Source organism: Hoplias malabaricus, chromosome 10 (genome assembly GCF_029633855.1).
Source record: "Hoplias malabaricus isolate fHopMal1 chromosome 10, fHopMal1.hap1, whole genome shotgun sequence".
Classification (NCBI taxonomy): domain Eukaryota; kingdom Metazoa; phylum Chordata; class Actinopteri; order Characiformes; family Erythrinidae; genus Hoplias; species Hoplias malabaricus.
The window spans coordinates 9,437,713-9,509,801 of NC_089809.1; the positions used below are offsets into that span (position 1 = coordinate 9,437,713).

Genomic DNA, 72,089 nt, shown 5'->3' on the forward strand with positions numbered 1-72,089 from the left:
CTTGTTTCTAAACAGAGAAAGGTATTTTATTGAACACTGTCCCTCATCCATGATCCTAGAGCTTTCTGTTTCCATTAAAGTGTATATTGTTTAGTTCCAATTTTCTAGCAACTGTTATTTCAACATTTCTGTGACTAGTGCCACAGTTGCTATTATGTGGCTTCAGACCGTTATGCCTTCACCTTGACCCCGCACATTGGTGAGATTTTGAAGCCAGGTTCAGCAGTTGGACCAGTTAGTGGTCCACTGTTGGTAGATTTGTTACAAAATAATCAACGTTCATGTCATCTGTGCTCATTAGCATCACAGAACTACTCTGTAGAACTGTAACTCGACAGGATTTTTGGTGACCAGCTCGAGTTGCATAAAACAAATGCAAAAGAACTCTGGTTTGAGCTTAATATGTGCTTTAAAATGAATGGCAAACAAAGGGACACAGCTGGACACACTGCAGGTTTCATTTTTTTTTCTTTCAGATTTGTCTTGAATGCAGAGCTCACTGTGATTAGTATGTGCTGATAGTCATCTGTTGATGAGTTCACAGAGACAAAAGCGACGGAAACACATAAAAGGAACAATAGTTGTTTATCAGAGGGAGCAGAAGTGCCCATCCGAATATACACTATATATCCAACATTTGTAGACACACGTACATTATCAAACAATCTTAGAATGTTGATGTGAGGACTTTACGAGACCCTCCGGAGCATTAGTGACATTTGCTGGTGTTTGATGATCATCATCACTCTAGAGAACCCAATTCCATTTCTCCTCAGCCCATTGCCTAGGACCACATATCTGACTCTTATCACTGGGTATATTAATATTAGGCTTATGTGGCTGCGCCAACTCATCCATTCTATTGGTTACTGTCATTATATTTTTACTATATCGTTGCTGCCCAAAGAAAAACATGTATCTCCAGAATAGTATCTTCATAGGAGAAGAAAAAAACCCTTCATATCTTTCAATAGAGATCAGTGTAAAATGATTCTATTCCAAGTTTATTTGGAGCATTTTTATTAGTCCATTCATCATTGAATCATTTTCACACTGAGCTGCTGTGTTCAGATGATGTAGTACAAAAAAAATGTAAATAAAATCATAATACATGATATTCATTAGACAGCAACAATCTGTACAAGCTGCATGTGCACAGTTAAATGTCTGTGGTAACAGTGGGTCCACTTTACCTTGTGTCCTCAAACCTTTGGATATATAATGGACATCAGCCTGAACTTCATTCAAAATAACAGTTATATTATCCATTAAAGCAATACCAGATACTGCACCCTAACCAAGTCACTATCCTCATTTCAGCCATGAGAATTTCATACCTATTAAAGCAAGCAACACTGAAGTGGTTCTGTATTCTGCTTTCTCCCCTTCAGTGTTGCAGATCAAGCTAAACATAAATATTGTCATAAATACATTTGTCCGTTTCCCATTATGCCATACCCTGGTAAGGTACAGGGATATTTGTTATCCTTCCTTTTCTCAGAAAGTCATTGCAGCTCTTGAGGTCCGTGGAAGGGGAAACAAAAGGCACGTATTATGCAAGTGTTCCATTAACACGGCGCTGTAAGTGGCTAGTGCAGTTTTTCAACACCTGCCGGAGGACACAGAGAACAAGGACGACGGTGTCCACTGTGGCATCTTGGAGGAGAGGTTTGCCCCAAGTCACCTGTTCAGATAAAAGAGAACAAGACAAGAACTCGTTACCTTTTATATTCTGATTTATTTTATAAGAAAACAATAATAAGATAAATGTATTTAAAATTTTAATAAGACAAAATAACACTTCAGGAAGGAGATGGAAAGACTATAATGCTCTTTAGGATTCTTAGCCACGGATATATTAGGCATTCCTTTATATCTCTATTTGAAAAGCAGTGCATTTGTTGTGTATGGACAGAAAATATTGAACTTGATGAACTTTTGTTATTTTGAAGATTTCCTTTTTCCGCTGTTGCTTTTATTAGTTTGCTGCGTATTCATTTATCTACAGGAGTCACTGCTTCCCTCCATAGATTCCTCTGAGAGTTGTGAATCCAGCCACCTCCTGAATACAATCATTTGACAGGCCTGCAAGCTTGAGGAGAATGCCAACTGCCCAGATCTTTTACTGTGCTTGTGTGAAGTGGGGGAGAGGGGGCATCCAACCTCAATAGTGAGGCCAGTTGTGCTCTTTTAGATTATTGGCTTCAGACTGCTGAGGCATTACCAAGCACCAAACCGGTGATATCCAGATGATAAGACTGATGATTCACCAACTGGGAGCCCTCCCTAACATGTTTTATTGGCAAATAATTCATTATTTTTATGTTAACACATACACTTTACATTAACATGATCATGTTAATAGGGTTGGAATATAACACTGTCATTTTAAACCAAAAAAACAACAACTTAAAAATGACACTAATATGCTACATTTGCTACATATGATACACAGTTGCTAACATCAAAATTACCATATTTAAATTGTCAAAACCAAAGCACTCACATTTTTTTGGATGCAGTATTATCCATAAGAGCAGAAAAGTCCATGCACATGCTTTTGCAACACTTTTTCATTGATGACAAATAATGAAAGCAATAACGAATACATTTTCAGAGAGGCGTTTTCGCTTACTGACTGACGCACTAATGACACATCACTGGAAAGGTCTTATTTGCCTTGAAGCACTAAGAGTTTTATTTGCTTATAAGAATTTTCCTCATTAAAACTGATACTTCAACCTATAAACCCTCAAACTTCATCTTTAAACTATTTTGACTGGGATTAAAAATAACATACTACTATATGCTTTCTGAGTACTGTAATATGCCAATAAGCTTTTTGATTAAATATGATAGTTAATTAGTTATTTTACACTTTACAAGGTAAACAATCTCTGAAGGTCAGTTTTTTGCCACGTCTTGTTTATGTTCTCCAATGTGCCATATGTGCTCAGAGAATTGTGGGTAAGAAAGGGCCACGAAGGTTACATCTGTTACGTCCTACAAATTGCTCCAAACGTAGGCTGTATTTCTCGGCTGTATATGAAGGATCCTTTACATTAGAACAGCCTTCTGTGACGTAGCGGCCAGGAATTGTAACCAAGCACGGCTGCAGCTTAGGATTTGGAACGCAGCTAGAGCCTCGGCTCGCTGGTGGTTAGTTCACAAGCTCAGCAGGACGGCTCAGAACTCTGCAACATTTACACACGTATTATATCTCGCAGAGAGTGGGGGACTGCTGAATTTGTCTTATTTCACATGAGTGTGTGTATTTATGTGAAATATTGTAAAGGGAAGTGGTAGTGAGATTTTGTGGCATTAGTGTGTTTATAAAATTCCATTTAGCTGTGCACAGCCACATTAAACTTCACATCCTTTAACTTGTTACATTGAACAAATAATGTTCTTGATGTTTGGTCTTTGGTGGTAGATCATTTATTATTGAAAAATATAAATGAAAAAGAACAACACTGATGTCGGTGGTATATTTTATGAACAAAACTGTGCTCCTTTTTACATTTCTGCATTTATTATTCCTGCCCTCCATATTTTCTGGACAACACAATCACATGATAAAAAAGACATTGATAAAAAGCTTCTCCAGACCTTCCAATGACAAGGGTACGTATTTTGGGCATTTTCTCTTTTTGAAATGTCCAAAAAACCTCTGTAACAATAGCGTAACAAATGTGGCTAATGGCGGTCCGGCAAAACTAGGCTTGCCTAGTTTCTCTTTGCTCTTCATTGGTGAAAAAAAAAAACAGTTATCAATTTTAATACTATGCAACAATTAACATAAAATGAGAATGGAAGTGGAAGAATGTTTAAATTTGGAAATTACTGAAAAAACTTATTTGTACACCAGATTTGTGTTACTTTGCCCCATGTCCTTAAGAATCAATGTCTGGATCTGGCTGGAAGGTACCTGTGGTCAAGGCGGCGGCGGTGCAGGGCTTGGCTCAGCAGCTGAGATGTGCTCTGGAAAGATTGACCCAGTTCATCCAGCTTCTGCTCCATAGAGATAATCCTCTGCTCAAGCTCCCGGTATGAATTGTTCCAGTTGGCACTCAGATCACACATGATCATCTGCATCTGATGGTGGCAGGACACTCTTAGAATCCCCAAAAAATGATTTCTTAGCTTACCCACACTTTTTCTTCATCCTTGGCTTTTCCTAGTCAAAAATGATAATATCCAGAAGTCCCCTAACATATTTCAATCAAAGGTAATGACCAAAGGTGTGTTTTTCACCACTTCAGAGTACACAGTTTCAATGCTCCTCCCCTCTTCCTTACATTTGGTATTGAGCATTGAGATTAAACTGTGCAGCTGCCTAAACAGCTTATTTTAGGCTTATCTACACATACAAAGCTGATTGTGCACAATTCAATTCTTTTGTCCACAATGGGTGCACTGAAAAAAACAACAACACTTTAAAGCATTAGCTCATTATTATGTGTATCTAGAGCTTTTACAAACACACAAACTCTGCAATACAACCCAGTTAGTTTTTTATCGCGGGGACATCTAAGGACATGGAATAAAATTAATCCTAATCCACCCCATATGCTTTAGTAGTGTAGGTATTTCTGATAAAATGGCCAAGGAGTGTAGCTATAAGCTACAGACAATTGACAAATGATATTATAAGTGTACCAAAGTCTGTAAGTGTACCAAATAAACTGAAATGTCAATGTAAATATCTACCTTGGAGAGGTCCACCATCTCACTGGTATAGTCTCTCAGTTTCCTCTGCTTCAGCCTCAAGTGGCGAAATCTATGGAGAGAATAAAAAATATGTCACTAAGTATAACTACATCCAACACACAGCAGTGAATGCTCTCTGTAAGAAAAGATTTTGAAACTACAAATGATGCATTTCCACCGCTTGCCGTTAACATGAGTTGACTCAGCTCTACTCAGCCATTTCCATTATGCTAATTTAATACCTGGAGCTGGGTGATTTTTTCATGCTTGCTCGCTTATGGTTCCAAACAAGCCAAGTAGGGACTAAATAATGATGTGTAAATTTTGCAGAGGTCTAACTGGCCAAAGAGAATTACCAATTATGACAAAATGCAGACATCCAGCACAAACTAGCTCTTTTTATGATCTTCAAGCTATAGTAGCGATCACATTTGTTTTTATCCAACTCACAATGACAGCTCATTGGTCTTTTAATAAGGTTCCCATGTTCCTAGGATTGGTGGCTGGAAAAAGACTCCAGCAAGAGCTGGACAAAGCAACGAGGAACACAAAATTATATCAAGATGTTTAAATTGGTGTGTGGAACCATGTTATAACCCAAAAACAACATGCTACTAAAATAATGAGTAACAATGCTTTGTTCCAAGCTTACTGTTCTTGTTAGAGATGGTGTTTTGTGATTTCAGTGGCTACATTTTGGGGAGGGGGTGGTTCTGTATAGTTGAAATCCAACCAGGTACCAGTTCCAAAATAGAGTAGAGCAGAGTAGAGTAGGTTCCATGAAGTGTAAAATTGCCAAAATACTATATATATATATATATATATATATATATATATTCATAGATACCCCTTAAAAGTAGTGAATTCAGCTACATTAATGATTAATGTAAATTCTTTTCGAAAGAAATATTCAGCTATGCACACACACACACAAAACAGCTTGTATAATTTTCACTGAAAATCCTGAAATGCTCCAGAGAAGCTGCACATGAGACACCATGCTCGGTGCTAAGTGTCATCTAGGTAGGTTAAAAAAAAATAATCATGATACTTCAGTGTCTAGTCTAAAATGTTCTCGGATCATCCTCCCTAATACAAGACACATGCATGATTTTAATTTTTAAAATCCCTGTTTTATAAAATTCTGAGTATATTTCCTCAGCATTTGTAAGTTCTCCAGACTGTTTGCGCTCAAAATTGATCTATCATATTTTACAAAGCCCCAGTGTCTGTAAATGGGTAAAAAAACCAAAGTGTCTCGGTTCAGTATGCTTGGCGTCTCTCTCTGCTTATTGAAGAAAAGCAGCATTTTGGAGGATTTTAGACAATGAAGAAACCACCTAATGCTAAAAAAGCATGAACTGAGATGAGGATATTGCTCTGTTCTTGCTCCGTAGGTGGGTAATATGAACTTATTTTTGCTGTAAATGGAACTAACTCTAAATTTGGGAGCGTGCTTACTGCATGAACGTACAAATACCTAAAGTGCTACAAAACTCGAGTACCAAATGAGTTTCTGTAGTAAGTCAAACAGAGAATAAAACTTGCAGACAGGGTAAACATAAGCCACAAACAAACAAGAGTGTTTTTCCCCCCTCAAACATACATTCCACCTTAAAAAACGTGGAGCTTCTGAACGAAAACATATGAGAGAACAGCATTTCCCCACAGTCGAAGACAAAATTGTCCCCTTTACTACCTATTGATTTGTTAAGATTTATGGGATTTGCAGGTGTTCATGAGTGTTCAGCAGTTTAAGGTATAAATGTAGCCCTATATTCATCATATTTTTGTTTAGTGGACTATAATATGAAATACTAAATTACCACTTAGTGGTATGGGCACATGTTTTGGTATATAAATATTGTTTCTCCAAGCATTCTGGAGGGAGTCTGTAGGATCTGTTTACATTGCTTGACATAGTGGCTTTGAGGCCGGCCTAACTTTAGATGACAATTTGCAGCTGCAGAAAAGCAGAACGGAAACCAATATTGTAGGGGAACGCCATCAGTATCTGCTGAAGCATACGGAAATGTCCAGCTTCTGCTTGTCACTGTATGAAATACTAACCTTTAATTGAAAACCAAAAAAAAAAAAGGAAAGTATGCCAACCAGAATGGACTCTTACACTATATGTTTTACACTGTACACTGTATAGCTTTGGGGAGTTTTTGCCCCATTGCTATAATAAGAACATAAGCTCTATACCCATCTAGCTGACTTTCTGGACACTGGACACGGTAACCTTAAGAACATGTGTGTTACATGAACAAAAGCTTTCAATTTCATTATATGCTTTTCTGTGGAGATTATACAAACTGCATCCAAAATAGGTGCATGTTAAACAGCTTAATTCACTAACAAAACTTTACAAACTTTAGATATATATTATAATGTAACCTAAAACAAAAGTAAAAGCAGAGACTTTCTTGGATCAAAAGGCCATCAACTAAAGCAGAAGTTCTGTGAGTTAAAGTTCAAAATTCATTTCCCTTAAATGAACCTACTCAACCTGAAATCAGGAACTCTAAATCCTTTTACCTTTACCATATTCTTTCTAGAGAACATAATATTGAGAAAGATTCAGTGAATCTGAAAAGCTCTCATTCGGTCTATAGGCAAGGCCAGAAACCACTACTGAATGTGTGTAAACCTTCAAGCACTCAGATAACACTGCAAGAGACATCATCATGCAACTGTTAAACATAGACACAGGGACTAATGATAACATCAGACACTTTTTTCACTTAACACAGTCCACCACTGCATCAAGAAATTCAGCCTGAACTCTGTTGGGCAATGAGAAAACCATCAGTCCTATGCAGAAATGCTGCTGGGTTCTCACATCCCAAATGGAGCTGTGCTGTGGTCAGATAAATCCATGTTTCAGGTTGTTTTGAAAAATGGACATCAAGTTGTCAATGCCAAAGATAAATCAGACCATCCAGACTTTTATTAGAAACAGGTATAAAAATGCCAACATCTGAATTGGTCTGGGGCTGGGGCTGGGGGAGCATCAGTGCCTACAGCATAGTTGGCTTACATGTGTGAGAAGGTACCACTGATAAATCAGTCTATATTGGGATTTCAGAGAGACATATGCTGCCCTTACAGTGGTGTCTTTTTCCAGGAAGTTCATCGTTAGTTCAGCAAGATAATGTCAGACCTAGTTCTACACATGCCACAAGATGGTGGACTGCAGAAAGAGTGTATATTCTTTACAGGCCTGCCTGCAGTCCAGGTCTGTCTCCTATGGTGCATCAAGGAGAATAGAAATAGACAACAGTGACTACAGAGTATTGAGCAGCTGAAGTTCAGTATCAAGCAAGAATGAGCCAAAATCCTCTTGTAAAAAAAAAATAAAATAAAAATAATCGATCCCTTGCACATATAAACTTATATCAGCCATTTTCATCTTTTTTAGGTGCACTGCCCACTTGTCCAGTCTTAGCAGTGGATATAAACTGTTTTTCAGCATGAGATTAAGTTTAAAATGGAAAACAATCAAACAGTCCCCTCCCCACTGGTTTTAGGACAGGTTGCCGCAGGAGCAAAAAACCCAAATCTTACCTAGTGTCCCTTTAAGAGGTGTTTACTAAAAATTGCACACATTAATATCAATATAAATTAATTGTAATAAATAAAATCATATACATTAATATCCTCAGTTCCCAAAATAATTAAAAATGTAATTTAAAAATAGGTGAAACTCAGTGGTAAACATTCCTCTGTTCCAAATCTTTTTTTTTATCGGCAACAAATACAAAATTTGTATATATTGACAAATACCATTATGATGGTCAGTGAAAACAATGGAAATCTTTTCTGTGAACATTTGGCAGTTAAATTATTTTTATACTGAGTTTTATAAAAATGTCCTTATATTTCTGAAACCAGGGTTTATTATAGACACTTTAATTCAGTAATGAGCGACACATTTTTTTAGTGATTACTGTAAAACAGGAAAGCAAGAATCACTCCACCCTCTCAGACACATGCTACTTCTGCTGCCCTTACACCCACATGCACACACACCCACACACACAGTGGAAAAGTGTGAAAGCCAGATGCGTTCACTAAAGCTGTTATAAAGCTGGAGCAGAAATTCACACATCTGAACTTCCTGAGCTCAGAGTGTGAGCGAGAGGCCGGCCAAATACACCTTCACCTTCCAGTCTTCTCCTTATCTGCAGGAAGGTGCTAGCATACAATATAAACAATAGATCATGGACAACAATCAACAGGGAGATGGAGAAACCAGTTGGTCTGGTAGCTGTCCAGTGAAAATTAATATACAATATATATTCAAAAATGTATACACACCCTTCATTAACTAACAATTTGATCTCCAAAGAAAAGCACGGGAAAACAAATAGGATGATGCTATTGCAACTGCACGTAAGCCTAAGGGCACCATGCTCAATGGCAAGTGTTTGGCAGGGGCCTGTGGAGCAGTGGAACTGCATTCTGTATAGTGATGAAGCTCCAGCCAATAATTTTGCGATGAGCCTGTGTGGCTTTTCTGATACTGAATTATTCATGCAACATGAGTATAGTATATATCGCATTGCCAGATTCTCTAGCCGGGAAATGCAGTCAGGAGAGGTTAAACTGCAATAAAAAATAAATGTAAAGGAATGTGAAGTTACTGTTTTTAAAACAATGAGAATATAACACTCACTGATATGTGTTATAAATGTAATTTCTTTTTCTTTTTAATTGTTGTTTGTATGGAAATAACCCACTGATTGGCTGTAACTTAGTTCAGCTGTAATTCCTGGTGAGCACATTGAAGTACAGCAGTTGAGACTTTGTCTCAGCTCGGATTTCATAATCCTGTTATAATCACTGACTTGACTGCTCTCTAGGAAGAATCTGGTACATTTTTGACTGACACACAAAAGGACCAATCACAAGTCTGCTATTTAGGTGTGAGATGTAGAAGGAGCCAGGCTTTATGATTCCTGTAGGTCAAGAACCAGTACACAATGATACACAGGGTGTATAGATAGCCAAAAGAAAGTAGAAGCTGACATTGCAGCCAAGGGCTGACAGGCTTTTTAATTTAAAAAGAAATGTTGGTTGAGCCAGTGTCAAAATGTTCAGTCATATAGTGTAGCGGAATAATGTTGCACATATTTATTTCTTTTAAGACAATATTTATCTTCAGAAAGCAGATTAAATTGGAAGAATCCTGTTTGAAAATCTAATAATCAATTTTTAGAAAAATGAAGAGATTGTAAACTTGTTATTTTATAATAGTGGCACAAATAATAGTAAAGTAATACAATCCACCTAGTTTGTTGCCAAAATATACCCTTATGACAAGCAGGTAGTGTCGCAGTCACACAGCTGTAGGGATCTAAGGCTGGGGGTTCAATTCCCATTCCAGCTGACTGTCTGTGCGGAGCGAGGTGTGTTCTCTCTTTGTCTGCGTGGGTTTCCTCCGGGTGACTGTCTGTGAGGAGTGTGGTGTGTTCTCCCTGTGTCTGCGTGGGTTTCCTCCGGGTGACTGTCTGTGAGGAGTGTGGTGTGTTCTCCCCGTGTCTGCGTGGGTTTCCTCCGGGTGACTGTCTGTGAGGAGTGTGGTGTGTTCTCCCTGTGTCTGCGTGGGTTTCCTCCGGGTGCTCTGGTTTCCTCCCATGGTCCAAAAACACAGGTTGGTGAGTGTGAGTGAATGCGTGAGTGTGTGTGTCGCCCTGTGAAGGACTGCTGTCCCCTCCAGGGTGCGTTCCTGCCTTGTGCTCAGTGATTCCGGGTAGGCTCCAGACCCACCATGGCCCTGAATGGGATAAGCAGTTACAGACAATAAATGTATGAATAAAAAATGATGCATTGATGGTCTCCTAACTCAGTTAACACAACCTAATGCCCAAGTTGTGTCTGCTGCATTTTGAAAATGTATAGAATTCACACATTTATTATGATCAATATTTGAACGCTTAAGTTCTTAAGAAATATTTGCATAATGGATTACATAGATATGAAATAGAGTACGTAAATGTTGAGAATATTCACCTCCATTATTTTTAGATGGCAAAGAACGTCAGGGAACAGGTTGTAACTCACTTATTCAAAAACATAATTCTTTACAAAGGGTGATATTTAGTGTTTGCATCAGTGATTCCATTGTTGTATGCCATTGTTCCCTTTGATTTGAAAACGTACAGGAAGTTTTTTTTTCCCATGAAACAATACCGTCCAAAAAAGGATGCAACATTCAACCCCTGAAAAGTATTGCTTGCAAAAGTTGTACTTTGAGTTTTAATTTAGATGAAAGGTTTTTTTTTTTGCCAAAAGTTAAACAAAGAAAAAAAAAACCTCTGAAAAGACTTAACCGGTTTACAATGAAAATGTTAACATAGTAAGTAGTGTCCTTGACTTGCTCAGCACAGATGTGTTTGGACAGTTTAGACAGATAGGAAGAGGAATATTGGTCATGTGGAACTATGTCACGCTTTCTACTTGTCACACAATGGTATGATCAGTGTTCATGTGAAGTATCCCCTTTCCATCGCAGAATTGTTACCACAAAGCAAAACATCAGCAGAAAGGAAGGTTCTGTTAGCCTCCGTTTTTATAATGAGCTCATTCTATTCTGTATTAAATACGCATGTACAGTATATTTTCCTATTAGTGCATTTTCATTATATATACTGACATGTCATATCTAAATATTTTCCATATTATAAATCTTTATGCATCAGAATAACACTGTGACAGTGGTGTTTTGTAGTGAACACACTGCATTCTATACACAAGACTAGGACACGCCATTATTCTATAATATATATATGTTCTCCGGTGATTCTCATCTGTACTGAATGCATGATGACTGATGATGTACTGAATGCATGATGATATAGCTGTAATTCCACATGGATTACACATAACAGACTCATGGAAGTCACTTACACACGGATGGCCTCAAGCAGGCATCTCTGGTGGTGCCTGTGTTCTCCATTGTTGTTCTTGGCCTGGGTGGTCCGGTGGAGCAGCCAGCATTCCCTTAGCACATTAGCAGCAGCATTACGGATCTGTAGCACAAACACCAGTCAAACTTTATATTTGAAATTCAATTCAGTTTTATTTAGTTCAATGAATGAATAGCTCATAACCTTGTACCAAAGCAAATGTTCAGGGAGAGAAACTATTATTATGCAAATGGAAGAAAATATCTAAGTGTATACTGTAATGGACTGGTTATATTTCAATCCAAAACTCATTATTAATCATGAAAGTTTTCCGGAGTTTACCTGGAGCATTTGTATGTGTGAACGCGACCACCCACAACATTCATCACGGACTTTACCCGGAAATTATCCTTCTCGAGTACTGTTCCGGGTAAAGTCAGAGTCAGTGCATTTTAGAACGCCGCTGGAAATGTTCCACAGTTTCTCCTGCGCCACACCTAAACACGTGTTTCATTTCCCACTGCTAGAGCACATCTGAGAGAGAAAACCTCCCGCTGTGAGCTGCATGTGTGAACAACCGTTCCGAGACATCTCCAGACCCGATACTCTAATGTTTCTCTTGAAATACTTCATGTAGAGTTCATGTGTAAAAGGGGTATAATTGTACTACAGTACTGACATTGTACTATAGTACTGAACTATGACATATGTAGAGTGGCACTATCATCGTACTATGTTATTATTATCATACCACATTTGCAATACCTATTGTACTATACTATTTTGTCATCATACTGAAGTACTGTGATCATAGAATGGTACTGATTTTTCTTGAAACTTGGAATATTCCTTTAAAGAGGTCAATAAGACACACAAACAATCCCGTATGGTAGCAGATCTTATGTGTTTTGTTGACAGGATGTAAGTAGAGCAGGAATGTAAGGACATCAGCACTGATAGGGAAGTTTCTAATGCAACTTCTGTGCAAGAAACACCTGACCACCAATAACAAAAAAAAAAAAAAAAAAAAAAAAAAAAAAAAAAAAAAAAAAAAAACACTTCCCCTCGTTTTTATTCCTCCATTTCTCATCTATGGAAACTCTTCTAGCATCTTCCACCAAGAGCGTTTATTTTTGGGGCTTCTTCTTCCCTCTGATAAGCAAACAGATGGATCCTGTTAAAGGGGTTTAACGTAGTGCCAAACACTCCCATCCTTTCAGCATCTACTCTTGTCCACTATCCTACACACACACACACACACACACTCAGTCACAGGACACACACACACACATCAGCATGTATGTCGTTTCCTGTTCGTGCCCAAAAACATTCTTGGACAGACCTAAATCCTTTTCCTGACAGGGACCTGATTGTTTCCTCTCTTTGACGCCTTTTTGTAGACCATTAAATGCTTTTTTTTTTTTTTTTTTTTTTTACTTGCCCACCCCCAGGCCTTTTTTCCCACACTGTGCTGCCCTTTGTAATGAACTATTTAAGGAAAAAATAATATTATAAAAAGCCCCAGGAACCATAACACGCGTGCAATGCGGAAAATAACGCCGCCTCCGCCCGTGTTGCTTCATCTCTGGGGAAGGTGTGCCTTTTTGAGTTTGGTACAATTTCAGCTTGAAGTCCTTACATAAACTTAGCAAATACTTTTACACTGACTGATCACTGGATTAGAAATACCTACCTTGTATCTGCACTCATTGTCTCTTTTATGAGCTCCACTAACCATACAGGAGCACTTTGTAGTTATACAATTTCTCTGCATACTTTCTTATCCCTATTTCACTCTGCTCTTCAATGGTCAGGGCAAGTATATTTTGAATGGTAGATTATTCGCAGCATTGCAGGGACACAGACTTGTGGTGATGTGTTAGTGTGTGTTGTACTAGTATGAGTGGATCAGGCACAGCAAAGCTGTTGTCACTGCTGTAGTCCATCAAACAAAAATGTCCAACCAACAGTGTCCTGTGGGTGGCGTCCTGTGTCCACTGATGAAGGACTAGAGTACAACCAACATAAAATGTGCAGCAACAGATGAGCCACTCTCTCTCCCATATCTGCAGGATGGACCAACAAGGAAGGTGTGTCAAACAGAGTGGACAGTGATTTAAAAACTCCTGCAGCACTACTATGTCAGATCCACTCGTACCAGCCCAACACACCACTAGCACCTCAGTGTCACTGCTAAATCGTTTGCAGACGCTCCACATAACCCCATTGTTACCATGGCCAATGGCAAGTATTGGCTAGAAGGATAAACATTTCTGCAGCTTTGGGCTGTGGAGAAGAGGAACTGTCTTCTCTTCAGTGTTGGAGTACCTTCCAGTATATTTGGAAAGAACTGGAGCAGAGTTTGTGATTCAGAACAACTCATCTAACATCAGTAGTTGTCCTTATGTATCTGACATCAAACCATGACATCAGTGTTCCAGTATCTACTGGATAACGAACTATTAATACCCTTCATTTCAGGAGAATGCAGGATAAACAGGTCAATATTTGGGGGTTTTATACCCCTCTATCAGACATTTAGCATTCTGCATTTTACTTTTATAAGCTCATGAGTTCTGCTCCAGAGCATATAGTTTTGTTTCATGCCTTTCTATGGAGATAAGGCATAATTCACTAAACAGAAGGGGTGTCTACAAATATTTGGGCATAGCATTTCCTCACCTCTTTAGAAATCTGGATGTCCATCATGAAGAAGTGCACATGTTTCTCTCCTTTGTTTAATGCCAGCTTTTTTGTCACTACAGCAACCAACATAGCTGTGCATGAAACACCCTGAAAAAAAATGAATTTTATTAATTAACAATTTATTTTTATAAGAACTGTTTTTTCATCCTAGCAAAGTGCCCCAATTGTGGTCCATTCTGAAATATTAGTGAAGCAAAAACATAAAATGTCACAATTTAGATTGAATATTTTCTGATAAATTGCAAGTGACAACTAAAACTTGCAGATGAATGCCATAATAACGTATTCTTTGTAGAGGATGTGTGGACGGACATATTTGCACATAGATTGTCACTTTACCAAAACTTCAGCACATAACTCATATTTATGTTTTGACAATGTGCATTAGACACATCACAAAAGACAGGAAAAGAAACTTAATCTAGCTAATGTTATAAAACAAATTTTCATTTTTAGCTGTAAATTACTGTATCTTTACCTGTTCTCCTTAGGGTCTTGCATAAGCAAAAAAGGGAGAGAAAAGTATTAGCATTGTGAAGAAGCTATATTTCTTTAAATTAACATTCATCCATAAATTGTTGTAACTGATATTACAATTCTAGTTATTGCCCATTTTTGCTTTATTTCCTTTGCAACTATAACAGCTTCCACTTATCTGGGAAAAACTTTTTATAAGATTACTGGGTGTGTCTCTGGGAATTTTTGCCCATTAATCCAGAAGAGCTTTTGTGACACCCGAAACTGATGTTTGATGAGAGGGCTGGGCTCCCTGGAATTTGGAAGCATGCAATTGTCCAAAATGTCTTTGTAAGATGAAGCATTAAATTTCCCTTCACTAGAACTGAAGGCCCTAGGCCAACTCCTGAAAAACAAAGCCACATAGCTTTATCACTTCTCCACCAAACGTTGCAGTTGGCACAATGTAGTCAGATAGCTAACGTTTTCCACGCATTCGTCAAACCCAGACCCAACTCTCAGACTGCCAGATAGAGATGTGTGATTTGTCATTCCACAGAACATGTTTACACAGCTCCAGGAGTTCACCGGTTGCATGATGTACACCACTCCATCCAACGCTTGGCTTTGTGCTTGGTGATAGCTCGTATGCAGCTGCTCGGCCATGGAAACCCATGCTATGAGTTTTTGTGTGGGAGTAGTTTTAGAAACCTGCAGTAACTGAGTTAGCAGAGCATTAGTGACGTTTATGCACTGCAAGCCTCGTCTCTGTAACTTTATGTGAGCTGCCATTTTGTGGTTGAGTTGCTTCCTAAACACATTTCAATAATAGCACTGACAATTGTTTGTGGAATATCTAGGAAAGAAGAAATCACAAGCTGACTTGTTCCAATGATGCCATCCGATTACAGTACAATGCTCAAATTCTGTGAGCTCTTTAAAAAGACCTTTTCAGAAATGTTTGTAAAGGCAGACTGCATGGATAAGGAATGGGTTTTATACACCTGTGGCAACTGAACTGAATGAAACACCAGAATTCAATGATTAGGAGATGTTTCCCTATGCTTTGGTCCATATAGTGCATACAGTGTAAGATTAATAAACAGTTCTTAATTTTCAATATATTAATATACAATAAGTTTATAACATCTGTCACTGACATAATAGGGCACTGCCATCAGTTCATTGCGATCAATTGTAAATATAGTTTAAAATTTGAATATTGACAAAACCAAGAGGTTTATGTTTGTCTGTGGTGTCATCTTCTTGTTTATTCTTGGTCGTTTATCTGCGGCTTTTATATTTTATCGATATTGGAATTATATGGTACTGATCCAACTTTTAGCCATATCATCCAGCCCTAGGAAGAAGAGATTGTTTTCCCCATTTTCAAAATTAAATTTCATTCTGTAAGATTTCCGGGTCTAAGCTACATTCCTTAGTCAAGGGACTGAACAAATGATTTAACAGTCTTCACTGTTGTTCCCTGTGGTACATAAACTCTTTCAAAACGGATAGATTTTCATCTGAATATCACTGGATTCTCTGACAAGTTTAATTTTAGGTTTTACTGTGGCAATTAAGCAATCTTTACATAAACCACTGAACATCAGTGGTCACAGTGAGTGCACCCTTAAAGTAGTGGAACTCAAGCATTATAATATTTGAGCATATTGTGAGCAGGGTATGAAGAAAACTCTTTCAGAATGAAAGTGTGCCTTATACAGTAGTTTCTAAACTCCAACAGGTTTCCCAATTGCAGGTTAAGAAGTGGTGAATGTAGACTCTGTATTAGAAACTGGTCCAGGAGGAAACACATCCTTCCTAGGCTCTGTCCACGCCCAATGAAGAGGATATGAGTTGTGTGAGTACCTCCCCAAAACAGATGGTACATGTAGGCAAGAAAATAATATACGTGCTCCTGGTCGATGATTGGATAGACATTTTATGGAGAACAATCTATTTAGGCTTGTAAACTTTAATTTAGGTTGACCACACGGATGTACCATTGTGAAGCCAAATTATATAATTTAGCATTGTGATGTCAGCTAATTTTTTGCCTTTGCAATAGAGATAAAAATATGCAAAGCAAAACGGTCCTAAAATCTCCAATTTCAAGGGGTCCTAACAATAAACATTTATTAAAATTCAAGAAAAGAAAAAAATTACTGTAAACTAAGACCCCCCCCCCCAATCATTAGATGTCACAGCCCTAAATTATATCCAATTCCACTCAGATTTCCTTTTCGAACTGCCATTAATGCAAAATCAACAGACTGCTGAAAATGCTTGCAGGAGAAAATTAAATGCTTAGCTCTGTTATGTTAGATAACAAATAAATACACTGTTGTATGATGGGGGAGTGGGAGAAATAAGCTGAGTAAACTTATAATATTATAATGAGAAATACAAGAGATACACTGAATGATCACTGGATTAGGAATTAATAACTGACATCTACACTCATTGTCCATTTTATCAGCTCCACTGACCTCACAGGGGTACTTTGTAGTTCTACCAATACAGACTTTTTTCCACCTGTTAGGACCACCACAGAACCACCAGAGCAGGTATGATTTGGGTGATAGATGATTCTCAGTGCTAAAGTGACACTGATGTTATGGTGGTGTGCTTGTGTGTGTTGTGCTGGTATAAGTGGATCAGACATAGTAGTGCTGCTTTTTAAACACAATGTCCTCTCACTGTCCACTCAAGAAGACATACCTACCTCAGTGGTCCACCGTGTAGATGTAAAGTCAGAGACAGTAGCACATCTGTTACAGACTGCAGTCTGTAATTGTAGAACTGCAAAGTGCTCCTGTATGGTCAGTGGAGCTAATCAAATGGACAATTAATGCAGATACAATTAGGTGTTCCTAATCCAGTGATCATTCAGTCTACTAGATATATAGATGTAATCAGTCATCTTCTCCAATGATTTTGAAACAACCAGTATTCTGATATTTAGTAGACTGGATATATAGGAGAACCAGGACTAAACCTATTTGTGAACATAGCCTCCCTCATGTGGGTGACCATAAAATAAAATGGAGCATAACCTGGTTAATTGGGAACTACAAAGCATTTGATTCGTCATCATACACACCTAATATAAAATAAGTAATAATATATTTCAAAAAATTATGCTTGTATCTTTTTGGTGGAAGAAACGATTACTCCTTTAAAACACAGTGGGCCGAAGGTAAAGCAGTAGCTAAAAAGTGGGATTCTGTTACAGGTGACAGGGCAATCCCTCAGCTCTGTAACTAGCCCAGTGCTTTGTTCCAAGTGGATTAGGAAACTTTTTTTTCCTCTGGTTTTCCAAGACTCAGGTTGGCACACCCTCCAGATTCGCCAGTGCCAAATGCTATAAACCACCTAAAAATGGCCACAGTGGAAAGTGGTGGAAAGTAAAAAAAAAAAAAAGAAAGAAAAGCGGAAAGCTTATAAAAACACTGTGTGAGGGAGAGTGTGTGGAGTGAAAGATTATTTTCCACTGTGTCGGTGTCAGGGAGGTTCCCCAAGCTTCTGTCGTTTATCGGCTGTGATCAGAAAAAAGAGAGATGGATGGAAGGAAGCTGGAATTTTAGTGCATGCTTATATACACTAAGGGCCAAATTACTAAATACAGAACCTTTTGGGGAAGGTTTCAGATGCAAGTAGGATGCCTAAAATGCAGTGCAAATCTTTTATACAAAACAGGCATCTGAGCAGGGGAGCCCCAATTTTTGAAAAGTCATGAAATTCTAAATAATTTAATAGACATTTAATGTGTTTTGTAAGCAAATTAACGTCTTAACTTTCTTTCTGATATTTAATAAGTATGAGGTATTTCAGCTATACACTAGACAAGGCAACACACACTCACACACACACCTATGCTGGGCAATATGAGCACAAATCAATATCACGATTAATTGTGCATTTTACCACGATTACGATTAATGAACAATTATATTATTTTTGTATTTTTGACCCTCATAGTTCAGTGACGAGGCTTGTACTGTAAATATACTCCAGTATTAAAGCTGGGATATTTTTTCTTCTTGCTGGGTCAGTCAATTTAATTGCTTCCATGAGGCAGATAGGTGGCAGAATCATGTGACTACAGCTTGGTAGCGTAGTTTTAAAGGTACAGTACATGGACACACATTGGGGACATAACAGGATAAAAATAATCGATATAATCGATATAGATAAGATGATGTCAATTAGAAGTTCTGAATGTCAATTTCAATTAATTTTCGATTAATTGCCTAGCCCTATCCTATATTATTATTATTATTATTACATATTATAATTAATATCATAATATATAGTGGTGCAGCAGGTAGTGTCGCAGTCACACAGCTCCAGGGACCTGGAGGTTGTAGGTACGAGTCCCACTCTGGGTGCCTGTCTGTGAGGAGTTTGGTGTATTCTCCCTGTGTCCGCATGGGTTTCCTCCGGGTGCTCCGGTTTCCTCCCACAATCAAAAAAAAAAAAGTGTCCATAGGTGTGAGTGTGTGTCACCCTGTGAAGGACTGGCGCCCCCTCCAGGGTGTGTTCCTGCCTTGCGCCCAGTGATTCCGAGATGGCTCTGGACCCGCCGCGACCCTGAACTGGATAAGCGGTTTCAGACAATGAATGAATGATTATTTTCTTATTTAAAAACTGACATTAAAAACAAAAGCTTTCAACAATGTTCTTGTGTTATTCATTTGCAGCTTATTCTTTTTTTTTTTTTTTAGTTTTCTATGTTGATGCCTATGAATGCACAATTGTTGTTGATATATGTACATGAAGATATAACAAATAACAAAAGCTAATGACTAAGTGCAAGCTATTATTAGCCCTTATAGAACAAGTAATTCAAAGGAAAAATGTGTCTATTCTTGCTGTTTTTCCAAAACAAAATTTAAGCAAACAACTTCTGAACAGGAAAAAAACAATGATACATGTAATTTAACCCTTTAAGCTAAAATCCCTGAAATTCTGTTTTCCCTGAAAATCAGATGGAAATCTATCCAGGTGTTACTGCTAGACCTGTGCCACTAAATTTTAAAGGCAATTATTTTAAAATGAATGTGTCTGAGAGAAAGAAATAGCTTAGCCATGAAGCTATATTATTAGATTCTCTGGATATTTTTATATGCACACTGATCAACCATAACATTACGACCATCTCCGCTACTACACTCCCTGTCCATTTTCTTGGCTCCACTGACCACACAGAAGCACTGCTTCTGCTCCACTGATACCAGCACAATGTCAGTGTCACTGTTTAGTGGGATCTACTTTGCAAATCATACCTGCTCTATTGTGGTCCTGACCGGGTCATGGTTATTAAAGAACAGGGTAAAATGGATAAGCATTTTTAACTTGTGTGTATATATACAAGTTAAACGTAACTACGGATACTGGAAGCCTGTGATAGCATTTCTCCTGCAGTGTTGCTATCAGTGTGTGAAGAGTGGGAGAAGAGGGTTGCATTTAAAATCCAACACAATGGGCAGCACTTTGAACACATTTTATAAGTGGTCAGAAACTTGTAAATAACTCATGAAAGAATAAAGTTATATTAAAACCTATATAAGCTTTACAGGCCTTTCCTCTTGCAAACAGATGAAAATAACAGCCCAGAGGTATTACCAATGTGGCTACAGAAAAAAAACCTTATAATAATAATACAATAAAACTTATAATAATAATACAAAACACTTTAAGAACAAAGTTTCTAAGTGAATGTTTGGTGCTTTATGATATTTACCATGACACCTGCGAAGAGACAGACCACTTTGCCGCAGCTAGTGTCTGGGGCCACATCTCCATATCCCACTGTGAGGAAAGTGATGGCGATGAGCCAAAGCGCTGTGCCCATGTTCCCTGTCTTTACTTCTGTCTGCCTGCAGTGAAGAGACACAAAGCAAAGGGCTGAGTTAAATAGCAAAAGTGAATTGTACAGTCCACCCCAAGAGACACTGATTTTGTATAAATACACTGCATGGCCAAAAGTTATGGACACCTGCTCGGTATATTTTGTTAATTATAGGGAGTTTCCCTCCCTTAGCTTCAGTAACTTGTACACTTCAATAACTTTGTACTCTTTGCAAACGTGGAGGGAACACCGCTGAGAGGACTTGATGGCACCCCCAAGAACATTAGTGAGTGAGTGTGTAAGTTAGTTACTTTGTTAATGTACTTCCTAAAAAAACAACCCTACATTTACTCCATGATACTCGGTTTCTTTGTTCAAACTCTTCACATTTTATTGCTTTTGACCACCCACTAAAACTGACCACACACTGTATGTATCTGATGGAAATGACAGCTACCTCCCTCAGGGCCTCAACAAAGACGTTTTTTCCCCCTAAACAACTTGGAGCATATGGTGCTCAAGTTCACACTCCATGGCCAGTTGGCAAGAATTAAAGGAATATTTGTCAGACTTCCTGAAATGGGCCTATTTATAACAAATCTGATACTAAATAGCTTTTCCAAATTAGGGCTTCAAATTGACCATCAACATAGATGGGAAAATGAATCATTGTTTGGTGCTTGATGTGCTTTTGAGTGTAAATATGTGAAAACATACGTAAATGCAGCTTGTGTTTTGAAGCATTAACATGATTTTCATCGACTTTTCCTAAATGGAGTGCGAATTGTTCCAGTCAAATAAATTACTGAATATAAAAACATATGCACAATTGTACAGCTCAAAAACTACACTTTGTCAATGGTAAGCTTTAAATAGTTGATGAAATTATTCTAATTTTCAATACTGAGTATAAAGCTTAAAAAGCAGAAATGGGTACTGCCAAAATCAATTGCCATAATCACCATAAGCAGGAACCCCACAGGAACACTACAGAGCAGGTATGATTTAGGTGTTAGCTCATTCTCAGCGCTGCACTCACGTAGTGGTGTTGTGTTAATGTGTGTTTTGCTGTAATGTGAGTTTCTGCTGTAGCTGATCCAATCATATCAGCGCAACAAACACTAACCCTCCACTGCAGTGACACTGACATGGTGGCTTATTAAGCTAATAGAATATACAGCTATAAATATATACATTTTGCAAAGAAAACCCTTTTCAAGTTGATCCTAGCCTCAGATCCATTTGTTTTTAAATGATCATTTCATTATAATTTAGGGCTTCTCAAACAACCCTAGTAATATCCAACAGCTTTATCTTTCATTTTTTTGGCTGAATTTTCAACCCAAGTATTAGACGTTTCCATTTCTACCCAAAAATGCCTCCCCCATATCTCACACAATATCACTTGCATTAGAAGAGCGATGTAAGCATTGTGCTTCCTCCGAGACATGTGAGGACTGCTTATTTTCCAGCTGCTACAAATGCAATGATGGGAAGAGACCTGGAAGAGAATGTAAACAGTGCAGATGTGTCACACCAGCTGACAGACCCCAATGTCAGCTGACACCAAGATCAGAAAAATGGGAGGAGAGAGGTGGCATTCTACCTAGACAGAAATTGTGCTCTCTAGGACTCCCAGCCTTGGATGGCTGTGGTATGACCTGGGATCAAGCTCAATGTTTCCTGAAATAAAGCCACCAGACTATTTTGGTGGGAAAATAGTGTGGAAATTATTTTATCCATTGGTGCTTGATTGCAATTTAAATTTAAATGTGACTAATTTAGATCCATTTTGTTTTCTGTTTAATGTTCGCAGTTTGTTTACTCCCAACAATAACATTTGAATGTTTTCCACTGTAGAACATACAATATCCCCTAAAGCTAAGTAGGTCTTGGCCTGGCCAGTACAAATAGGGGATATTACTATGTAAGCCTGAATGGCTGATGGATGTGGTGTTGGTGGTGCAAACAAGGGTTGGTGTTGTGTAATGTGTGTGGATTCCGATGCACAAGTGCAGTGACAGGGACATTGCACTGAAAATGAGGGGGATGCCCTTGGGATGACATATAATATTGAGGGGCTGACTCTGAGGTCATAAATGATCCCTGGACATTTCCTCAAATATAGCAGGGGTGTTACCCTGGTGTCTTGTTGAGTTCACCAGTATGGCCACTTCTCCACCTAATAGTTGATGCGTGGTCACTGGTCTGGCATGGCTTGATGGCAACACATCATCTAGGTGGATGCTGAACATTGGTGATCATTGAGATGACTCCTTATTGCTCAAACTTCATGCAAATGCAAATGCAGTGTATTGGTTTTCTATAAGTGAAATAAAAGTGTAACTATCATACATTAGTTCATTAAAAAAAACATTTTCAACAATATACTACATGTCCAAAAGTTTGTAGGCACCTCATGTTGCATGAAACGCTAGAGAATGCATTTCTACTGGCACACAGCACAATGCTGGGAGTTTTATACCCTTCTAGCCACACCTGGCATTGGATATGTTAATCCTAGGGTGTTTTCACACCTATAGTTTGTTTGCTCTGGTACGATTCAATTCACAAGTTTGGAAACTTGGAAGTCTGTACTGGTCTGTTGTGGTGAAGAGAGAGCTGAGCAGAAAAGCAAAGCTCGCGATTTACCATTCAATCTACGTCCCAACCCTCACCTATGGTCACGAGCTTTGGGTAGTGACCGAAAAAACGAGATCGTGGGTACAAGCGGCTGAGATGAGTTTTCTCCGCAGGGTGTCTGGACTCTCCCTTAGAGACAGGGTTAGGAGCTCGGACATCCGGGAGAGACTCAGAGTGTAGCCGCTGCTCCTCCATGTTGAGAGTAACCAGTTAAGGTGGTTCAGGCATCTGGTCCGGATGCCTCCTGGACGCCTTCCTGGTGAGGTGTTCCGGGCATGTCCAACAGGGAGGAGGCCCCGGGGCACACCAAGAACATGCTGGAGAGACTACATGTCTCGACTGGCCTGGGAAGGCCTTGGTATACCTCCGGAGGTGGCTGGGAGAAGGAGGTCTGGGTTTCTTTGCTCCGACTGCTTCCCCCACGACCCGGACCTGGATAAGCGGTGGATAATGGATGGATGGATGGAAACTTGGAAGTTTAAATTGTTTTCACACAGTGATAAATCAAAGCGCACCAGAATGTTTCACAACAAAACATGTGAGAATGTTCTCTTCGCATATTGGTCAGACCTGTATGGTGCGGAAGCAATAAAGTTCATACAGGAAGAAGCTCCTGTGTCCTGTGTGGAGTCGTGCAGGTTTCTGTGCAATTTAACACGAAGCAACGGCAACACTTGCACTTGTTTATAGAACTGATATTTATCTGGGCAAGATACCAGGTTAAAGTACACCTGCAGTATGCATTCTCCTTCCCAGGTTAGCTGTTAAAATTTAGTCAGTTTTTGTTTACATGTTCTGCTGCATCCCATAATGCAAATCACACCTGGCTATGGGAGCAGTTTAACTCAAACTAGAGCTAAGTAGTTCACCTGATATTTGGGTCAGATCAAGGATGGATCACATTCACACCACAAACAAACTGCTACATAGTTCGTTTGGGACCAGACCGAGACAACATCCTCTCAAGGGTCTCGGTATGGTTGTGAAAAAAACGAACTTAGACACATGTACAGCTGCCTTAGAGCCTTCTATTATATTGAGTGTATTTGTTCACCACCTGAAAGTGTACAATTAAAACTGATATTATAAATTACTTTTGTAAATGTGGTGCATATAACTTTTATTACATATAAGAATGTTTATGGGTGTGTGTGTGTGTGTGTGTGTGTGTGTGAGTGTGTGTGTGTGCATATGTATGTGTGTGTGCGTGTATGTGTGTGATATACCTCTCACAGAGCCTCAACATCCATGCAGCAGACAGCCAGAATAACAGGATAAAAACGAGGAGGGTGCGGGCTGGGTACTTGTTCATCAGCACTTTAAGCACAAAACGGAAGGTGAAGTTGATGTTGTTGAGTGAGCCAATGCTCCTGTAGGAGGCGCTCAGGAGTACTTTGCTGTGCAGGAGGATGGCTCTGTGGACCAAGTACAACCTCAGGAACATCAACCCAGAAAGAAGAAGCTCTATCTCCATCCAGGTCTCCCTCTGGCTCTGGCAAAGACAGATAGGGGGCACAGAGGAGTTCAAGACAGGGGCTGGGGCTGGGACGCGTAAGTCCGGCCCCAGGTATGAGGCCACTGGGTGAATGGCACAAACTAGCAGCTCCAGGGAAATGCCCAACACCCGGTTAGTCGTCATAGCAATACGCCAGTCCACCTGGTTGTGGTCTATGATGAAGAGCTTGGAGGAGGGAGAGAGGAACAAAAACAGGGTGTTAAGTGATTTTTTAGCCAAAAAAATGGACACAAATTCAGGTAATTAAAATGCTTCTACATTTTAATATTGTTTGTGCAGAAGTGTGTTGTCCAAACAGGATTAAATTTACTTAGAACATCAACAATATGTGTCATCGTACAAGAGGCACTCCATCCAACATGCTGATGCTTCACTCAGTAGCTATTTGTCACTCCATTACTAGCATATGTCAATCAGTTTTTGTCATATTTCACTCTGTTATTTAGCAGGTTCTGCTGTTTTTAGCTTAGCAAACACTGCTAGCTTCTAGTTGGTAAACAATTTTACAAGATTACCATTGTACTACTGTTCTGTGATTTGCTGTATTAATCCCAAGAAAATCCATTCTTGAATAAGTCCAAAATGAACAAAGGCTCTTTTCACATAACCTAGTATTTACTGGTTACATCTTTGTTTTTGGCAGAATCTCGAGGTGTTTGTGTTTTCTTGAATTTCCCCTGGGGATCAATAAAGTATGTATGTACATACGTACGTACATATGTATCTATCTATCTATCTATCTATCTATCTATCTATCTATCTATCTATCTATCTATCTATCTGTGGCGGATGCTGGTCTTTCAAGGAGGGGAATCTAAATTTCGGCCTACATCATAAAATGTGTCGGTATATTTGTACATAAATTCTACCCTCCGTTCCTTTTCAAGAAAATGATCTGTGACCCTGTCGTACCAACAAAGTGTCTTTTCGCTATTGAACTCTCTGGACGCTCAGTGTCCGCGCTGTTTAAATCACTGTGAAGCTCCGGGAATGATTGAGAGGAAAGCTGTGTCTTTACCACAAAAGTTGAGCGCGTTGTAGTGCATATTTTTTATTCAATGACATGTACACACAACAGTATATATTTGATCACTTATTTTTTTGACATTTTAGGGGAAGCTGAGCTTCCCTTGCAGTCTTAGAGCAATCGCCTCTGCTATTTATCTATCTCTGTTTAGTTCTGTTTCCCACATTGCTTCTTGGTTTTCCAAGTGCTGTGTTAGCCACCCTTAATTCTTCTTTTACGTTTATATATTTTTATATTATATTTAAAGTATAGTTAGTATAGTTGAATGCTTTTTCCCCACATTAAAATTATTTGTACCTTAAATAGGGCTTAGTAACATTCAGCCAACAACATTAAAATTAAGGTCCACCTTAAATGGTTTAAAGTTACATTCATATGCATTATCCTTTGTGCTTTAGAATCTATTGGAAATAAAACTGCCTTCTAAATAGGGATCTCATGTTGTCTATGCAGCAAATATTGCCACAAAAACAACAAAACTGTGGCTTATATATTTAGAATTATTGATTCCCTGTACAAAAAATAACTATCTTAACCTCACGTGACTGTTACAGCTTTACGTAAGGCAAACAGAGTTTACATTTATGGCATTTTGATAGACGCTCTTATCTAGAGCAACTTACAAAGTTACTAGTATTACAGGTAGACCAACGCAGTGTTAGGAGTTTTGCCCAAGGACTCATTGACGCGGGGTTGCCCAGACTGGGAATCTAACCCAGGTCTCTCACATGGGAGCCAATGGTGCCCATCATGCCTCCATTCTATCTTCTGTCACTTGGCTTGCGCCAGTGTGTCCCTGATACCTCTACTGGCCTGGCTCTCATCTCAACTTATAGGCTTTTTGAGTGGATTTTGTTATGGTGTCCGTGGCCTGTCCACGTCTCCTATCCTGTGTACTGGCTCTGCTCATCCCCGTCTTCTCCCATGTCCATCCTAATCCATTGTCACCATCTGTGTCTTGTTTGCAGCTCTACTTTGTTAAAATGTATTTTAAATTTTGCTGTGAATATGGAAACTAAAAACATATCCTGTGTTACATTACATCCAGGCTTGTAGGTGTTAATTTAATTTGTTTTCTTTTTATAGTTATTATGAATTGTTGGCACTTGTGCTTCCCTCATCAAGGACTATATGATCCCCTTGAGAATAGAGTAAGAGGTGAGGAGCAGGTGTTGATGATTGGAGTGGAAGTAGGTTGAAGTGGGCTTAGGAGAGTAGGGGGTGTAGGCCATGCTCAGACCTAGGGTGGGATTGAGTGAAGGCAGATGATATCTTGGCAGGGCTGGGCAGTAGAGACATGTGCTTAGGTACTTAATATGAGCATGAGGTGCAGGGCCAAATGACATGGTCTTGCAAATGTGGCATTCAAATGACAGACAGGACAAAATTTTATAATATTACACTGCACTGAGAGCCATGCTGATGCAGCTTGCAACACATTTTAGATTTTTATCACTTTCTCTCTGTCTTAGATGTCTCTGTTGAAATAAAGTACGGAAAGAAGATGAAGAGTGTTACACACACACACATCATCATCATCATCATCATCTTATTTTCCGATTTTCCATTTCAGGGTAGCGGTGACGCATACACACATATAGAGGGAATTCCCACCTCTGTACCACTTTGTTGCTCTTCTGCTTTTGAGCAAAAGCTAACAGCACGCTGCTTATTGTGTGAAGGAGATCCACTGTGTTGCGAGCTGAGATAAGCAGCTCATGTTGTAACCTCACGGCTGTTATCTATGTGCTGCACTCACAGGCCGTTCTGCTCTGACAGACTTCCTGAAATCTGCCTGATCTTGGTTAAAAAGTCATTGCACACTTAAGCTTCTCTACATAGCCACTCTGCAACTGCACACTCAATGAAATGTTACTTGTTGGATATGCAGTAGGAGGGATAGATCAAACATTGATTTTGGAATGGAATGGAATTAAGATTTGTTAAAAGAATATATAGTAAAGTCTGCACACACTTGGAGGCCAAAAGAAATTATTTCCAAATTTCTTTCAGATTTTGTTTGCAATAAAAATGCCTGGGTGCATGTACCAAGTCTTCAATTCCAGACAAACCATCAATGTCTGAATTATAGGTCCAAAATACATGTAGTATACTGGATACATGTATAAACAGTTAATCTAGTCACATTAATGAACTCACTGAATTGGTTAACTTCAAACATGTTGAAATTTGAGGTTTGAGCAATCTTTCTAAAGAACTAAAGGACTAAATGGATTGTATTGGGATCAGACATGTACACCACTGTCTATTAGCACTGAAACCAACACTAGTATTGGCCTCAGAAAAAGAGCCAGATATGTAATGTTAAACTCTCCCATAAACTATCTGTGTTTACACATACTGAGCATTACTCTACTGACAAAAATAAAATGGCCATATCAATATTGCTCCACTGACATCTATCACCTGCTAGCATGACCAGCTATTCATGTAAATATGATATTCATGAGCAATAAACATACTTAAAGTGCCTTGTCATACGTAATTTGACAGTGTTAATATAGTGTGTCTAAAATGGTGCTTACACTCAATTAGAATTATTTTTCAGCTGAGCATGGCAGATAACCAAGGGAAGCAACATGTTTGCTGTAAAACCACCTATTGGTAAGTACAAGCCATATCTTAGTTTCAAGCTTGGAGTGCAAATGGCAAACAGGCAATTAAAGGGAAGGTCTACAATTGTGAGGAATTACTGTTCTTTCACGTTTTTTAAAGATAAGAAGCTATGCATCTTTCAAAGGGAAACTGTTTGAGGGACAAAAACGACTGTTGTTTGTATTTGGCGGTAGTGGCCTATGTTTACTTTCATGCAGTCAGCCGTCTCACGAATTTGGAGACATTTCCATCTTTTATAATCGGAAGCAGCAGAAATATGTCAATCAATCCTTATCTCGGTTTGTACTTTACAGTGTTTGGCATTCGTTTTATTGACTAAAAAGCTACAGATTCCTTTTCTTTGCTGAGAGAAAGCATAGAATACCAGACCAGACACTTTTTTTTTTACAGACACCAGGGCTTAGTAAACACATTGCTCTGGTTTCTAGCATGCAAACAGACTGGTGAGGACATATCTTTATTAATCTTTTTAAAAAAGCCTATTCTGCTGCAGCAACTGCTCCTAATTTTCTGGGAAGGTTTTACAGTAGATACTGGAGAATTGTGAGGATTTGATGTCCACCAGAGCATAAGTGAAGTCAAGTACTAATGCTTAATGATTAGCTCTGGATTAGAAAAAGTCTTTCCAATTCACCCTTAAGATACTAAATGGAGCTTTATCACTCCAGAAAATGCAGTTTTACTGCTACAGATTTCAGTACTGAAGCAAGCTGTTTCATATCTAACATATTTTAAATATCATCTGTATCCAATGATGGTGCTGTCCAAAAAAATGTATCTCCAAAATAGTAACTTTACAAGAGAAGGAATAAACCTTCTTAACTTTTAATGGAAATCAATAAAGAAAAAACATTTGAATCAAGTCATTTTGGAGCATTTTTATTGGTTCATGAAATTCCTACATAATGTGGAAGACAGCTGCTGGGTTCAGGGAATGTTGTAAACTAAATGGAGATATAGGCTTTTCACTGCACAGTATGCTCCCTAACAAAGACACCTTATTTTGATGTAACTTTATAGGAGCACTGGATGTTTCTTTGGCCGCTAACAGTGTGGCACTTTTGTGGCAAGTGGCAAGTAGCATTTTTGTTTTTTATTTTTGCCGTGTTACTGCATTTCTTGCTTCCTCCAGAGAAAATAGCATTAAAACACAATAGCAGAAACTCTGAGGTGACTGTGAGCTGAGGAGAGTAAACCCTGATTGTAAGCTAGAAATTGGTACACACCCATAGTGTAAATACTGCGTTGTTTAATGAAAGTACTCACCCGGACATCTTTATAGTGGAAAGCAATGATGAGGATGAGTAGACAGAAAGTGGAGACACTGATGAGGCCGTTTATGGAGAGGGCGTAGATGGAGCCCTGATGAAAAGCAGAGAAGAGAGAGAGGGAACAATATGTTATAAAAAAATATGGCCATGGTGGGAGACAGGGGTTAAGCTCATATAATTTTTCACATATTTGTCTATTTTTCCAGGAGTGGGTATGGTACACTAGCCAAAAATGTGTCGAAAGAAAAAAATAATAATGCTGACTGCACTCATTCTGAAATTAGAGCTACATCATTCTGTATTAACAAAAGGAAACGTTAATGAATAAAATAAAATAAAAATTCCCTTGGACAAAAACATTATAAATAATATTTAAAGATAACAAGTCTTGCCTGTGTAATGTTTATAAAAATGTATTGAAATCTTTGAATTTTTAAATCTTGTTTACTGACATAGTTGCCTCATATGTTTACCAATATCTGTGGTGCAAATTACAGATGCAAACTGTAATTTTAATCAAAGAGTGGAAAACATTTGCCTAGTAGAGGCTTTTGCCATTTAACCTAACAAAGCAAGTTTAATTCACTCTGTGGCAGGCACAGCTAGCTTTAATTTCCCCTTGGTAGCTACTGGAGCAGGTGTAGTATGTTTAAATGCTCATGTAGCAGCTATTAAAGCAGCCACAGCTTCATGGTAGTTTTAACCACTCAGCAAACTCTCCAAGAGCAGGCATAGTGAATTTTAATGACCTAGTGTCAGTTATAGACTGGACATAGCAGGATTTAATCGCACAGAGGTAGCTTATGTTGCAGGCATTTCAAGTTTTAATTGCTCCACAGTAGCTCATAGAGCAGGCATAAGACATTTTTATCACCCTTGCTGCAGTGTAATTTGTGGAGCAGGTATAGCAAATTTAATTACCTTCTGGGATAGTTCTACACCACTCATACAAACCAGTATTCTGTGGCAGTCCCTTGCGCTAACATTAATGATTGTGTTAATTCATTTTTTAAAACTGTATGGTCAGTGAAAAGCATGTCTTAAGCAATTCATTGGAATGATTTCTAGAATTAAATTGGAGGAAAATTGCCTCTTTGGAAGCTTTAGAACCAGTTCTTTGCATCAATTCAATGGTTGATGCACCAAAAATTGTCAAGGAAATATGTTACCAATGTTTAGGGCCCTCTCTAATGCCAGTTGGAGAAGTTGGCCAAATCAGAAAAAACATGTGTCAGCTGCTATATTTTTGCCTTCTCATACCATGTCCTTGAACATAACATTTATTTTGGAAGACAATGCATGAGAATAATTTTACTTTAATTCTTTGTAGCGAAATGTAAAACACTTGAATGCAATGTACTTTTGGCACAAGATAAAAACATTATTTTCAAGGACAAGACATGAAACAGTTTGTACCTTAATATTTTGTTGCAAAACATGAAACACTTGGTTATTTGCAGAAATAAGAAAACTGACACTTTTAATTTAGTTTTGATAAAATATAAAATCCCTTTTAATTGATGTCTTCCTATAATACTATTTGTATTATATTGATTAAATATTGATTTCAGTATTCTGGGATTTTGAATGATTATTCAAAGACTTTAGTTTGAGTCTCAAAAATCACCTATATATTCATGCTTAGCAAACATATATATCATAGATCAAGTATTTCCAGAAGAGTAATGTTTTTCCTCAAAATCAAACTGTGATTTGTTAGATCCTCTTTCACTTCCTAATTATATTAGTGGTTAATCTGATACATTAGGCATTCTGGTCAGCTCCTGAAGGCCTAAATAATGGGAGAGCTCATTTTGCTGTATCTACTAAAACCCACAAAGAAAAAACAAAACATGACTGGATAAATTTCCATAGGTTCTTTCACAATTTTAATCATTTTATTGTATTAGTATAATCTTATCAGATTTCAGATACAAGTGTGATGCTACTATTTAACGTACAATGACAAATATATAGTTTTGGTTCACAAAAATCTTTAGGCCTAGAAGGTGTTGAGTGTGTCTTGCTGTGGTGCACAACGCCCAACATCATATTTACAGATTAACACAAGAGTGTTTCACACTGATAAAGATATGTACTATACCACTGTGAACTACTGTCAATGTATTTGGTAAACAGCTTATAAGAGTGAATAGATTTAGATTCATAGGTGAATGACTAGGTACACTGAATATTTGTAGATGTTCCTTATATGTAGTAACTGTGAACACAAATACAGCGCAGGTTGTATAATTTCCCGAAGGTCTGAAGTGTGCATGTTCAATGCCCAGCATTAGTCTGTGAAGCAGATGAAGCACATGCTAATACATTTGGGATGATGTGTTTCTGATTTGAAAGAAAAACAAAAAACTACAAAATTAATTACAAGTCTCCATCTGATCTAAATGACACTATTGTGGAAGCTAACAAAACCTTACAGCAATGCTCTAACATCTAGTCCCAAATTCTCCAGAAGAGAGGATACAGTTAGAGCAGCAAAGAGGGAAAAACTACCTATTAAAATTCAGAATTTTGGAAGAAAAGAGTTTTTTTTTATTATTTAATAAACTTTATAGCGAAACATGGTCTGCTGCATTATGCTGTCATTAGATATTAATGCTGGAAGAATGTTTGAAACAAATGAACTTCAAGCACTTGCTAATATGTAACACACAATTAAGTTTATTGATGCATGCTGTTATTTTGCTAATCAGCCTAGAGGCTTTTTCCCTGCTTACTTGTAGGCTTGTCATTAACTTGTAGGATGGATGGCTAGATTTAGATGCATTTTCACTCGTTTAAGCAACCATTGAAAACCAGTGGAAGGAAGAATTCTGAGAAATGAGAAGCTGTCTTGGGGGCTGCACATTATAATGAGCACCTTATCCTAAAAATGGTATCACATTTAGCACAGTTGAGATGATCTAAACGCTGGAAAACTGAATTTGAATGTTTATGGGTTTTACTCACAATATATTACAAACAAAATTTGCCTTAAAATATTGTTTGCATAGAAATAATTACTCAAGTAGAAATAAAGCCTAGCAACAATCTGAGTGAAAAAATAGTAAGTCATTTTGCTGCAAAGTTTTCTGGCACCTGCTTGTCCAAGATTTAGTCTAAAATCGAGGGTATTAAAAAGCTTTACATGCAGCAACAGGAAGGCATTACACTATGCTGGAAAAGTTGCTTTGAGTACATGATAGCAGTCACAAGAATATGTTGGATGATTCCTTCTGGCACTTCAACTCATAAATGAATGATGATCCATTATTCCAGTTACACTGCACCACAGCCCAGTGCTGGCTGTCTTCACACCCCTCTAGCTGATACTTTGCATTGGGCATGGTGACCTAATTTCCAAGTTCCAGTTTTTAACTGGAGCCCTACTCCCCACAAGTCAGATTTTCTACTCAGAATATCGGTAGATTTTCACCAACCCCGAGTACAGAATCCAAGATGGCTGCCCACATATCAGTGTGTAAAAGCAGGTGTATCATACAGTTTATTAGAGCTTCTATCTATTTGTGTCTCATTACATCAATTGAAAACATAATTACTGTCTTACTGCAGAATATGAACAGGTTTCCATGGGGTTTGTGTGCATGGAATATCACATAATATGCTGTTATCAACTAGTTTTTCTAATAGTGCTAACCAGGAACAATCTAACAATAGTAACTTAGGGCATAGGGTTTTCTGAAAGTTTACCACGATCAGCTCAGGTGTGCTGTCATTCCCAGCTCCAACATTCAACTTTCAACTTTAAAGCATCGGAATTCATAGAATTATACTGAGGTTTCCTCACTAAACTCATGAAAAAATAAATTACATACATTTTACATTACATTTGTTTATTATTTACTCTTGGCAATAAGTGAATTAATGTATTATTCATAATACAGAACATTCATTGGAACCAGTGTAGGAATTTGAATAAGGCAAATTCTAAGCACTACTTTTGCAGTATGTATTATTTCCACCATATCCCCAGATAACAAGAGCTGTGAGGAAAACAACAACAACAAATTACTTCTGTTTACTGTTTTATATTATTTACTGCATCTTTTCAGAGTAAGTTAAACCCAAGAAAAATGACATTCAGGCTCATGCTGCACATCATTAAATATCAAGCTGCTGCCCTCATAACATCAAACAACATGACTGAGGACTGTTTGATGGAAATGTTCTGGTTAATGTTTAACTGGACCACAAACTTCAGCAGTGTACACCTTTCACCAGTTCAACACATTATACCTCATCATATGCCAATGGGAAGGTATAAAGGCAAAAAAAAATTCCTGCCAGATTTGTGTATGCTAACTCACCCCAGAGCTTTTCAAAACCACTTTCAGTGTATTGCTTAAACACAATTCTTTTCTGATTCGTTTCCCATAGAATTACAGGCAGCAATTTATATCATAACCATTTTTATTATTATTTTATGAATCACATTTATAATATAAGAAAATATTCAACAATTAGACAAGCATGAAAGCTACACAGCAGCCTCCAGGAACATCATATTAACTTTAGCAACCATCAGAGAGTCTGTGTCTGTGTCTGTTTAAAAAGCCCTAGCAGGCACCTGGTATTCTACAGCAATAGGGCAGCACTCTCTTATCCAACCACTTATGCTCTTACTCATCTAGCATCAAGGAAACACAGTCTGGTAAGTGCTAAACTTAATTGTAAATTAGGCAAATTATAATCAAGCCTGAAATCTGTAGATTTGATTGTTGTATCACAATCAGAGGTTACAGAATGACTAATGCATCATGCCTGGGCCACACCAAGACCTGCTAAATATAACCTCCCTTACTCATTCAGCATCAGCAAAGCAGTTTTCCATGTGCTCAGTGCTTACAGTGTGAAGGTAAGGTGAGCGCCAGTACAACTTATGGTGCAACAGTGATGATGTAAATGGAAGTTTTAATGGATTCATTTAGCAACTAATAGTTTTAAAGGAGGAGGGGGTTGGACAACATATGGGAAGGACAATTAGGAAAGTCTTCAAGATGCAGGCTTTCGCTGGGGTGAGCGCTTTGGCAACACTTGTTTTGGGTTTTGGGTCCCCAAGCTCTGCTTCCTCTGCGGAAGACGTGCTGGTGGGATTGAGAAGATCCTCGAAGTATTCCTTCCACCGTCTGGTGACGTCCCCAGTCGAGGTCAACAGTTCCCCACCCCCACCATATACAGTGTTGGTGGAAAACTGCTTTCCCCTCCTGAGTCGCCTGACGGTTTGCCAGAAACTTCTCAGAGCCGACCGAAAGTCGTTTTCCATGTTCTCACCGAGCTCCTCCCACACCCGAGTTTTTGCCTCAGCGACTGCCGAGGCCGCAAGCCGCTTGGCTCCTCGGTAACTGTTGGCTGCCTCCGGAGTCCCCTGAGCCAACCAGGCTCGATAGGACTCTTTCTTCAGCTTGACAGCCCCCCTCACCCGGGGTGTCCACCACCGAGTGCGGGGATTGCCACCCCGACAGGCACCGACAACCTTGCAGCCACAGCTCCGTTCAGCCGCCTCAACAATGGAGGTCCGGAACATGGCCCACTCAGACTCAATGTCACCAGCCTCCCCCGGGATGCAGTCGAAGCTCTGCCGGATGTGGGAGTTGAAGATCTTTCTGACAGGTTCCTCTGCCAAACGTTCCCAGCAAACCCTCAGCACACGTTTGGGCCTGCCAGGTCTGTTCGGCATCCTCCCCCGCCATCTGATCCAACTCACCACAAGGTGGTGATTAGTTGACAGCTCAGCGCCTCTCTTCACCCGAGTGTCCAGAACATATGGCCGCAGGTCAGATGATACGACTATAAAGTCTATCATCGAAATGCGGCCTAGGGTGTCCTGATGCCAGGTGTACTTGTGGACACCCTTATGTTCGAACATGGTGTTCGTAATGGACAAACTGTGACGAGCACAGAAATCCAATAACTGAACACCACTCGGGTTCAGATTAGCGGGGCCGTTCCTCCCAATCACGCCCCTCCAGGTCTCACTGTCATTACCCACGTGAGCGTTGAAGTCCCCCAGCAGAACAATGGAGTCCCCAGAATGAGTGTTCTCCAGCACTCCCTCTAGGGTCCCCAAGAAGGCATGGTACTCTGAACTGCTGTTCGGTGCATAAGCACAAACAACAGTCAGAGCCCTTTCCCCAACCCGAAGGCGCAGGGAAATTACCCTCTCGTCCACTGGGGTAAACCCCAACGTACAGGCGCTAAGCCGGGGGGCTATGAGTAAGCCCACACCTGCCTTATGCCTCTCACCCTGGGCAACTCCAGAGTGAAAGAGCATCCAGCCCCTCTCAAGGAGATTGGTTCCAGATCCCATACTGTGTGTCGAGGTGAGCCCAACTATATCTAGCCGGTACCTCTCAACCTCGCGCACCAGCTCAGGCTCTTTTCCCACCAGAGAGGTTACGTTCCATGTTCCAAAAGCCAGTTTCAGTAACTGAGGATCAGAACGCCAGGGCCCCCGACCCCGACCGCCACCCGATCCACAATGCACCAGACCCGGATTACTACCTCTCCCACAGGTGGTGGGCCCATGGGAGAGTGGACCCATGTATCTCCTTCGGGCTAAGCCCGGCCGGACCCCATGGGTGAAAGTCCGGCCACCAGGCGTTCGCCAAGGAGCCCCTCCCCCAGGCCTGGCTCCAGGGTGAGGCCCCGGTAACCCTGCTCCGGGCAAGGGAGGCTGTGTCCGTGTTCTTGTCTTTTTCATCCGTGTCTTTATGGATCACTCTTTGTCTGGCCCATCACCTAGGACCAATTTGCCTTGGGAGACCCTACCAGGGGCTATTGCCCCCGACAACATAGCTCCTAGGCTCACGCAGGCACGCAAACCCCTCCACCACGTTAAGGTGGTGATCCAAGGAGGAGAAATAATTTTATGTACTTATTTATTTATTTTAGATTAAGAACAATGATACAAATTTCTGATTCAAGACTAAGTCCTTATGGTAAGTGAATATATATATATATATATATATCCACTTATGATGAAGCTCTTCCCTGTAAGTAAAATACATTTTGTATTTTATGATTTTATGTGTATTTCCTAGTCCTAATTGAAACTTTTTTTTTCATCTTTAGATTTCAGTAAAAACATTCTGGCACTATTATAATGCTACTTTCTACGAATGCTGTTATCCCTGAAGAGCCATTGATTGCTGACTCAAGAATGTAATACTTGCTACATGTACATCAGATTTTACGATCAGTGACTCAGTATTTCTAGAAGCAGTCTTTTCCTTGAAAATCAACATTACAAAGCAGCTGAGAGCGACATTGGTTGACATATTCAATGCAGCTCGGACTGGAACAAACATCTGCAGGTAAGAACTGACATTCTGTTATTTATCACGGAAAAATAAGATTAATTTAGGTTTAATTTAAAATATTATTCATTTATTTATTTGTTTTAGATTAAGAACAATGATACAAATTTCTGGTCCAAGACTAAGTCCTTATAAATATATATATATATATATATATATAAAATATGTATTTTATAATGGTATACATGAAAATATTCGTAACTCTTTAATCATGCGTCCTAATCAGTTATGAACTGGAGACACCTCCTACTTGAACACATCCACTTATGATGAAGCTCTTCCCTGTAAGTAAAATACATTTTGTAATTTGTAATTTTATGTGTAATTCCTAGTCCTAATTGAAACATTTTTTTTTCATCTTTAGATTTCAGTAAAAACATTCTGGCACTATTATAATGCTACTTTCTATGAATGCTGTTATCTCTGAAGAGCCATCAATTGCTGACTCAAGAATGTAATACTTATTTTATTTTAATGTTTATTTATTCATTTTGAGTTATTGTATATTAAATATTCTATTAGACAAACACCCTAACAATGAAGTTTTAAACAATGAAGCTAAGAAGTCTAACATCAGTCCTTTTTCACATGATTTAAATTGCACTCAGATAATTAAAGCGAAATAAAGCAAAGTATTTCAAAATTAGAAACTACATTGAATGAACACGATATGTAATCAACTTTATGACAGTTTGTCAGGAACTCATAATCACACCCCAAACTTTGAATGTTTAACATCTCCTAACAATACTGAAGAAAATACAGCTGAAAGTTTGTGTGATTTTATTCTTTGAACTAAATCAATGTCTTTCCAAATTACAAAACATGTTAATTGAACACGATTCGTGCACAACTCTGAATCCTTTTCTATTAGACGCTGTAAACTAGCTTAATGACAGATTGTCAGAACCTCCTAATCAGAGCCCAAAGTATGATTGTTTAACATCTCCTGTTAATACCTCAGAAAATTAATAAACTATAACCCTTCTTTTCATCACTTCGGTACAACACTATGATTTTGAAAATCAAATGTTGCTCAAAGCATGCAATGTGTGCAAAGCTGACCATTTCATCTGTGGGCAAACCTACATCATGTTGCAATTGCCTCGCTATTTGTTCTACTTGAAAAATGTTTTTATCAGGATTCAATATTTGAGAAAGGCATAAGGCAAAACAGAGGTTATCTTTGTTGTGAAAAACATACAGATGTTTCAACTTTTTCTGAACGAAATCTGTGTTGAAGATACCTGATAGCTATGCATTTATCCCCTTTTGCTGTCCACTCCTTACCTCTGGAATCAATGCAACATATATAATTAGCTACGTGGTAACCTGTTTGTTGATTTGCCTCAAAATCAAAAAAGACGTACTTTTCATCCAGAATTTCAAATATTATAGGTTGCATAAAACATTCATGCATGATTTCTGAATCAACTTTGGCGCCGCAGTTTTTACAACGACTGGCTTGACACTGGTGTTTTTTGGATCCTTTACCCTGATCTTGCATTGTGTTACATTTAGGACAGAAGAATCTAGTTTTACATGAAGTTTGATCATCACTTGAATCGATCACTGCTTTATGTTTATCATAACAATACTGTGATCTAAAAACCCTTAGACAATCTTTGCATTGCACAGTCTTTTTAGGTTGTTTAGGACAGTCTTTGTCATAACATAGGTTGCAATGAAAATCACATTTGTGATGTTTCATATTGTTAAACCCAGCGGAACAGTAAGGGCAGACATAGGATGTACCTAAAACCCCTTTAAGATTTTTGACCCCGTATTAATGGTTTTCATGCAAGAACAAGTAAAGGGTTTAGTCATGGGGCATGTTGGTGTTCTGAAACAAACTATACCCCTTCTTTTCATCACTTCGGTACAACACTATGATTTTGAAATTCAAATTTTGCAATGTGTGCAAAGCTAACCATTTCATCTGTGGGTAAACCTTCATCATGTTGCAATTGCCTCACTATTTGTTCTACTTGAAAAATGTTTTTATCAGGATTCAATATTTGAAAAAGGCATAAGGCAAAACAGAGTTTATCTTTGTTGTGAAAAACATACAGATGTTTCAACTTTTTCTGAACAAAATCTGTGTTGAAGATACCTGATAGCTTCTTTTTCCTTCCACCCTGAGGAGCAAGCACAATCCGTATAATTAATTGTGAAGTTTTATTGGAAAGTATTTCAAATTTACTCTGAATGGCGTTTTCAAACAACAACAGAAAGGAATTCAAGTCGATACCTCCATCATTTATCTGAACACGCGACGAAACATTGAGCGAATCACCCTGAATTTCAACAAATACAGCATCACTCGGACCACCTATTTCATCATTAGCAACATTGAGCATTTCATTTAAAATCTCAAGAACATAATTGTAAAATTCAGCAAAACTATCAACATTGCCTAGAGAGGAAAAGTTTATCCTTCTTCTAATTTCTATGGTGCGGAATCTGTCTAAGTGATTTATATTGATATTTGAGTCAATACCATTTCCCATTTGTACATCACCATTGTCAGGTGGAGGAAAAATGTCATTCAGTTCATCCTCTCTTTCTACACTTGGAGAGGGAAGAAAACTCTCATTCAGATCACTCTGATTTTCAACACTAGGGGAGAGAGGAAAAATTTAATCCTCTCTTTCAACACTCGGTGAATGTTCGTTACTCGGATCATCATCATCATGATCAAGACTGGTTAATGAATTTTGACTTAAGTTTATCAGATTATTATTTAATCTCAAAAGACTTTGATTTAGTTCGTAGAAAATATCAGACAAAGTTTCAGGTTTATTTTCTGAGGTATTAACAGGAGATGTTAAACAATCATAGTTTGGGCTCTGATTAGAAGGTTCTGACAATCTGTCATTAAGCTAGTTTACAGCGTCTAATAGAAAAGGATTCAGAGTTGTGCACGAATCGTGTTCAATTAACATGTTTTGTAATTTGGAAAGACATTGATTTAGTTCAAAGAATAAAATCACGCACACTTTCAGTTGAATTTTCTTCAGTATTGTTAGGAGATGTTAAACATTCAAAGTTTGGAGTGTGATTATGAGTTCCTGACAAACTGTCATTAAGTTGGTTTACAGTGTCTAATAGAAAAGGATTCAGAGTTGTACACGTATCGTGTTCATTCAATGTAGTTTCTAATTTTGAAATACTTCACTTTAATTCGCAGATTATCTGAGTGCAATTTAAATCATGTGAAAAAGGACTGATGTTAGACTTCTTAGCTTCATTGTTTAAAACTTCATTGTTAGGGTGTTTGTCTAATAGAATATTTAATATACAATAACTCAAAATGAATAAATAAACATTAAAATAAAATAAGTATTACATTCTTGAGTCAGCAATTGATGGCTCTTCAGAGATAACAGCATTCATAGAAAGTAGCATTATAATAGTGCCAGAATGTTTTTACTGAAATCTAAAGATGAAAAAAAAAAATGTTTCAATTAGGACTAGGAATTACACATAAAATTACAAATTACAAAATGTATTTTACTTACAGGGAAGAGCTTCATCATAAGTGGATGTGTTCAAGTAGGAGGTGTCTCCAGTTCATAACTGATTAGGACGCATGATTAAAGAGTTACGAATATTTTCATGTATACCATTATAAAATACATATTTTATATATATATATATATATATATATATATATATATATATATATATATATATATATATATTTATTTATAAGGACTTAGTCTTGGACCAGAAATTTGTATCATTGTTCTTAATCTAAAACAAATAAATAAATGAATAATATTTTAAATTAAACCTAAATTAATCTTATTTTTCCGTGATAAATAACAGAATGTCAGTTCTTACCTGCAGATGTTTGTTCCAGTCCGAGCTGCATTGAATATGTCAACCAATGTCGCTCTCAGCTGCTTTGTAATGTTGATTTTCAAGGAAAAGACCGCTTCTAGAAATACTGAGTCACTGATCGTAAAATCTGATGTACATGTAGCAAGGAGGGGGTAGGTTGTAAAATGGGGGCGCAGCGTTAAGACATCTTCAAATGTCATTTTTTATCATATGAAAACAAGATGTTTGGGGGGGCTAGGGTCCTAGACAATTTTTTGAACGGGGAAGAAAATGAATGTTTTTAAAACAAATTTTTATCACAAAAACACTATTAATCATTTCGAACATGGAGTCAGAAAATTATAAGTTTACTTGTGTGCGTTTATGTATGCGCGCGTGTTTGTGTCGTGACTGTTTGGTGGGTGGGAGGTTTGTGGGGTGGGGTTGTAGGTCGTGACGGCGGTACCTGTTATATGCGTGTGTGTGAGGGGGGACTAGGTTTGGTTGTGAGAGTTTGTGGTGTGGGGTAGTGGTGGATCATGACCGTTGAGAGGGTAGGTCGTGACGGCGGAAATTCCGGTTAAAATTCACGGTTATGATTGGTCGAAGCGAGGGCGGGACTTCCAATCAAGGGCAGGAAATTCCGGTTAAAATACACGTTTATGATTGGTCGAAGCGAGGGCGGGACTTCCGCTCAAATAGACGCTTCTTATTGACCGAGAGGGCGAGACGTCCGGTCAAATAGACGCTTCTGATTGGACGAGGGGGCAGGACTTCCATACCAAAAGGGGGCAGGGCTTGATGAAGTGGCACGCTCTGATTGGTCCACATGACCTGTCAAAATGAAGTTACATATAGTGCCTTATATTCTATCTCTCACCCAATGTTTTTATTTGAAAATATTACTTCTTTTTTTTTTACTGAAACTGAAATAATTATTCTTCCAAGTCATTTTATTGTTAACAGCTTTGTCAGTCATCCCTTAGCCATCTTCAAAGGTCAGATAAGGTTATGCTGTATAGAGAGCAGCCCACCACCCAGAAAATATCTGGCCAATATTGGACCAGTGACTACAGAATGACCAGTAATGCATGGACAGGTCATTTGATGAAAGGTTCTTGTTATAATACTAAATTGCGACAAAGCTATCAGTGACATTACATTGGGTTGAACAGTGAAGTGGGACTCTTAGTCTGATGTGGTACACAAAGGTACATTACACGGTAAATAATTTTTTGTTGTCAGTATTTAAATCAATACAGATAATACTGAAATATTTATTCACAGTTTAATTTATCCGTAAAAATATTAGTTTTGCCAATAATTTGTAGGGTCACAACTTATAATAATTATTTGGCTAGTTTAGAACACTGATAAATGAAAATATTATATTGAAATAGTACTACTCTACAACAAGAAACATATACAGATCTGTAATAGGATCCATGATAACATTAAAAATGAAAAGAGAATACAAAACATATATTAACCTGCAGACTCCCCTTTTTTATCTTGAGACATTACTATAATTGCGATATAAAATTACTGTAATTACTATAGTAATAGCTTCAATTATTTTGTACACTTTAAAATACATGATAGTTTCATTGATATATTTGGTCAAAAAGTTATTTTTAATAAGACAAGTGCTTTCAATTTATACTATGTTATTAAGTGGGCTATTTATCTGCTTTATGTTGATCTAAACACAAGAAGTTATGGGCCAATAGCAATGGGATACAGACACATTATATAAACCTACATGCCTTGATGACGTGGCATGCTCTGATTGGTCTAAATGACCTGTCAAAATGAAGTTACATATAGTGCCTCATATTCTCTCTCTTGGGTACAATAAATGAAACCTAAAAGCCAACAAATAACAACTTGCAAAATGCTAACTGGTGCCTCTCATCTTCCTTCCAGAATTAGCCAGGTTAGCGTGCTAGGTTGTGCTATTGCTTTGAGGTCGGTTTTGCCCACTTCTGTCACCATAGCGACAGCGAACACAACACCCAAAAAATCTGCCCATAACACTGAAGGTCATCTTGTGAAAGCCATTATTCAAACAAGCGCTAATTATACATTAAATGATGTGGAAAGATGCAATATGACTGTAGGCTGCCTGAGGTACAAGAAGGAGGGAAAGTTAAAATGTGGAAAAACATCCATAAATAGTCAGTTTTCCTGCATAAACAGGTTTCCAGGAGAATTTTGTCTGCTTCAATTAGCACGGAATGCGGCAGAGTAGGACAACACCTGAAAGCTAGCGTCAGCTTATGGACCGCCGAAGGTCAACCTTCATATCCATTATTCAAACAAGCACTAATTATACATTAAATGATGTGGAAAAGATGCAGCATGACTGCCGGCAGTCAGACACAAAAGCCGAGACTAAATGTGGAAAAACATCCATAACTTTTTTGGGCTTTTTTGGTTTTGTTGTTAAGTTTCCTGTATGCTCTCTTTGAGAACGTCTTGCTCAAATGCCTGGAAACACACTTTATGTCCAAATATTTGTAGAACCCTCAATAATTAGTGATTTCGGCTGCTTTAAGGTGCATATACTTTCACATACATATGCGGGTCACCATGAACAAATATCAACCAGTGGGGTTTAAAGAACACCAGCGCTGGGCTGTGAAGCATTGAAATTATGAATTTCCATACAGTATGTTTAGGATGAATTGGAGTGGTTTGTGATCCAAAACTTTTAATGCAATTTGCAAATAACACTTTAGTTGTTGCTATTATACTTCATAAAACTATGACTAAGACTGTAAGATATGGCTAATCAAGATAACATGTGAAAAATTATTAGCTGCCAATCACTACAGATCTTAGAAAAACATATCTGCCGAGCACATGTGCAAGCTGAGCAGCTTCAAAACTCATGAACAAAAGGAAAAGATGAAGGAGAAGATTGCTTATTTGCCTCATGTAAAAGCAAGACTGAATAGCATAATTGGAGTACCAAAGAGTTTTAACATTACATTTGCATATATCTTCAGATTGATTAAACTGTGAGTCACAAACACATCAGAATCTCAAAAGGCTCTCTATCCCGGAAAGTGCACTTCTAAGTCATAAGCATAGATTTAAAATGCTACATTGTTTTGGATGATAGGGTTCTGGAATTGGACACTCTCTTGGCAAGTTTTAGCTGGAAGCAAACGGGAGAATGATAACATAATGTAATTTTATAAGGTCAAAATAGGTTCTAAAGTTTTGAGAACTAAAAAAAAGAATCCATAAACAATAAAATACATTTTGTAATTGAGAAAACTCATTAATATTGAGAATTATAAAAACAGTTTTGTAAACAGAATATTTCTGTATGTAATCGTCTATTTTGAGTTTAATTTTCTTGAAGAATCCGTTTTCTCTTTCATTTCGCCTTTTCTCAGTTGCGCTTTTCTCAGTTACACTGTTGCCTCCTTAAGTTTCTTTCTTTTGAGTCATTGTATGCTGAAGTTGAGCCCCGCCCACCAAGCACATTCTGCACACCCTGCTACGTCAGCAAAAGCGTGCCAATCTTTCCCTAATTGGAAAATGGCCGACCGGCAAACACAGGTAAGCCATATCAACATTTTTTTTTAATGATTATGTCTTTTAGTAATGCAAGTGAAACATATATTTACCCTGAAAAACACATGCAAACATTAAAAAGCGTAGGTCTGAGCATGTGCAAACCTGCTGTAGGATGGATATGGATAGGTAGCACAACTTGTCAGAACACCTGTTTAGCACTTGCAGACAGTGTACAACCTCAGACACTGAGTACCACCATAGCCAACAGTCAGCCATTAATCAAGTAAGAAAGACAGTTGAATTTTATGTTATTGAAGGTTATGGGGACATATACAGCTTTGTTATTTTAAGTAGCCCAAGCATGGTATTTATGCTGGTAGATCTTTCATATGTTCAGATTTCAAATGCTGATTTTATATGTAAAAAGACTGTTCTATAGGGTGTAACCACAAGTCTTATCCATCCTGATCAGTTTGGATGATCATGGAAGATATTCTTCAAATAATATACAAAAATATATTAATGTGATGTGGGCAGTGAGAAAGGATGATTCACCCCCAGCAGCTATTACACTCTATAGAATGATTTTTAAATTTGGCCCAAAATTTATACTGGACCAAGCTATTAAATAAGCAAACCAGAAGCTGCAATCCAGTTGAGGGACATATTATCTCCTTTTACATTAGACTTACTCATGGATCAAGACAGTGTTGCCCCCTCTGGCAATTAAAATTTGTGTTTTGAGTTTTATATATATGAAATATGAAATGTAATGTCTCTGACTTATGAGTGTGTTTTGATTGCTGACTTTGGAAAACAAACTTCAATATAGTCATAAATCATAATAAATATTTCCCTTCACTGGAACTAAGGGGCTTAGGTCAAACCCTGAAAAACAATCCCATAGCTTTATCAGCAGTCAAGCGGGTAACATTCTCCTGACATTCACCAAAACTTGATTGTCCATCAAATTGCAAATAGAGAAGCATGATTAATCACTCAATAGAACATGTTTTCACTGCTCCAAAGTCCAGTGCCAGCATGCTTCTCAACACTCTATTATGCATTATACATCCAGCAACTTGACCATGGAAGCCCAAGAGGAATTTTGGAACTCTGCAATTATTTAATCAGCAGACCATTGGGGAATTTTACACACTGTGCACCGCACCAGTTTGTGACCCACCCTGTAAGTTTACAGGGTTTGTGACTGGCTGAAGTGCTGTGGTTCCTAAACACTCCCAATTTTCATTAATGCCACTCAGTTGATTGTAGAGTATTTGAGACGGAAGGTATTTCACAAACTGATGTGTTGCCACAGTGCCTATTACAGTACTGTTCTCAGTCATCATAGAATGACCCACAAATGCTTGTAAAGGCAGAGGTGGCTACATGCTTGATTTATACAATAATGGCAATGTGACTGAATTAAACACCTGAAATCAATGAATAAAAGATATGTTCCAATCTTTTGTCAATATATTGTGTTTGAATTTGTGTTCTATAACTCCTTTTCACAACGCACTGTAAATGTTGGTGATCTGAGGAGACCAATTGTTCTGAAAGTGAAAAGTTTTCCTGTTCTTGCTTGTTTTACACCGCCCAACAGCTCAGGTCTTGAATATGTTGTTTGTTTTTTTTGTTTTATTAATGCACCTGTTGTTTTCATTGAGTGACATGTCTGGAATAATTTAGCACCTGGACTCCTTTACTAAAAAAGCATGTTGTTGATTGGCTTGGTCTTACTAAACTAAGCAAGGCCTTCCCAAACCTCTACATACCATTAAGCATTAACAGTGCCCTCAAACACATTCAAGTCACACATTCCATGTGCACTAATGCACTCCATACAACAGTGGATGCTGGCATTTGAACTGTGCACAGCAGCAGCAACAGCAACCTCACAAGCAAAACAAGGACAGTGGCTTCACTGGCATTGCGTTAACTACACTGAAGCCAGACATGGTGCTGTATTCTGAAAGTAAACGGATAGTTTAGAGTTAGATGTTCCGTTTGAGGATGCAGTAGATGAAGTATTAAAGAGGAAGGAGTTGAAATATGCGGATTTGGCAGCTGAGGTAAGGGAACATAGATGGCAGGCATGTGTAAGATCGGTGGAGATAGGTGTGAAGAAATTTGTAGCCAAGTGTGCCACATCCCTGCTTGTGCAGTTTGGCATCAGGGGCCAGAAATTATCAGTGGTTGTGGATAAGGAGGGCACAGTCCAGTTGGGGAAATGCACTATAGAGATTCTATTGTGTTTATTGGAGATGTAGAATGTAAAGTTCATGTGGAATTGGAGGTAGGAAGAGAGTGGGGTTGGCCCCTTTGTGAAGCTCTAATGGATTGGCATAGGATATTTTACTTCTTATCCTGTATATGATTATAATACATTTTTTTATGGGCATTAACAGTGCCCTCAAAAATGTCACACATGCCATGTGCAATGATGCACTCCAAACAATCATGGATGCTGTCTTTTGAACTGTGCACTTATAACAAACCAGCTGGACCCTCTCCTTTTTAGGTTAGGAGGATGCAGCATCCATAATTTCCAAAAATACTTTCAAAGTTTGTATTCTTGGAACACAGGACACTTTTATGCTTTCAGAAAAGTTGGTGGCCTTTTTGAATCCTGTGTATATGTTTTCTTCTTTACTTTTGTGAGTTTTAACTAGTATTTGTAGATGCAGCAATGAAATGTGCTCTCAGACAGTGGTTTTGGGAAATGTTTCTGTGACCCTTCAGTGATCATGTCTGTTTTTAATTCAGCGTCACTCTAACACACACATGCCTTGCATATCGAGATTTCTCTGGATTCTTTGAATTTTTATAATACTATGTACATACATGAGGCAATCCCTAGGTGATTTACTATTTAATGTTGAGAATCATGATTCTTAAATTGGTTCACTATTTGCCTGTGCAGTCTTATTTGCCAGTGAACCCCTGCCTATTTTTATTTGTGAAAGACTCAGCCCCTTTGAGATGCTCTTTTAAACACAATCTAAACAAACCTATTTTGCTATTTTGTTGAATCACACAACTTTACCAGTTATTTGTCTTTGATCCACAATTAATCATCCCACATCAGAACCTAACTACTGGTTAGCTGTTACTGTAGTAGCTGTTATTGAATCCTCACACAACTAGAACTGTAATTGTAGCAAACGTAAGCAAATACCCTTGGATAAGCGGGTGTCTACACACTCTTGCCTTTAGCTCCACATCTTGATCCAAAAACTTTTCCTAACTTTGGTTTGTCCCTTGTTTCAACCTATGAAGACTTTATAATTATCACAAACATTCAAAGTATTTTAAAATGTAGTTTATCTCCATGCAAGCTCCTAACTTGTAATTCAATAAGGAAAATATGAGCCCAAGGTAAACACTGTGTTCAGGTGCAAAGTGCAAGTCTCTCAACTATTCCATCGTGGAAGAAGATAATATCAGGATATAGTCCTGTGTAAAAGTTTGGGCACATATGGTCAAATGACATGTCCAAAATGTTTTAGATGCCCCTTATAATTACAGAATTCTGCTACATTAATGTGCAATGAAATGCAAATGTACGCTTTAAAACCACTGCATATGGGCCTAATGTCCCATGCTCAACGCCAAGCATCAGCTAGAAGAATGTAAAGCACTACCATAGAGCAATACCATCTGTGAGCTCTAACCTCTTTGATGTTCTTGTGTCTAAATGCTTTGGAAATCTTCACAGCCCTTACAAAAATGTATACTTAAATTTCATTCAATTATGTAAACTTAAGTGAAGTTAAAGTATACTAGCAAGCATACTAATATCAGTGAACTACTAATATACCTGTAAGTGTACTATTTCAATACTTTTTAGGTCTAAATTGGCCAGCGATTAAATTTATAAAATTTTAGTGTTTTATACTGTACTGCAACTATACTAAAAATAAACTAGTTTTTAAGTATAATTTACAAGTTATATACTTATATTCCACTTATAATTGTAATGGATAATAATGTGTTTCAAAACTCTCAAATCCAACATGGTATCCTGGTGAAAGTACTACATATAAAAAAGATGTTGTACCACAGAGATGAAAAAACAGCCATAAAACTTTGCCTTACTCTAAATGTAACCCTAAATCTAACCCTAATTCTAAACTTAACCTGAACATTTAATTGCAGAGTCCAGATAGTAGAAAACACAGTGTTTTGTATGTTTATCATTAACAGACAACAATTAAGTTTTTTTTTTAGCTTTTCTTTGGTTAAATAACAGACTTAACTGAAACTTAACTGAGTGTAAGCACTGAAGTAGTGCCTTCAGTTGATGGGGGCTCGCTCAGTGAACATGTAATAACTACAAGTCATACAAGCCAAGTGTCCTCAGTGTACAAATGATACTGTTTTAATAGGCATGGCATTTTAGTAGTTTATTTACCTTTTAGACATGAAATCATTTAGCTCAAACCTTGGAATACTGTCGATAGAATCCACCAAATGTTTATCTCTTTGCTCATCGCAATCATTTGACAAATTCCCTCTTAACACCTTTGATTTCACAAGAAAGGTTTGCTGAGGAGATGTACACAAACTTTTGGTAGAATAGTATACTTTTAGTTGAACATGAATTCATGTAACTTTACCCATTTCTGACTGTGATTTTATGCTTCTGCCCTGTTGCCAACTGTTCCAAACAATCACAAGGACAAAAGTTTACAGCCTATCCACACGCACAGCCTTGCGAGCACTTCAGGAGCTGTGGTCAGCCCTCAGGATATCTGGTTTCCTGAGTTAGCCACTGTTCATTGGACAGACACCGCAGCCAGAAGATCAGTTTGTACACACAAGGTTGAGTTGCTCATAATGCTGAGGCTTGCAGCAACTGTATGTTGTATCGCTGGTCAGCTCCCTGCCAAGGTCAAGCGGTGTTTGGCTCAATCATTTGGCTCATTCTGTATTCGCTTTTGTAAACAAATCACTTTACACCACAAGATAAACAATATATTGTGGTAAACCTTGGAAAAAACATTGTCTCTTTCTCAAGATATTCTGGTTCTTGGCTTTGAAAACACAGCTTAGTTTTCATTATTGGAAGCTTCTTGCTGTTAGCCCTAAAGTGAAGGCTTTATTTTACTGGTGATGAGTTGAATGTATATTAACACAGAGAATATGGCTCATGTACACAGCAAATTCAAAGGTGTTAACTCAAAACCATTAGTGTAAAAATGTAAACTTGTCAACACTCTTAGTGTTAATTTAACGCTAATAGTGTTGATTTAACTGGTGGATTTGCTGTGTATGGAGGCTAGAAAGCTCTGCTTTAGTGTAGAACTTTCTTCAACTTCTCAGGTTCTCACTTCCCCTGTAGACCATAGAACCACAGTCATGTAGTCTGGTCTGCATTTGAATAAGAGAAGTATTAAGATAGCTAAAAGGACTCAAAGGCTAGAAAAGCCTCACTATAGTATATCCCTTACATAAGTGCTAACTGCCCTCTGAAGTCAACTTATTTTATTCCCATTTTAGCGAGATATTAGGGTCTAGTCTAAAGCAGGGCTTTCTAGCCTTCAGATTTGAAACCTTTTATTTGTGTAAATAGTCATTCAACTAATCACCACTGGAATCAAGTGTAGGCAAATGAGAGTGCTGCTTCCAAACACTAGAGATTTGACTCTCTATCTGACATTAATGTACAGAAACTTACATTGTGAGGTTGCTAAACTGTTAAGAGTTTTATATACAATAACTTATAATAAATTCTAAGAAGCCAATGCTAAATTGTTAGAACTGGAGAAATATTCTCTTCCACCACAAACTTTATAGAAGACCAGTAAACAGAGCATGAATGAGCTTCTTGGCACCCTGTGAGTTCAAAACAGAAATATTTATGCCATATTTCTTAGGTCTTCTGGCAAATGTGCAAATCAAAACTTATATCAGTGTAACATTACATTAATTCTGATTGCTCAAATTTCAGAATGTGCCTTAATTTTGGATATGTTTAAAAACTCAGTTTTCAACCGACTGAAACTACTCTAAAATATATATTTTATTTTAAAAGTTGTTTGATTAATTGAACTTATGGTAGTCTTGATGTGGTTTCTTTAATAGTGGTTTCAAAGCCACAGTTTTAAATGCATTTGGGGAAAATTCTAGTTTCAAGGGATGGTCTGATTATTTTTTAGAAGAGATGAGGAGACACTATTAAAGTTCCTCATAATTACAGGGCATAAAAGTATTTGTTGGCCCTAACAATATCAGCCCTAATAGTCGTGTTTTTCTTCACATTTTGAGACAGTGGCTTGGCTAAATATGCCTGGAATAGGACTTAATAATCTATCAGTAATTGAGAACAGTACTTTGGAGCTGCCCCAACTCCACAACGTTCTGTAGTTCATTCATTCATTGTCTGTAACCTCTTATCCAATTCAGGGTCGCGGTGGGTCCAGAGTCTACCCGGAAGCACTGTGTGCAAGGCAGGAACACGCCGTGGAGGGGGCGCCAGTACTTCACAGGGCAACACACACTCACACATTCACTCACACACTCACACCTATGGACACTTTTGAGTTACCAATCCACCTACCAACATGTGTTTTTGGACCATGGGAGGGAACCGGCGCACACACAGGAAACCTACGCAGACACAGGGAGAATACACCAATCTCCTCACAGACAGGCACCCAGAGTGGGACTCGTACCTACAACCTCCAGGTCCCTGGAGCTGTGTGACTACTGTGTGTGAACACTACCTGCTGCGCCACTGAACCACCCTACTCTTTGTAGTGATTTTTTTTAAAGTAATTTCTTTTCTCAATGCTCATAGTATTGCTATAGGTGGAAAAACACTTGCCTTCAGAATGCTGTTCTGTGCATTGTCTTAAGCTCACAGATTATTACAGGGTTATTTATGCAGGCTGATATTTTAACACGAAATCTTTTTCATCTTAAATGGTGCTGACCAAAGCATTTCCAAAATTGCTTTTTAAGGTTTCAACCATCTTATTTAAGAACAATGTGCATTATCTACAAACCCAATTTGCAGAAAAGTTTAGATATTTTGAAAAAAGAAATAAAACAAGAATCAGCGATTTTCTTAAATTCTTTTGAATATTTACTTAACTGACAATTGTACAAGTAAAATATTTCCAATATTTTTACTCATCTACTTGAATGTGTTTTGTAAATATAAACCAATTTTGAAGGTGTTGCCTGCATCACACTCCCAAAAAAAAAAAAAAAAAAAAAATTGGGACAGGGACAAAAATAAAATTAAAAGTTTATAAAAAATGAATGTAACATTTTTTTCTGAAAAATTACACTATAAACCTGTGAACGTAAAGGATATAAATGACAAATTGTCAAATAGATCATACAGGACATTATTCAATGCACAATATAATTTCCTGTACTTATTTTGATGTGAAATATTGTGAAAAGATTCAGAAAATCTGGAGAAATATTCGTCCATGTAGGGTCCAAGAAGAAAGCCATACAACTATTCTATGCAGAGCTGCTAACGTGTTCTTTGGGCCCAAGCTCATCACAGATGGTCAAAAAGAGAGTAACCTGTGTTGTGGTCAGAAGAGTCCATGTTTCAGTTTGTTTTATGAAAACGTTATCAGACCATTATCAGCAAAATGTGCAAAAACCAACATCTCTCATGGTATTCGAGGTGGCGCATCAGTGACCACTTCAGTGGTGTCTTGTATATCTAAGAGGTTTCATTCACGCTGAGCCAAGCATTGGATTAGACAGAGAGAAATATACTAGTATCAAAATGGTACTGGGAAGCTAATGGTTATTTCAGCAAGTGCTATTCTGTACATGCTGCAACAACATGGCCTTGTAGACATGGAATGCATGTGTTTGACTTGCCCACCTGCAGTCCAAAACTATCTCCTAAGGTGCATCATAAAGAGGAGAATCAGACAGTGACTATCACAGACTGTTGAGCAACTGAAGTCTTGTAACAAGTAAGCAAATTCCACTTGCAAAACTTTCACACATTGTATCCTCATTTCCCAAATGACTTAACAATCTAATTAAAAAGAAAGGTATTACACTGATAAACAGTACTCTGTCCCATTTGTTTTATAGTATGTTGCAGGCATAAAATTTTAAATGCGTTAATGTTTACAAAATACAAGTAAGTTGTTACTTACAAACTTCTTACAAAATACTACTACTTACAAAATACAAGAAGCCGTGTAAATATATTCTATGTGTTTTCTCAGTCAAATAAATCCAAGAGAATGAACAATTCTCTTCTTTTTATCGCATTTTACAACATTTCCCAGCTTTTTGGAAATAGTGTTTGTAGATCAAGAGATTTAAAACTATCATAATCATTATCATCAAAACAAGAGCTCAAGTTGGCTAAGATTAAAAAAAAATGTTAAATAACAGTGCATCTCAACAGCCCTATAGACTCTATGGCCTCAACGTGTCAGAGATTCTATAAACTGCTCTTAATCATGTCCACCCACATGTGAGGGACCCTCGCTATAGAGCATAAACTGATTAATTCAATGACTACTGTTCAACATTAGACTTCGTCTCACGAGTTGTATATGACCATTTTATGAATAATTTTATGAATAATGTTTGCTAATTTTTGGAGATGAAATTGACTTAAAAGTCTTTTAAGGCCAGGTTGAAATTACACTGGAACTTTTCATCTTTTTGCTTCATGTCCTCCATCATATGAAATATAATCTATTATGCCAAATCATTAAAAATCCAAAATACTTGTCTGTTTGTATCATTAATTAAACAGTGAGGACTTTGCCCTTTTGTAAAATTCCTTATGACATATTTTATATACAAACATCTGCAGAGTTTGAGAAACGTATATTAACCAATAATATCACTTTTGAAGTGTCCACTTTTCACCATCCAATCAAATCCCAAGGAATTTAATCATGTCCCACTTATATTACTCTTCTCCCGAATGTCACGTTTCACCCTGAAATACGTCATGCTAAAGAAGTAAATTCTGTTTTCACATTGACTTTAAATTTAGTTCCATAAACTAAGGAGAAAATAACAACATAATGTTATACATTATTCTAGGAACAGCCACTGCTGCTTCCTCAGTTATGAAAAACAAATCTTTGTCCAGATATATCTGGCAAACATGATGTCATCTTTCATCACCAACATCCATCAGCAGTCAGAGTGGCTCAGGTTTTTGGCACCAGCCATTTACTTTAATCAGAGCTTCAAACGTGTCTAGCAGTTTCCATAACTTCTGAGATGTCATGGTACTTTTTGCATTGCCTTTGAGGTCTGGACACTGTTTACTAAGCTGAGAGCTGCTATCAAAACTACTGAATCAAAACTATCTTAGTTATGAAAATTTACTTTAGTAAGGTGTGCCAGCATTTACCCAACACAGAACGGCTCTAGAATAAATGCCAAGTTTAAAGTCCCCCTCAAATCATCGATTAGACCCTTAAAGTATTTACTTTTCACTGTTCGTCTGAATGAGATGCCTTAATGCTTTAAAAGTGACTTAGACCTAACTTTACACATTCACCTTCATTCAGTACACACTGATCTAATTTAAACTGATCTAAATTCATTCAGTATGCACTGATTTGATTTAAATATATAATCAGTCTCAGCTTCTATCTACACTTAACTTTCCCCTGCTTCTCCACCCTGCAAATTGACAGGATTGGGTTTATGACATAATAAGTCTTGGCTCTCTGAATCTGCCTGTTTAAGACTGTGTTGGGTTTCAAAGTTGAAATGCTCAGCCAAGGTGCTGACTGCTTATTTTGCTTGTGATACATCTTCTAACATATAAACAACACTATACAAAATGCTATTATTCTGGCTGGAGGGGGTCTTTGTGTACAAATAATTGTACCAATACTCTGTTTATATACCCATAGCTCTGTTTATTTAAATAAATAAATTAATTAATAGATTAAAATAAAATTTATTTAGATATATTGTAAAAAATTAGTCTTAAATCCTAAAATAATAAAATAAAGAGCATACACCACTGGTATTAGGTGTAGATATCATTTTAAAGCATTTTTGTGTAAATTATATATGTAATTTTCAAACAATTTCATTTTGTCATTTAATTGTAACCATTGCTTAGTATCAAAATGACCACTTTAATTAAATTTAAAAATGAAAATAAAAATTTTGCATGCAGTTCTCCAAGAACAGAATAAACTGATAAACATCTTTTTGCAGCGCCTTTTCCTTGATGGAACACATAACGAATACAGTGAGGAATACATTTTTCTCGCTTGCCATTATTTATTTATTTATTTTTATTCATTTATTTTTTTAAATGACAATTGTCATTTTAATACTGCACAACAGCTACCATAACCAGGAGAATTTAGAATTACAATCTCATTGCATAAAAAATGCTTTAAAACTTAAAAGCAAATGAAGGTGTCTGGGTCACAAACATCATTCCACTGATTCACATCCCAATGCTGGGATATATATTCCCTCTAGCCGACACTTGGCATTGAGCACAGTGACCTCAATCTCATGGGCATCTGTTCCAAAGGGTCCCATTTCATTTCATACTTTGGAGATCACTAAATTTTGATCGTTTAATGTATGTGTGTGTGTGTTTACCGGCTGGTAGACCGCCGGGCACAGCTCCGCGTGCGCAATCATCAGCAGGATGCCCAGCAGCGCCGCGCTCAGCGCCCACGCGCACAGCCGCCGCTTGTCTTCGAGCACGAGCTTCCTGTCGCGCAGACGGTGCAGGCTAGGGCTCGCGCGGGCTCCCGCCTGCGGCTGCGACAGCGCAAACGACACGCTCACATCCGCGTGGTCGCCGCCGCGCCCCGCGAGACCGTCGCAGCTCGCCGACAGCCCGTTCATCTCCATGACACCGTCCAGGGCATAGCACGCGGGGGCATGCGGGACCTGCGCGTCCGCTGTCCTCTTGCCCTCGCAACGAAAAAATGAATAAATAAACAAGACGACAGATATAAGGCAATGAAAAACGGCTCGGGCACTATCCGTTCGTGGTCAGTGTGTCCAGCGCCAGTACTCCGCCACTTCACTGTTGTCCGAGCACCCTGAAGTTTCGCGGAGTTTACTTCGCGCGGCTCCGCCTCCCAGCTGTCTCCGTTCAAAACATTGCGGCTTAAGGGTCGTGTTCCAAATCGCGTCCGCCTTGAAAAATGATGCACTAGATAGGGAAATAGGGCGTTAGAAATTTTTTTCTGTAGTGGAGTTAATTTCTGGCGGGAAACGACGAGTTCGAAGGTTTAAATTAGAATATTTCTGTGAGAATTTAATGACATTCAGCCATGAAAACTTTAATGTGATAATCAGCCAAAACAACCATATGAGGGGCAGCCCAGCTTTACCCCAAAATTTTATCCACGATATAAAACTACACAAGATGAAAAAAATAGATAATTTATATTGTGCTAGAATAGTTGTTACCTGTGCAGTGGTGGACAAAGTACACAAACCACGTACTTTAATAAAAGTACAGATACTCAAGGTAAAATATTACTCCAGTAAAAGTAGACGCCCTCGTTGTAGATCTCTACTTGAGTAAAAGTACAAAAGTATTTACCTTCAAATGTACTCAAGTATTGAAAGTAAAAGTACTTTAATGTATTATGGCTCTTCCTATTATCATTTTTGTAACAAGACTCATGCTTAACACATTGTAGGCGATAAGACTCTAGTGTCACTCTTGGTTCCCCAGTCTTTGTGCTGCCCCTCCAAGCTGCCCCTTCTGTGTTGACCCTATGCAGTAAGCAGCGAGGCCTGATGCACACCTCTCCAAAAATGTAACTTGTCGCGTCTACGCAGACCATAACGGCTGTGATTGGTCTGAGGTCTGTGGAACATCCAGAAATATTAACTCTTAAATATTATGACTAAATATTAACAAAGAAAATGTTTGAAATTCAGCCCTAGTGGTTTAGCAGTGTAAAAAATAGCAGAGCAACGCAGACGCCAACGCACGAGTATACATTTTTTCAGTGGCATAGGACACATGCATAACATAGCTTTTTACTTAAACACCAAGTAAGATTTTGGGGATTTTCTCTGTTCCTGGGGCCCCCCTAGTGCAATTAAGTCCAAAAGTTTCATAGTGCAGTTTCTGCAGTGCTGAGCCTAGAGTTGCAACGATAGAGGCTTTATTCTCCGTATTACAGGTCAGTGAAACATCACAATGATTTTGAAGTTGTAACTTTAAGGTACAATATTACATAGTGTTCCTTTAAACTCTCTGTTTTGTCTACATAGTTGCAGAGTATAGTTTGAGCTACTTCTGCAATTCTGAGACAGATTTTTGGGTTTTGGGATATTTCTTCTGTTTTTGACCTTACTTTACATATTATTTTTAATAAATCTCCAACTGACTCTATTTGTGACATCTAAAAATCCGTAAACAGTGTATATGAATGAATAGTAGTTACTGATGACTCAAAAACAGCCAAATACTGAAAAGTACAAACCATTTTGTTAATTCATAACGATTCTAAGAAGTGACAATTCGCACAAAATTTGATTAAAACAAAGTCTGCATTTTTTATTATTGGTTTAAGGCGAAGAAATATTTTCACTTGTTTTAGCGCGATTTGTGTTCGTTCGTCTCCTAGCAACGGAGCCGGGAGATTTGTTCAGACACGTTACGGTTTTATTCACACATAAACAAAAATGTAACGCAGATTGTCATAATATAGTGGAGTAAAAAGTAAGATATTTGACACTAAAATGTAGGGGAGTAAAAGTAAAAAGTCGCCCAAAATTGAACAGATACAGATACACAAATTTTCTTCGTTACTGTTCACCGCTGAGCCTGTCACACTAGTCATGTTTTTGCCACCCTTCTAATACAACTGAAGTATATATCCGTCCACTGGCATAAAAAGCCTGGTACACCACTGACTGTAGGCCACTGCTGGTCCACCATCGGACCACTCAGATTACTGTCCTGTACAGGATATAACTCATTTATAATCTCCTCAAACAGATTTTACATTCACAGAGATTTTTATTCTGGAAAACAAATTAATACAAATATTTTACAACAACTATGAGAGATATAGTAATGAGTATAATCCTGATATAAAATGATTATGCTAAAAATGTTGACACTGTGCTGGATTAAAATTATTTACTAATCTTATTTATAAACGATAACAAAATACAAAATAACAAAATAACCTAAGCATTTTGTCTAAAATTCTGTTTAATCACCAGTGGTCCGCCCAGAAAACGCTGTGCAAAACACTAATGGACCTCCAGCTTTGCCCTCAGTCCGCCGTCTCCTTGCTATTAGTGATATTTCTCTGCGCTGTCTGACTGACCTCTCAGAACACATTAATTGTGCTTAAATTATGACATAAAAACAAAAGTCACTAATCCCAAAAAACTCAAAGTGTAATAAATACATAAGTAAATACATAATAATAATAATAATAATAATAAACAAAACAAATAAAACAAAAACAAGAAAGATGCTACACAAAATACGAAGATAGTACTATATTCCAAATGACAACATATTTAAATTAGAAGTATGAAATACTGCACTAGGCATGTAAATATATTTAATTAATAAAAAATTAAATATAATCTAATTAATTATTTAATTAGTGAATTAATTAATTAAAAATAATTGTCCTATAAATTGCCTAATATATAGAGTCTTACTGAAATGCCCACATTTATCCAATAGAGGCATTCCACCTAGATTCTAATAACAGCTCATATACCATGCTCCCAGAGCCCATGTCTATCTTTAACCCACATAGCTCATGTTTAATCCATGTGGGCCGTACTGGCTAGGCTGATAATGCATGATGAAGTCTGGATGCAATTCCACTGCTCTACAACCCACACTAGGGGCAATTCCCCTATAGCTGACACTTCACATTGAGATTGATGACCCTAGGGTCATTCATCCACAGCATTCGAGCAGCCAAACATTTGAAATGACATCATGGTAAAAATCCTACTTTTGCAAAACACAGTTCCATAGCTCCACAGCCAAATAATGCACTCAGGTCACATCTCCAATGCTTGAGGAGCAGACCCTGGTGCTGAATTAGTGTGTAAATGGGGACCTCTAGTGGTCAGCTGCCTACAACAGGAGTTTCCAAAGACATAGTTGAATATTTCCTACTCTACACCTAGAGATGAGTAGAGTTGCCCAAATCCACACTCAAGTAGATGGTTTTTTAGGTAAAACAGTAACTGAAGCAAAAATCAATGTGTTTTAAATAAAAATATAAACCAAACAACTATATATAAATTAAAAAAAACCCCACAAAAACCCACCATCATTAAAAATGAATGAGTTACTGCTTTGGATGCACCCACTAATGCACTAGTTTGGGTACTAAATGGGCTCTGTACAATAATACAGTTTAGACAAAGATTCACAAATTCTTTTGCCTTTATTTGGATTAATTTCATAGTTTTTAAATATATATTTTAAATAATGTTTTACCATATATTCAATTACTATCACCACCACCACCCTAACATTTAAAGAAATATCAGTTTTCTATATTAAATAAATAAATAAATAAAAAGAAAATAAAACCAGAGTCTCTCCAATCACAGTGCTAGACCCACGTTTATGTGAGATGCAAAGAGGTTAAATGGAGCAAAAATATCAGAAAAACTGCAGCGAAATAAGTATACTTATTAAAACTGGTGAAAACGAGGACAGAGAAAACAAAGCAAAAGTGACTGAAAAACAGCTTTCCTGTTCCTCATGCTTCACCCCTGGGCTCAGCTTGCTTGAAAGTAAACAGAGGCTCATTCTCCACATTGGCTGAAACAAGTAATTCTGAACAGGGCTGTTTAAATAGTGCCGCATTGTTTGCTCTTTATGGTATTTTGACCAAAGCATGTCACAGATGCTTCATTAAGACCCAGTGGAACTGCGTTAATATGTGGAAAATAGGATGACATATCCCTGTTAAAGGAGCATTATGCCCAGAATGTCTTTAATGATTCTTCTTTACATTATTATACAATCAGCATACTGACATCTATTGGCTTGTATGTGTTAGGGATTCTGAATTAAACCTATCTGAAACATGGTCAGGGCAGCAAAGTGACACAGCAGGTAATGTCGCAGTATTAAGGACCTGGAGGTTGTGGGTTCGATTCCCGCTCCAGGTGATTGTCTGTGAAGAGTGTGGTGTGTTCTCCCTGTGTCCGCGTGGGTTTCCTCCAGGTGACTGTCTGTGAGGAGTGTGGTGTGTTCTCCCTGTGTCTGCGTGGGTTTCCTCCGGGTGACTGTCTGTGAGGAGTGTGGTGTGTTCTCCCTGTGTCTGCGTTGGTTTCCTCTGGGTTACTCTCTGTGAGGAGTGTGGGGTGTTCTCTCTGTGTCTGCGTGGGTTTCCTCCGGGTGACTGTCTGTGAGGTGTATGGTGTGTTCTCTCTGTGTCTGCGTGGGTTTCCTCCAGGTGACTGTCTGTGAGGAGTGTGGTGTGTTCTCCCTGTGTCTGCGTGGGTTTCCTCCGGGTGACTGTCTTGAATGAATATTTGAATGAATAAATAAATAAATAAACTTGAATGAATATTTGTTGATGGCAAAAATAACTGATTGCTTTTCCCAACATTTTAAGTAATTGCATATTTTTTCAAAAACTGGAGAGAGTATAAATCATACAAAATATAGAACATGTGCCTTTAATGTATAAAGTGGAAAAAAATAATGCACATTGATTAGGATAAATATTTGTATTACTTTAATAAAATATACATGATTACACACATGGGGATATACAATAAATGGTCACCATAAACCTTAAAACTGTTAGAGTGAACCATATTTACAGGGTTGCATTACTACACAGAAGACAAACCACAAATAAATAGAACATCCTCATTAAAAAGCAAACAAGAATTAACAGTCAGTGAAAGCTGAAATGTGAGAAATGCTTAAAAATATTCACAATTCCAGTGTCCAGAGCTATTTACATTTGTAAAGTGCGCCTTTTGATTATGAGTGTAAAAAAACAGAGGTTTGATTTGATTTCAGATCAAGTTTTTAAACATAAAGCTAAGCCGTTTTTCTTTAAAAGTTATTTTACAGTAAAAAAGCATCATTTTGCTGACAAAAACTGCAATAGAAATAAACATGACACTGAACTGATATATATATAGACAACCTGTGATATCAACAATATCAGTGATAATGTGTCTATAATGTACTACTTGTGATGATAAAAATGTAAATGACTTTCTTGCTAATAATACACTAAAAACTGTTTGCCAGTAATGTGCTGATAATTAAATAAAAGCATTAACATTATAATCACTAAGAATCCTTAGTAGCTCCATTCTCAGTGCACCAGTATTTAAACTACTATCAAAATTTAGACACAAAGAGGGCTTTTAGCTTACACTTTGACTTAGTTTAGGTCTTGGACTGTTTTATCTCTTGTTCATCTGTGCTTGAGATGCATTAATATTGCATCCTTTCATTATAACAATTCAAAACATAAACTTAAAATGATATCAGCTGGTATTATTGTTAATCAGAATTTTAGAGCCTTAAAATCAGTATCGGCTCCAAGCAAAGTGATCTGGCCCTACAACCAACAGAGTGGATTTGGCTGTAATAACACATTCCAGTTGCTTTTAAATGAATGACACTTAAGAATAAACATTTACAAATGAATGTAATAATAATAATAATAAATCATAAGAAAAGTTCTAGTCAAGTGAAATTCCACCTTAATGAGTACTACATTTTAACAAAGACTACACTCTTGGTTCAGAGCATGATGTAAACTGTACACAAACCCAACTCCAAAAAAGCTAGGACAGCATGAGAAACGGTTGCAAAAACACAGAATTCTCCATATACCCTGAAAATTCAATTTATTATTATGTTATTTTTTTTTTTTTATTGTAGCCAAGTGTCAAGGCTTGACTCGTGCTTGGATTGCCTGGGTACTGGAAACATAATCTGGGAGAACTTCAAAAATTTCAAGTCTAACTTCGCCAGTGTCCTAACCTTTGGAAACTTCAAAGGCCAAAGATCAAAGTGAATTAAAAAATCACTACTTTCTGTTTATTTGCATTTTATCTACTGCCCCATCCTTTTTTGGAATTGGACTTGTGTAAATCATCAAAGACACTGACCTCACAGATTGAAATACCTGAGTCAAGAAGTTGCATTTGCATTTAGCATTGAATTCAAGAACCTTTTTTTCACCCTTGTCCAAGAAAATCTAGCGATATTTTTATCATTGGTTAAATATCTACCTGATTTCTGAACATATTAGGAATGATATTAAGTGCAATTTCACAGGAGATGTTTTTTTTTACAGTTTAAAAGTGGTCCATGAGTTACATATCAATAAATATCAAAGTTCACAGAAATGGCTTTAAAACTGTGATAGGTGTTCACATAAACACATGATAGTTCACGTGGTCCCTGAACTGAAGCTCTGACGTATTCCTACTTGTCAAAGTCTTGTGCAAAGGTTTTGACACCCCCCTGATCAAATTTCCCAAACTTCAAAGTTGTCAGTAAAAGTATATTTTCACTATTGAACCAAAACATTTCTCCCTAATGATATATTCTTTTCTTTTTATGCATAACTTATAAACTGTGGTTCCCTTTCATATTTTTGAGATACGTTTGTTTCAACAGTGGTAATATAGTATATGTGCTATAGAGGACATATTCAATTAATTATTTTTTTAATCCACAAAGAAGACCTTTAACCAAGGGTGAAAAATCTTTTGGTTGAGTATTACTTGGCTCAGAGAAAGCATCAGAGATAAACTTTCAGTTTGGATCAAATGCTAAAAATCCTAAATTAAAAGGACTACTCTTAACCAGGTCATTAAGACAATCTAATTAATATCAATCCAACATTTCAGCATAAAATAATGACGTCACCAGCTTATGACCACTTCTGTCAGAAGGTCATAATATCAAGCTTCTGGTCTAACCCTTAGCAGGCCCCCAGGGATTGAGGGCTGCATGGGGGATGATGAACTGTGGGGGTGGGTTGGGGAGGACGTAGTAGCCGAGCACTGGGGCAGGAGGAGGGGGGCAGATGGTGGTGACCAGTACTGGACCCTTCTTCTTGTACTGAGGCCACATTTGCGTTGGGTGGTAGAAATACTGGAGGCCCCCAACCTTTTATTTTTATAAGAAAGAGAAAAATGACACAGTTAATACAGTTGTTTAACAATTTTTTTTAATGTAGATGTGACTACATCAGTCCAAATGTTTCTTGTCAAATCAGGGACATTAGGGAGTACAGGTGCTAATATTGAATCATAAGAATCAACAGCCACTAAGTACAGTGTATTCAGGTTTTCAGGAGCCCTTTCTGAGAAAATATAATAAAAAACCTGGGATACCAAAAAAAAAAAAAAACATTAAACACTGAACTTTTGAGGCCTGGAATAAATATCGCTGCAATTGTTTTTGAAAGATCTAAAAAAGTGTTCTGAAAAGAACGGACATTGTACTAAATGTAAAACATGCAGCAAACGGTCATTTTTTTTAAACATGGAATGTAGGTATATTTTGCCAAAATGTCAAAATGTTTTAAAAGTTTCAATAATAATGTTAATAAAGTGCACTAGGGGCTGTGAACACACACCAAGAGCAGCAGGCAGCCATCGCCGGTGCCTTGGGAGCTGTTGGGGGTTCAGTGCCTTGCTCAAGAGCACTTCAGTCATTGGGATTGAAGCGGCAAACTTCCAGTACCAAGCCCGGTCCTCTAACCTTTAGGCCATGGCTGACCCCTTGTATTACAACTCAGAAACATGAGTTAAACAAATGAAGTGTGATTTCTAATATTTGTACTGTTCTGTTACTTCCCTACACTATGTCCAAAACTTATAATTAGTAAATTCATTTACTTTAAAATGCACACAATGTAGATACTAGATTGTGTACGCACTGCTTTTGTAAACTTGTATAAAAAAAGCATTAAAAGAGCAGCTACATTACTTAAAGATCACCATGCCCAATAACAACGTTGATTAGACGTGTATAAGACTTCTAACTACTGGGTTGTAGAGGTGCGATGGAGCACCATTTAATCCTACATCTGTAGCTGACCACAAAAATGATATCATGCTCACCGCAATGTTCTGACATCTAGTCTTAACTGTTACTGTAGCAAAGGGTTAACAAACAAGCAATTATAATCTTATAACATCAATTTTAACAGAAAATGTCCATACCTGCGACTTTGGAATTCTCCTTGGCTTTATGTCTCTCACTCTGGGTCTCATTGCTATTGATATAGCCTTATTCTCCTCCTTTTTCTCTTCCTCTGGTTTGTTTTTCATTTTCTCCACATCTCTATCACTGGCCTCCTCCTCAGTGTCGCTGGACACTGCTGAACCACAGTCAGAAGAGCTGGCCGAGTGGTAGTCTGAAGTGTCCAGACTCCCAGAATCCTCCTTTTCTTCATCCTCTTCCTCTCCCTCGTTGAATCGAGCCACTGTGAAATGTCTGCAGCCCTCGCCTGATCTGTCGGATAATATTATGTTACAATAGCATCAGTGGGTGAAAACATGCTGCTTAGGCCTTTTGTTGTCTCAGAAAAAAGGGGTGGACAATAAGACTGTATGTTTTACTTACTTTTGCTGGAACAATATGCCACAATACTATACTTTATTACTTATTAATATTAATATATATATAAAACTACACAGTTATGTGAAGTCAGGGAGACAAGGAAGGTTATCCCCAATGCCAAATGTTTTTTTGGACTCCTTACCATGGTTAGATAAAATTTACAATATCTACTGACTATAATAATAAAGCTAAAGACAAGCCACCTTTCTTAAAATTTTATTTTTGTAAATGTTAAATACACACAAAAAAGGAACAGACAAACAAACCCCCTCAAATTACCGCTGCATTTTTAAAGATATTAGAGCTCTTTTCAGAGAAATTTCCAGCTTGAAATGATTAGTAAAGCCCACAAAATTTCACCTTTCACTTTTGCAGCCTGTTGTGTCCAGTGTGTTCATACAGATCAGGAAAATCCCACACTAAAGTTAGGGTTTCACAGAGTTTTCTGGAAGGTTGAGGGCAAGCACCTGCTTCTTCCGAGGCATGTGTAGTCAACTATTGCTGCTAACACAATGCCACTGGAAAATTCCATTTGTACTCAGAGAGTACAAATTGTACAAGCCCATGATACCATCTTACAGATGAGGGCACTGAAAGGCACTGTGCTTGTGATGAGGAGAGATATAGGGTTTGCCTCCACACCCAGAAATAGTGAGGCCAATAGGTCCCTCTAGGACTCCAGGCCTTGCCTTGGCCAATTGGTTGGCCACATTTTCTATTAAAATATCATCTGAAAAATATACACAATCAGTTTTTGCTTCTCATTTTTACTTTACTCTTAGATTTACTTGGTAGTGATCTCCAATTAGTGTACTAAATACTGAAATATTGTGTGGCATCTTCTACTCCACTATGAAACATGTTTGAAGAACGTACTCACCGAGCTGACACTTCTAGAGGGTCAATCCATAGTGTGATCTCCCGTGGAAAGCCCAACTCTTCTGGCTTTAGTTCACTTTCCTCACAAGCTTGTACCACAGAATTATCACAAGGTCCATCATTATTTATCCTGATGCACCTGGAGAAAAGCAAGGGTGCTAAGAATGATATGCCACCCTACTAATCTTTTTAAGCGAATTCCAACGTTTTTATAATTTTCTTGTAACAAAATGGTGGAGGTAAAGAAAGGCATTCCGAATGGTCTGATATGGAACGCTGTACTCCAGAGAGAGTCTGTGTTAGAATTGTTCAGAGTGGTGGTCAGAGAAAGTGTCTGAGATATTGTTTTACATTATAGATAAGATTTAATTCATTTTAATGTATTAATGGGTAACAGCTACATGCAGGGAATTATTTTCCAGGGAAAACTCTTACTCAATAAAATTACTATATTTATGCTGACATCACAACCACTGGCTTAAACAGTACCATACAATATATTAAAATATATATTATAAAGTCTTTATCAAATGTGTAATTACACAATAACATGCAACAATAATTTGGATTACAGGAGTAAAGCTCATTCATTATTGATAATTATGTAGTCAATAGCAAGATACACTTGTGTAACTAGAGGCTCATAGATTTAAATGTGTTTACATTGTTAGTGCATATAATTTTTATGCTATAACTATAGTTTATATTTACAATACAGAACAACATAAAAACACAGAGATCAGTCAGGAGGTGTCTTTAAAGTGAAGCATTTGACTTCAGACCACCCAAAATGTCTGTTCACATTAATACAGAAATCGAGAAAATGTGTTTTTTCTGTTCTGTTAGTTTTGTAATACACCTTGTATTTCATTTAGAAGCTTGTTAGGTATAGCTTAATTACCTATAAGCCTGTCCTTTGTTAGGATTGTCAGGATACCAGTGGTCCATGTACTTCTCACACAGAAGGTCTTGCAGTTTTGCAGCAAACAGTTTGGCTTTGAATTCATCTACGCCTCCTCGCTCTAGAGCTAAGCGTTTCAGAAAGTTCACACCAGCGCTCACTTCTCTCTTCATCTCCCTGGCAAGGGTAAAAATAGCATTAAAAAACCCCACCAATCACTTATACAGAGTTGCACCCTGACATAACATACACTACAAAAATTTCCAAAGTTCCAAAAATTTGTAGGCACTTGGTTATATAGAATTTCTACTGAAAGCAAGGGTCTAAAATGGAATTTGTCTATTTTCAGATATGGTTTCACTCCAGCTCATCAGAAACACAGTGTCCCATCTTTCCAGAGTACACAATTCCACTGTTTCACAGCCCCACACTGGGGCACTGGGCATGGTGCTGCACCAGTGAATCCCATTCTATTTTTCATTTCCTTTTTATAGAGATTATAGAGGCTGAAATCAACTAATCATAATATAAACTAATAAATCAATACAGAAGCAAATTCATTCTATCCCTTTTCATTCTTGGCATTAAGCCACCTTCATCAGTTTATTTTGTGAGTCAAAAGAAATCTCCTGTTGATAAGCGAACTTCCTCATCCCTAGTTTTACATTTACGTGTCCTTCACTCTTACTTTTGTGAAGTGAAGAACTGTGTTCCTGATATAAATGAGTATGTTTACATCATGTGCACGGAGGGCAAATAAAATGCAAATCAACCCAGATAGAGCTAAAGGACAGACATCACAAGATCAGAATACATTTTCCTATTGGTTTTGTTTTTGAGTTATGACACTATTAATGATATTTAAAACAGGACAGAGCTATTCTCCACTACACTTCATGGTCAAAAGTAAGTGGCTGCTCAAAATGACTGAATTTGTGAATCATGTACACAGACAAACACTTCACAGGTAATACTGGGTCATACCGAAAAACTTAGTGCTTTCAAAATAACTTGTGGCAAAGGGGGTCATTTTAAAAGAAATCTGCCCAGCTATATTTGTCCTGTCTGACAGCCTGAACCTACCGAAATGCGTAGAGCCATGAGTCAAGTTGCTAGAGGAGGTATAATTGTCTGGCATTGTTTTTCAGAGTTTAGGCTTGGCCCCTTCATTTCTATTAAGAGCAGTGTTAAAAGTCGGATGCAGTGGTGTGAAAAAGTGTTTGTTATTATTTCTTATTTTTTTGCATGTTTGTCAATCTTAAATGTTTCAGATCATCAAACAAAATTAAACATTAGTCAAAGAGGACACAAGTACACACAAAGTGCTGTTTTTACATGAAGGTTTTTATTATTAAGGGAGAAAAAAAAATCAGAAATCCAAATCTACATGGCCCTGTTATTTCTTGATTGAGAACAAGTGTGGCAGTAATCAGGCCTTGATGTAGCTAGAGAAACTGAACCTAGGTGTGATAAACCACTGTTTTAACTGGGGGGGGCAAACAATTTTTTCACCATGTAGGTTTTGATATTCTCCCTTAATAATAAAAACCTTCATTTAAAAAGTGCATTTTGTGTTTACTTGTGTCGTCTGTGACTAATGTTTAAATTTGTTTGATGATCTGAAACATTTAAGAGTGACAAAAATCATGAAAGGAGCAAACACTTTTTCACACCATTGTAGTGGCCTCAGTGCCCTCATCATTTTTTTTAGGTTAATAAAAAAAAGAGTTTGATAAGATTGGTGTGGAAGTACGTCAGTGTCCTGCACAGTGCCATATCATCAACCACCCCATAGAACATGTTTGGGATGAACTGGAACATTAATCTTGACTTAGGTCTTGTCACACCGAAACAATCTAAAATCTTGTGGAATGTCTTCCCACATGGCCAGAGGCTGTTGATACCTGCAAAGGGGAATCCACTCCACAATAATGTCCATGGGATGAGATATCTAAGAAGATCTTACAAGTGTAATGTGAAGGTGCTTTTTGGCCATATAGTGTATTTCACATCATTTGCTTATTGGGTTGCATATTTAGCCATTACAACATATCAAAACGCAGAAAAAAGGCAGTACAAAGTGCCCCACGTAAAATACAGGATGATGTGTCAATAGCATCCACACAGTAGACAAAACATTAGATTAGTCAAGTGTAAATAAAGTGATGGCTGAAGGTCTGGACACATTACTGCTGAACAGAAAACTGCAATTGAGTTTTTTGGGTTATTGTGAATTCTTGAAATATACTTAGCATAACTTTTCCATTGTGATATATAAAGAGAAAGACTGGGTAAGTGCTGTTCCCTTTGGTTTGTTTAAGTTCAGAAGCTCTACATCTAAAACAGCAAAATAAGTCAATATTATCCACCTATGGAGTCAGAAAAAATGTAATCATCTCTGTTCATGATTTTCATGTTTTGAGGACTCTGCAGTGTCTCTGCCCTGAGCAGAGAGAGGAAGCCTAGCACCTCTGACCAAGCCACTTTGTTGTTTTTTTTTGTTTTTTTTTTCATTTACTGACAAATTATTTTTTATTAAAATCATGAACGTTTCCTTTAATAGCTGACATTTTTATATATTATGTATAGATAATTTATCAAGTATTGCCTCCTTTGTCATACCATATATACACAAAATGTAGTAGCCACTTCTTTTAGTGAATGCTTTCTAAGTTCCATTTCTGAAATTCTGACATTCAATTGTGTATACACTGCTCCTATTACCTCTGTAGCAATGCATTGTCAAAAGAATACCACACTTTAGGGCAGTTGAACATCATGCCCAAAGCCAAGTCCTACATGTGACCTGCTTCTATTCTGACCAGACTAAAAATCTGCAACTGTAAGTAGTAATAAAATATCAATGTACACTGCTTAAGTGGTTGATATCTGCTCAGCCAACATCTCTTCTGAAATTAAGGCTATTATTAGGAAGCTGTTTCCCCCTTTGCTACATGTATTGGCTTGTAAGTTTCTGGCAAGACTTTACCCTAGATTTTGAAACATTTCTGAGTCATTTGGTGATATTCAGAAATAGTTCTGGATGTCAGAAGCCCCTCAAATTATACCAAAGGTATTGGATGGTGCTGTCACACTCCAAAGAAATCTCTTTTACTGGTCCACAACCTAGTGTTCCGAGGTTTTATACCCCACTAGCTGATGCTTAGCATTGAGCAAGGCTCATGTGATACAGCTACAGAATATTCCATCTCATGCTTTCCTAGATTAAGAAATTTATACAAGTATTGCATACAATTCGAAATAGCTGAATTAACTTATGTTAAGGATTTTTTACAAATCGTTGGACAGATTCATAGCTGTACATATCCATGGTTGTACACGACAGCTTCTTTTAACCACTGCAACTTCAAGGTCCTGATTAGAGAACATTTTGTCCTTTGTGTTATGCAACCTCCACCTATTACACTGCAGTAAGCAAGTTTACATCAGCCTGAAACCATGGCAATTAACTCACTTTTGACTATATTGCTGTAATTGTGAATTACAGCATTTATTCGAGTTCAAAGCCTGAACAGAAGACACTTTGACCTTGATTTTACTTCAATTCTCAATGAAAGATACTAACTGTGGTTGTGAGAAAACCACAGCTTGTTATCTGCATAAAAAAGCATTACCAATAGAATGGGCCACTGTGGCAAAGGCGTACATGAGTCTAATTTCAGCTTTCCAATGTCCAGTCCCAATTAGAAAAGCATAAATCCATTCAGCACTACATCCAACATCCATACCTTTTAAAATTAATTTTCTGTAACCACTTCATCCTGATCAGGATAGCAGCAGGTCTGGAGGAATGAGTCCATTGCAGAGCACCACACACAGACTCACAATTATGGTCAGTTTTGCTTAGTCTGTCCACCTATCAACACATGTTTTTGCACTGTTTGAGGAAACTAGGGCACCTAGAAGAAACCTATGCAGACACTGGGAGAACACACCAAACAATGCATAGAGAGTGACTCAAGGTGAGACTTAAACCCACAACCCCAGTAACATTGATGGAGCTGTGTGACAACCACACTAACTTTGCCCCCTGTGCTACTTGACGTCACTAATATGTTTGAGGCTGAATTTCTTATTGGCTAGTCCTGGCCATTTAAGTGTAATATCCATTCTTAAAATGTATATTTATTTAAACCCTTAGATGGTAAGACCTGATCAGATTATCACTGCACAATATTACCATCATTATATAACATTGGAGTAGCTCAGCCAGTTTGCATATTGCATTCTATGCATTAACTAATTTAACACTTAGACTTCAAAAAGTAAGTTGCATGTCATATAATACAACAATAAGTGTTTATGTAACATCTACATACACAATACTTGTAGACAAATAGATACCTGTAGATGTATGGCTCGCTGTAAGTGTACACCATACAGACATGTGAGAACCACTGTAAGCAGTTGCTCTAAATGATGTAATATTGCAGTAACACCCTGAAAGTCTATGCAAGACTCAGCCTTCAGAGGGAGGACAGCCTTGAATGACACTACAATGACTCACATGTCTGAAAAGTACCTGAAAAATTGTCCCAAAAAATAAAATGATAAGAAATCTGTCTCTCTGGCGCCATTATGAATATATTTCACATTCCAAGCTGCCAGTGTAGGAAGCTATTATATTGACATTTTTAGAATGTTGTTACATAAGGATGTGGACTTGTTTATTACAAATGAAAACTAAAATTATCCATTCACAACTCAAATTCTATTGTTTGAGGAGCATATTGTGTCCAGCAGAAAAGACTGAACCCAAGTCACAAGGCTAATCTATGTAACATAAGTAGATGTGTTTAGGGGGTTTTAGGACACAGATGGATGGGTTTCAGTAAGCAGTTCGAGAAAAGGGGATTTAGTCTGAATGAGCATATGTTTAAAACACTGACACCCGTTTCAGAAGCATTCCCAACTTTATACTGTCTACTTTAACTAGTACCAGTTTACCATATTTGTGCACACATTTGTGTGTTGTGTGAAGTGGTGTTCTTGACCATCTTCTTTTTACTCAGGTTTATTTCTGTAGAATTTATTTACTTATTTCCCCTGATTTTCTTATGTTAGGCCTGCATTACTCTTTTCTATGTAATTTTGATAGATCTTAACTTTTTGAGTGCTGGGATTTTCCAGTACATACTCATTTGTTTATACTCAAATATATTTTTGAGGAAGAAAAAATTACAGTGTAATGCTCTAGGTCATTTGATGGCTTTATTTTGTTTATGACCACAAGAATTTCAAGAGAAGAACAGTGCCCAGAACACTGATATATATCTTATATGTAGGTGGAACTTCCTGTGTAGTTCTGTAAGGATTCAAAAATTCTTTTGTTTTGACTCGGGTTTGCTAATTTACTAAATTTAGGGAAACAGATGTTTATCATCGACCAACTGCAGTTTTATGGGTAACTACTTGAGGAGTTGTTTTGACCTCGTGTTATTTGTACTTATGTTAATTTCTGGTGCCTAGTTTCACTTCTCCTTGTGTCATAACAGGGTATAAATAATAATTATTTTACCTCAAAAAAAATTCAGGCTACTTCACCCATGTTTATGACTCTATATCACTGTACCTTCAATAGCCACGGGACAAAGACTTACGGTAAACAACAAGCACATGGAACTTAGCCACAACATCAGGATGATTAATATTAGAGCCGTTGAAAAATTAATGAAAACTCAGTTGTAACTCGATAAATATTAAAAATATCGACTCGACTGCAACACTTTTCGTGAATATGGGCCCACTTAGGTATAAAGGCAGGCGCTTCTTTGTATTTGCCACAGTTCACATGCTTTCCGTTAACACAGAAAGGAAATTCCCTTAAAGGAATCCACATTTAAACAGAAAAAGGTCGAACGAGCGTAATTTTGTGGTCTGTAAACCTCTACAGGCTAATGGGCTCGTTTTAAATTAGCAGAAATTCTTTGTTTTCCTCTTTTTTATTTATAATTGACTGTGGAGTAGCCTACGTGTTGTTTCCAATTGAATTTTGTTGAAATTGTTAAACTGAACGTTTCCAGGAACGACTTACTGGCCCTATATCGTACAACTATATATGGCTATGGAGAATCTACAACTTAAATTTCTGGTTTGCCTCGTCTCTTTTCTCTGGATAGTGGTTATATATTAGCTACATGAACTAAATATGTTCAAACTTGTAAACTCAAAACTTAAAAAAGTCTCTTAAATAATTCCAATTAAACAATGTCATTCAAAGTTGTTGTTTGATGTACTCAATACCATAACATTTTGTACACTGTACAGACTAATATTAAC

The 72,089-nt window shown here is 37.6% G+C and overlaps 2 protein-coding genes across 3 annotated transcripts in view; both read right to left on the minus strand.

The window, feature by feature from the left end:
• Nucleotides 1-426: 426 nt before the first annotated feature.
• kcnn4 (potassium intermediate/small conductance calcium-activated channel, subfamily N, member 4) lies at nucleotides 427-55,476 on the minus strand. 2 transcript variants are annotated; one of them, XM_066682978.1, is made up of 10 exons: nucleotides 55,027-55,476; nucleotides 29,733-29,828; nucleotides 24,513-24,967; nucleotides 20,536-20,671; nucleotides 14,307-14,417; nucleotides 13,589-13,690; nucleotides 11,626-11,747; nucleotides 4,711-4,780; nucleotides 3,929-4,095; nucleotides 427-1,684 (listed from the first exon to the last, which is right to left on the minus strand). In XM_066682978.1, exons 1-10 carry the CDS (start codon nucleotides 55,282-55,284, stop codon nucleotides 1,681-1,683), a joined length of 1,521 nt encoding a protein of 506 aa, XP_066539075.1. In that variant the 5' UTR covers nucleotides 55,285-55,476; the 3' UTR covers nucleotides 427-1,680. The 2 variants fall into 2 exon arrangements, with proteins under 2 accessions (XP_066539075.1, XP_066539076.1); XM_066682979.1 differs by lacking the exon at nucleotides 13,589-13,690 and having other exon boundaries at nucleotides 428-1,684.
• A 4,654-nt stretch (nucleotides 55,477-60,130) lies between these two features.
• Nucleotides 60,131-72,089, minus strand: part of si:dkey-79d12.5 (maternal B9.15 protein) — a 12,316-nt gene continuing 357 nt past the window's right edge. The window contains exons 2-5 of the mRNA XM_066683140.1: nucleotides 65,790-65,966; nucleotides 64,890-65,027; nucleotides 63,610-63,901; nucleotides 60,131-62,548 (exon numbers count right to left, since the gene is read on the minus strand). Of these exons, the coding sequence (XP_066539237.1) occupies nucleotides 62,354-62,548; nucleotides 63,610-63,901; nucleotides 64,890-65,027; nucleotides 65,790-65,962 (798 nt within the window). The 5' untranslated portion in view covers nucleotides 65,963-65,966 and the 3' untranslated portion in view covers nucleotides 60,131-62,353. The remainder of the gene's footprint in view (nucleotides 62,549-63,609; nucleotides 63,902-64,889; nucleotides 65,028-65,789; nucleotides 65,967-72,089) is intronic.

Excerpts from the sequence above, each read along its gene's own strand:
- kcnn4 (XM_066682978.1), bottom strand. The coding sequence starts at position 55,284 with ATGGAGATGAACGGGCTGTCGGCGAGCTGCGACGGTCTCGCGGGGCGC. Across the intron at positions 24,968-29,732 it reads TCCACTATAAAGATGTCCGG|CTCTTCATCATAGACCACAA; the intron begins GTGAGTACTTTC and ends CCCTCCTCCAAG. Across the intron at positions 11,748-13,588 it reads CCACCCACAGGACACTGTTG|ATCCGTAATGCTGCTGCTAA; the intron begins GTTGGACATTTT and ends TTTGTGCTACAG.